Consider the following 72,089-nt stretch of genomic DNA (forward strand, 5'->3'; position numbering starts at 1 on the left):
ACTTTTGCACAGCTATTTTAAGAATGCAGAATAATGCAGAAAAACATTGTAAAATTTTTAATGGCTTTTCCATTAACGGGGTTTAACCTTGGTGGTAATGATTTCATGAAAGTTGCATGGGCGTTAATGGAACACTTGTAAAGCATTGACTTTAGAGACACTTCACTGCAGCGCTGGTCTCGGAGGTATGTTCCTTCATTCTGAAGCTCACAGAGAGATAGGTCATCGGTCTATTCCATTTCCTAAACATGTTAAAGCTGAGATACAAGGCCAGCAGAGGTGAGTAGTAAATAGGTACATTTATTAAGTACAGTAGTTTAGTTCAGAGCTCTGGAGAGGGCAGTGGAAAGAAGAAAATCCATTTCAGTAAACAATTTAAACATATATTTTCTTCATTTGTGGCCACAGTTATGCAATTCTAGAAATTACTCAGTATTTAAAGAAACTCTAGGTAGTATTTCATTTTAAAATTACAACTTCAAAAGGATATTCCGCTGACCTGTAGGAGGGAGACTGGGGCCTCTGTTGTTGCTACATCAGGCTCAGCACTGCAGAAAGAGCACTATGTAATTTTTGAAAGATGGTAGGAGACAACCACCCCCTCCTCCTCAATTTCAGGACAGTGCTGTAAAAGTGATTTATACTCTTCACCTGTAGGGGGAGCCCAAGAACAAAAATACCAAATCTTACCTAGTGTACCTTTAAGAAGTACTTTTAATTGTTATTTTACCAGACTAATACTTTATTTTGATTTAGGCAACTACCCACCTCTGAATGTCAATGAATCTTAAACCCCATTAGCACAAACAGGGTTTTTGTAGCTCTTCTAAATGAACCTCAAGGTGAGATTGTGGCCACTTCTCTTTAGCCAATCTTTATAAACCTAAGTGAACGGTTTCCCACTTGCAGAAGTGGGAGGAGTGTAAGTATTTAATTTCCACGTTGCTTGTCAATTACGATGCTGTTCACAAGTTAGCGAAGGGCTACAATGCCATAGATTTCCCTTAAGGCCGAGGAGACAAAGTGATGTCCAAAGGATGCATCATCCCACCAATCAATAGTGCCGAAATGATCCTTGCTCTAAAGGAGACTAATTTCTGTATCCATCATTGTTGGTAATGGTCTCATTAATACACTGTTGAGTCATTTTCTGCTGAGTGAATATTAACCTTTTGCCAGTAAACATTCATTATGTTAGTGAGAGGTGGATTCTGCGAGAGCGGAATGCTGGAATGCTAAACGATGCTCTGGAATAGGCAAATCAATCCTGAGAAACACTTTATTTCAAGAACTTTAAACTTTTACTGGTGAGACTTCCCCTCTACATCAAAATCTTAGACATGACCAATCTTGTTTTTTTTTCTTGTAGAGTGTATCTTGTCCAAGATAGCATATAAAGTCTAGTGGTTCATTTCTCTTCTGTATCTCATTAATGCACTGAAAAATAAATACAAAATGGTTCTAAAAAGTAATGCTGTAGATTACTCACATTTGGTGTCTTACACAACCTAGTAAGGAACAGACCTTTGAAAGAAAACCTTTCTAAAAGTATACTGTGTAAACATTGTTGTAGTGAGTGATTGTTTTGGATGACAGTAAAAATCTTATGAGCTAGAACCAACATTATAATATCAGGGAACTTGTTGATTTTAGCACTTCTCACTCTGAAGCACTTTGGCCAATACTTGCGGTTTTATAGACGTGCTGTATAGATAAAGCCATCTTGTCTTAATAACCATCTAAAATCCTAGCAGTTTCCCAATGAGAATCTTAACTCCTTGCTGAAGTAGGTGATTTTTCTTAAAAAACATTTTTTGTTATACATCTTGAATAATCTTTACATCCACATACCTTCTGCAGAGTGATGCAAACACACAATGCTTAGAGGAGTGTTTTCAGAAAGAGCAAAAGTATGGGAAGGGATTTTTCTGTTGGATTGCTTTTTTTCTTTTTTTCAAAACTGCTGGTTTCTACAATAGATCCTCCTTCAGCTTTAACACACTGCAAAGATCTTAGACTCTGTATTATACAAATTATAATCAAAACTAGGACTAGCTTCATTATTATCATCCAAAATATTTATCTACTATAACAGAAGAGCCTTTAACTCTACTTGCACCATAAATGGTATGTACAAAGACATGTGAAATATCTGTTTAATGAAAATATTCTCAGCAGTGTCCTATACAGTTCAGACCAAGTATTGTAAATTTTCCCCAAACACTGTTTTTAGTCATGACAAATGTTTACCATTCACAAAATAATAATAATAATAATAATAATAATAATAATAATAATAATTAGCTTGTAGCGTTAACTGGACAAGAGGAGCCTGCTACTAAATTGATGAAGGTAAGCTAAAATTACTTTCTTTCTTTCTTTCTTTCTTTGTTTTTAAAGATACCTGTTATCAGAGTGTTTCTGGGTTTGGTCTGTATTTATCTGATAACCCTGAGAAAGGATACTGTTCTAACTGTCTTTCTAGCATCACTCTGATAATGCAGTTTCACAGTCTGATGGCAAAATGGAACTCAGAACTTGAATTATAACCACCACCACCCCTACACTATTAAAAAATAATAAATAAATAAAAATCATTGCTGGACTGACATTAATTTATTTTATTTTATTTTTCCCCAAATGAAAGTGAATGCTACAAAAACTGTACAAATGACAGTCAAAACCAGAAACCGGACAGATGTCATCAAATCCACACTGTCCAGGAGAAAACCAGGCTGGTTTGACCAACTCAATTAAATTTTGTTAAAGACTTTTATTTTGACACCCAGATTTTAATGGGGAAAGTCGTGATCGAAAGAGAGAGAGAGAGATGTTGAAGAATAGAATAAGTGGTTAATGGTGCTGAAGTGAAACGCTAATGTTATGCTTTTGGCCTTTTTAAATGGGAGCTAAACTTTAGTCAAGCTGTTGCCACAGAAGAAGCCCAGCTCCATGGTTTGAGGAAAACTCAAAGTTTGGCCAAACACGTGATTCTCTAAAAAAAAAGGGAGGGAAGCTGTCAAGGAGAGAAGTTTGTGGATTATTATTATTTATTATTATTATTTTTATGAGATGAGATGAGCTGTGTCTCAGTGCTGGATTGTTTTCATCAGTTTCCTGCAATAATGTTTTTGTTTGTGCTACAGTACACTGTTTTTGATTAGTATGTACCCTTTAGGCATGTTTTAAGCATGTGATTGTGTGTTCACTGTGATCTGAGGTAAATATGATGACTAAATTTCAGTGGTGATCAAAACGTTTCTCAATATTTATATATTTTTAACGGATTTGGCTATGCTTCACACGGTCCAAACGCGTATGAGTTGTATAATCATAGAAATGGAGTAATAATAAATGAATAATATTTTTTTTTCTGCGAGAAATAGATTGATAGATCATTAGATCATAAACCTGTGACTGAGGGAATTATTTCTGTGTTTTGTAACGGAAAATGTCTTGCTCTTCAGAGACTGAGTTTCATTAATTGTTAGCATGTTTAGCACAAATGAGTGCACTATCCCTTTATTCAAGGTTAATTTTAGAACTTTATATCCAAATGAAGAACCATTCAAGAACTTTTATTTTAACCCATATTGCTTTATAAGTTATGTATCTATCTACACACACACACACACACGTGTGTGTGTATATATCTATATTTTTGTCATATACTCTGAGCTTGGCAAATTTGAAGAAGCTTCTGGAACCTGTTTCCTCGGGGGCCCATTGCTAATTCGTCCTCCTTACACTGATACTTTTTTTTTTTTTCTTCAACAGATTTTTTATACCTTCCCATTTGCATTAAGCCCAGATTTTTTCAGTGCCCTTCAGAGTAATTATTTTTGCAATTTTCCACTCAACTATGAACAAAGAGATCTATCTTTTTGAGTATAGATTTTGGCAAATGTTCAGAACATTCTAACATCTTTCTCTCTTTATGTTGCCTCTCTCTTTCTCTCCATAGACGTCATTCACAAATGTTGATCTTGAAATTTCAATGAGCGCTTTGCCCTTCACTAAGTCGGGGTGCCTCGTCTTTAAACAACACCTTGCTATGGATTAATTAGTGTTATCTCTGCTCAACATGCAACCCACCTGCCTCCTCTTCTTCCTCTCACACTGCTGCACACCACTTTTATATATTTTTTTAATTATCCAACCCCCCACCACCCCTGCCATAGTACAGAGGAAATTTACTGTGTTTTCCATATGAACGCTTGCATGTTTGTGATGAAATGGTGGGGGTGGGCTGGGGCTGATGGCTGATTAAAGATGAATATACACTCTTTTTATCACTTTTTTATCAAGTTTGCTTTTCCTTGTTTGTTAACCGAACCGAATGCCGAGTGACAGCCGGGGTGTAATTTTAAGCATAGCCACAAATCCTCGCGTGTATTAGAGGCTTCATCTGCTGTAATGCAGCTTTGCTCAGGTTTGATGGCCCAAAACAAGCTTCTCCTCTTAGTGTGGATAATGCATTTTAAATTGTTTCTTTTTTTCTTTTTGGAAGCCTCAATTATTAAAGAGCATCCTGCCCTATTTTCGTAAGTGTAACTTGAAATGAAGACTGATAATGGAAATGCATAATGCAGTTAACTTCCACTTTAAATTGCCCAAAGCTTGACTTAAATATTTAACTGCATTTCTTTTCCTGCACTTTTGTTTACCACTGTGTTTAATCAATTAAGGAGCAACTACCCATGCTCCGGATTCACTTACGCACCTTATAGCATTTAATTCTTATATTTTCATTATTACATTAAGGACAGTGTAAATGGATTTCTGTGCTAATTTGGCACGTTCCACCTATTTTCCTTTTTCTCTTCCGTGTCAGTGTTTTCCTCTGTTCCAGGCGCTGCTTGAGCGCAGTGTTTAGTCTCGTGGGTGAAAGTGTATCTGTGGAAAGTGCAGCACAGTGCTGTAGGTGTGATCTGTCTTTTGCTGTCAGCAGATTTAATTTGTGCTCTTTCAGTTTCTGCTTCCCCCTTGGTTTAGTGCTGATGACATCGCCTGTGGATGCATGTGAATGTGCTGTCAGCGCCAATGATCAGAATCCATCACTGTAACTCTGATTACAAATGCCATACTTAGTAGAGTCTAAAAATACAAAGGGTGTTTATTTTTTAGGCTGGAAACGTAGATCATTTTCTTTTTAGATGCGGAGCACCTCCTGAAGCTGGTCTGTAACCCACTCTCATACATATTCTCACAGGTTTAGTAACTTCACCACCAGGGGTTGTTATACAGGGCTTTGCATCAGAGACATTGTGGCTTGTTTAATGTGACACAATCTTCACCTCTAAATAGAGCACTCACAACTTTACTGAAATCTTTACAATATTATCAGGAACCTCAGCTGGATTTTTCAGACTTTTATAGTATATCCAGAGCATTATGTGGTATAGAGCACTATACAAAAGTCAAAAACCACCTATTGCAAACAGTGCCTCACAAAAGTGTTTACCCCCTTGGCTTTTTTTGTTTTGCTACCTCACAACCTGGAATTATAATGGATTATTTGAGGGTTTGCATCATTTCATTTACAGAACATTCCTACAACTTTGAACATTTGATTTTCTTTTACTACATTACACCTTTTACAGTAATTACAGCTGCAAGTCGCTTTGGATAAGTCTCTGAGCTTGCCACTGGGATTTTTGCCCTTTCCTCAAGGCAAAACTGCTCCAGCTCCTTCAAGTTAGTTGGTTTCCACCGGTGAACAGCAATCTTCATGTCTGACCACAAATTCTCAATTGGGTTAAGGTCTGGGTTTTGACCAGGCCATTCCAATACATTCACACATTTCCCCTTAATCCACTCGAGTGGTGCTTTAGCAGAATGCACTGGGTCATTGTCCTATTGGACGGTAAACCTCCATCCCAGTCTCAAAGCACTGACTGCTCAAGAATATCCCTCTATGGGCATGGTGTTCTTGGGGTGATGAGATGTGTTGGTTTTGTGTCAGACATAGCATTTTCCTTGGTGGCCGAAAAGTTCAATGTTGGTCTCCCACATGCCTTTTGGCAAACTGAAAACAAGCTTTTCTTGTATTTGTCTGTAAGTAAAATCTTTCTTCTGGCCACTCTTTCAAAAAGCCCATCTCTGTGGAGTGTAGGGCTTACTGTGGTCATATGGAACTCTTCAGCTCCTTCAAGATCTCTTACCTTTGTTCTCTGTGCTGCCTCTCTGATTAATGCCTCCTTGCCCGGTCTGAGAGTTTTGGTGGGTGGCCCTCTCTTGGCAGGTTTGTTGTGGTACCATGTTCTTTCCATTTGATGATAATGGATTTGATGATGCTCTGGGGGATCATCAGAGATTTGGATTTTGTTTTTTACAACCCTATCCTGATTTGTCACTGACTTGTTTGGAGATCACCTTTGTCTTCATGGTGTTGTTTGCTTAATGGTGTTGCATACTGACAGATCATGTGACACTTGGCTTTCACACAGCCATTAAATGGACGCATTTTGAGCAATTATCTTGAGATTAAATACATGATAATCCAAAGACAGAGTAAACCTAGCTTTGCCAATGTCACTGATATTACATTAATTTGGGTTGGTGGGGGTTGTCATTTATGTGCATCCAAAATATGCATCATTCTTATTAGAAACTTTATTAGCATTTGTGTGCAGTTTGGACTTGTTTGTAGTTTGCAATAAAAACAAAAAAAGTAACATCTAGTATGTCTTGTTTCACAAGACCCTGTCTAATAAAGCACACAAGACTTCCTCCAAGCCTGAAAATGTGGTGCAATGATTTAAATGTACAGGGAGCAATAGGTACATATTATGAACATTTTAATTCATAATTTGTTTATAGAATCACATACTGAAAGCTTGACATGTTTGTATATATATATATATATATATATATATGTGTGTGTGTATTATTTATTTATATAATACATAACAACGCAAGTAATTCACAATTAATTCACTGCAATAGAAAACCTCTGGTAAAGTGAGAGTGGAGAGTTGAAGCTGCAGACAGTCTATTAATGCTTGCTCAGCGCTGTCAGCGAGCTACATCAGTAGGACTAAATTTCCCTTTGACCACTTCTTGAGCTACCCTGACGTGATTAAAATCGGTTTCACCAAGCCAACTGAAATAAAATGTGAATTTGTGCAGAACAAAAGTTTTGCTTTTGTTTGTGAATTTCTCTTAATCTTTGTTTTTCTTCATAAAAAGTAAAATGGCTGAAAAATAAGCATTTTGGTGTGATATTAGTGCTAAAAACCAAGCTGTGAAGTAAGTGTTTTTTTTTTTTAAAGGGCAGACCCTGAATATATAAAAAAGGCTGAGTCTTATATACTCGCAAACTTGTAAAGCTTCCTCTGGAAACGTCAGGGCTACTTCTGAAAGCCTTAACCAGAGTGAAAATGAAGGAAGAATGTGTTTAACATGAGAACACACACAGTTTGAGCAGTTCTTTGCGTTGGGTGAGGTTGCGCATTTGCAAAAGGAACCTGTTACACAGTGAGTTTTCTTTATGCAAATGTATTCCACCTCTGGTGCCAGAGACAGCTCCCACCCTGATTAAATAGGCAGGAAGCCCACAGCTGCAGCAGCTTCTGGAGCCGTGGCGGAGGTCTATATGGGCAATGGGCTGTGGATCTCTGTCGCTCCTTTCCCTGGCACGGCATTAATGATGCAAGGCGAAGAGAACACCAGATCTGATTGGTATGAGCGCCGGCGCTCACAGGGAGAATGCTTAATGCTTTATTCCAGAAACAAGCAGGAGAAGTGTCGCTCAACTGAATCTTCCAGCTCGCCCCGATAACTCCCTGCTTATCTTTGCTTTTGAGAGCTATCAGCGAGTCCCTTTTTAATTTGTTGGATGAGAGGGGATGACAAAAGGATGGGATATTTTTGTCCAAACAAACATCCTTATTAATAATCTTTGTGCAGTTCTCTATCATGTACACAACACATCCAACTTTGTAATTGAGGTACTTGTTTATACAGATGTTCCAGCTTATGTAACCTCCATAGACGACCACTGACCCAAAGAACAGGATGTTCTATGGCAATGAGCCTAAGGTCCCTATACACTGGCTGTAAAGCAGTGGAACTGAGTTCCCTGACGTTGTGGAGCACCATCCGCTACCTCTGCAGTAAGTGAGAGTTGTTGATCATCACAGCAATGTTTCTGCTTCTAATCAACATGACATAGTTACTGGTTTCACAGTAACCCATGACAAAAATTCCTGATGTGTTAGTGATACAATTTAATGTTAATTACCACAGTTTAAAAACCTCATATAAGACAATGGGTTAGGAACAGTCTCCCAGACAATCTACTTGACCTGATTTTACTCCCCAAGAACCCTCTAAACAAGAGGAGGTGAAATTAGGAGGAGAAGGTGAGATTTTGAACCACACCTTTGGGTGAGTAAAGACTGAAAACTATGCCAGTGGGCTAACTGTGGTTCATGCTATAATATATTACATTACATTACATTTAGACTAAAGTTCAGAGATCATTTCTACATTAAATGGTGCTTGGTTAAAAAAATTGCCACCAACACTGAAAGTTCAACCTTAAGTAGAAAGTTTTTCCCCCTCTGAGTTTGAAATAAACAATCCTCTTAAAAAGGGACCTCAGTTTTGTCTCAGTAGCAAATATATTTCCACAAAAACAGTAAAGTTGAGGTTAAGTTTTCCATAGTACTGCAATTTTTTTTGCCCAATATAAAACATAGTGAATTGAAGGATGTAAGTTTGTGTATTTTTAAAACAAATACTGATAAATTGGGCAGCACTAATTGTGTTGTTTCATGTCTAGCTTCTAATCTGGCTGTTGCCAGTCACAGTCACAACACAGGGTCAGCTGAATCTTTAAAGTTAAATATGTTGTTTGGGTTTATATCATGTACGTAGAACATAAAATACATACTGGCCTTTTGTTCAACCATTTATTCATTGTAAGTAACTGCTTCATCCTGATCTGGGTTGTGATGAGTAATGAGCCCAACCGGAGACACTGGGTGCAAGGCCTGAACATACTGAACAGGTCGCCAGGCTTTCAAGACTTTCACAAACTAGTCTGAGAATTTGGAGAGGCATATGTTTTCAGAAAAACTGTTGAAGTGCTGGTATTCTCAAGGGTACATATTCTGTACCTTTTAGTTATGGAACACACTTGTGAAATCTACAATTATAGAATATGGTACAATTGTATTTATACAATTTTACAGTTCTTTTATCAAAGACTATAGATAATCACCTCTCCTTCTGTAGAAGAGAATGTAATTTACCTTTAGGGAGCACAACTGGACTCTGTCTACGTTTTAGTGACCAATAATTCACCTTGTTTTTGGATGTGGGAGAACACACTGAACTCCTCACAGACAGTCACCCGGTGTGGGATATGAACCCACAACCTCCAGGTAACTAGAGCTATGTGATTGTAACACTACCTGCTGCACCACCCTGTAAATAAATGAATGGAGGAAAAAAGAACAAAAAAAAAAAAAAAACAATGTAAACAGACTTGTAGACTCACTAAGTTTAGCTTTGCATATCCGTAATGTTCAAAGCTTTATGGATCATTGATTAATGATGTCATTTCTTTTACAATGGAAAAAGCAGCTGCTCTTTCCAAGTGAGCTGAAGATAAGAATAGATGTAATGGACTGTCATCCTGTCCAGGATGTATTCCTGCATTGTGCCTAATGATTCCGGGTAGGCTCCATAACAACAAACATCCTGAATGGGATGAATGGTGGTGTGTTTTTTTTTTTTTTTTTGGGACAGAGATAATACCCACTCCATTTTTTCCCCCCAATATTTTGATTTTCCACAAATTATGCGATCCAGAAAGTTGTTTGTGTGCTACATGTTTATACAGAGCACTGGATGTTCCGGCACTGCTGCATAATTTCCTCAGCTTGAGGATTTTTCTCAAATCTTTGGGGGAACACCAAGAAATCAGAATCGAATCCATCTTTTTTTATTTATTTATTTATTTTTTTCCCTTCCCCCTCCCCTTAAGCAGAGCAGCCTGTACATTTTTGCCCAGACTGATCTCTTGGTGTGCTCATAGAATTCCAAAAGAATGACCAATCTGTGGAAGGTAGTATTGGCTCATGTAATGCTCATGTTCTTTGTAGTATAACATTTGTGTCCTGCTAGAATAAAGTAATATCAGCAGCCAATTAGTGATGCAGCACAATAGTTCTGTCTATAGAATAAGTGCACAATGGTGGAGAACAAATTGCAGAATCTATCCCCAACCAAACCCTTTTTTGAAAACATCCGACAAATAGCTTGTGTCTCATTTGTCTAAGGCTGCTGCAAGCTGCTCCTGTTATTGTAATGAGCCTCTGTAGGATTAGCTTTTGAGAGTTCTCTGCCTAGATGGAATGTTATCAGAAAGTCTAAGATATGGAAATGCAACAAACAGGTCTGTAGGTTTATCAGGATTTTGCCCTAGTGCAAATTGCTTTGACGAATAAAGATTGAGGGGGGGTGGAAAGACATCCAGGGTTACATGGAGTAAGCAGTTTGGGTTTGTGATAGAATATGCATTTGCACTCTTCTTTATGATGATCCCAACACAGCCCCTAGCAGCTGAAGGTTAAATCAGTTCAGCTACTTTGAGTTAACCCCTTAAGGCAGAGTCAAAAAAAGTAGATGTTTGTGTCTTTTTAAGGGGGTGTATTATGAAGAACTTGGGTTTTTTTTTTTTTTTCAGCAAGAATGTAAAGTGCTTACAACCCACAAACTGTTAAGGCAACCAAGTCAGTGGGCTGCCTACATCAGGATGCATGGGATAAAATGAGCTGTTCTTATTTTGCTCAAGTTCTGATGTTAGGAGGGGAGAATTTAGAATTGTATTGTCCCCTCATTTGAGTATCTCCGTTCACAGATCCGAGAGCAGAAATTTAAATAAGCACAATGAGATTAAAAAAATGGGAAAACTAAGTGAAACCTACAGCAGAGAACGAAGAGATCCAAGCAAGAAATTGGTTCTCCCATTTGTTTTTTGTTTTTTCCAGTCTTGCTGGGCCGATTTACATTTGTACATCTGTGGTGTAGGATTATTGTGAAACTTTGCACAAAGCATGTCACAGATGTTTCATTACCACTCCAGAGGACTTTCAAAACTAGTGGAAAAGAGGTGTAATATAAAAAAAAACTAAACAAATGATCCTTTTTCTTTTTTTATATTTAAAATCTACTCTGCTTTTATAATGTGATTATTTGTTAATCATTGGAAGTCTTTTTCTTTACTTATCCTTTTTTGTTTTTAATTGTGGCTTTAACCCTCAGGAGTCAAGGATTGCTCCGGCATGATCAAACCTTGTAAACGCTTCAAGACGGAGAGCGTTGCCACCAAATTCTGTCAACAATACAGGCTTTGTGCAGTGTTTGTTTTGTTTTGTTTGTTAGACAAAATAGAAATTGAGATGACAAAATAAATCATTTCTATGCATTAGAAAAAGTGCTCAGTATTAAATGGGACTGGCGCTGCATGTATTTTATTTTTGTCATTTTTCATCTTTATAAAGGAACAGAATAAAATTTGGAATATTCTATCTCTGCTACAAGCTGAATACATTAAGCTGGTGGTGGGAGTGAACTAGCTGAGACAGAGAGAGAGAGAGAGAGAGCAAAGGAGAGGTGACTGACAAAAGGAAACCTATATGAGAAAAATGGGCCTGGCAAACATGGTTTAATGTGGCATATGAAGTCAGAATCAAATGTATATAAAAATGACCAAAATAAGCCAAGCGCTCCTATAAGGGCTACTTGCTGTTTACGCTTTCATTTTTGTTTTGTGAATTTCTGTGAAGCAGTCTGAGCTGCATTTACATATGAAAGTGCTATACAAGTAAAGATGATTGTTTTGTTATTATTATTATTATTGGTAGTAGTTGTAATATTATTTAAAAAGGTTCTAAACACCCTGGGTACTAACCTATCAATGGGATGGTATTCTCACGGTGTACTCTCAAGTGTCTTCAGTAACTTCCAGTTAAGTAACACCGTTTTACCATATTGTAAGGAATCCACTGCTGAGTTGCTGAAGGCATCCATGGGTGGGTGTTGAGGTGAGTCTGTGTGATTTCATGTGTTTGCGCATGCTTGTTTCATTGGCCTTAATCACTAGTGTGTGTGTGTGTTTTTGAACAGCTAAAGATGGGTTCATAGCAGATGCCAAATTTCACTGTACTCCTCCTATACAATGACAATAAGCATATTTCATCACAATAAACACACTGGATGTGGCTGAAAAATTGGCTGGATGCACAGGAAACTAATACATCTCCTTAACTTTCTATATTATGTCTTCCTCAGTCTGTTGCAGTGCATCTAACTCATAAGGCAGCATTACTACTTCTATACAGTAACAGAGCTACAGCTCCAAAACACTGACAGCTCCATTCCAGTATGGTAATGCATTGTCTAATGAATACATGGACATGGATTTATTCAAGTAGTCTTAATAAAGGGCTCACCTGATGTTAGGTAGGGGTTAAGTACAAACAGTAGAATCTACAGGATCAGATGATGGGTTTGAAATGTAAATGACAATTCAAAAAGCATGATGAGAATGTTCTCAGGTTTTGTTGGCGAACTCTGGCTCAGGCTACTGCCTAGCAACTGGAAGATTACAGATGCAGTCAAGGTTGGTCACTCTAATTGACCTTGCCCCAAAGGGCAGCGGATTCTCAGCTTCCTGCCTTCCTACTAAGCAAAGGTGATGAAGTAAGGCACCAATGCTTGCCTAGCGATGCTCCAGGAGCAGGAGTCTCTGTCACAATCTTGTGGCTCAGTCATTCATTATTATCAGTGCTAATGTATTCACATTCTGCAGGCCTTCCTGAGGAAGAAAAGGGAGCGTTTAACAGATCTGCCGAGATTTAGCTGTGACTTTCTGGCATGGGAAATGCTGCAACCAGATGCACTGTTACATTCAAATATTTATGGACACCTTTGCTTCTAATTTCACCTTGAAAATCAAAGGTATTGTTTGGGGATTTGTAATATTTTTGCTGTAGTAACAACCTCATATTTGTTGGTAAGCTGGAACATTGCTCTGAGGGTTAGATTGCAGCAACATCCGTGAGGTGATGTTGGTGATGTCGGACAATGTATTCTAGTCCCAAACACCATTCCAAGTAAACTCAGATGTGTTGGATAATGATCCATATTTCCAGATGATGTTGTTCCGTTGCGGCACAGCCCAATGCATGGTGTGACTTACACCCCTCTAGCTAATACTTGGCATTAAGCAGATTCAATAAGCTGTGTGCATGTTCGCAATGAGTGCACCTTAACCTAAGCTCGGTTTACTAATTAGAAGGAGTTACCACAACTGCTGGGACATGTCATAGAAAAATTGTCCTTTGGCTTCCTGCCAACAGCCCGTCCATAAAAGCAGAGCAGGCTTGAGAACACTTAAACTTTAAATTATAGGCCGTCTGAGGGCACAAATGAAGCTCAGTCCTTGGTTATAGAGGATCCGATAAATGGAGAATCCTCACTGACGGAATAGTTCAGCTGCAGATAACTGGGAAAGCAGCCGTATAAGACATTCTACTCTCGAGTATTGCTTTCTGTGAGCTATGAGGCCATTAACATGTAGACAGCGCTAGATGAGCTGTATGGTGGTTTCAGAACTGTGCCCCCTGAATTACTCCACTATTTCCTCAATAGCAGTAATACTCTGGCATGATTTCAACCTTGGGTGAGACCACCGGGGAAACAAAGACGCCCCTCTCCAGAATGAGTATGAGTCTGTTTGTTGTGAACAAACAGATCTCTGTCAAAAGGAATATGAGCTGCATTGGCTGAACAAATTTGAGGCTGGCAAAAAAAAAAAGGAAAAGGAAAAGAAGTATTCAGTGGTCCAAGGCATCGAGAGATGACCATGTTATATTCATGAAGTCTGAGAATTTCAGCAACTGTATTTGAATGGGCCGGGCAGTCGTGCTTATCATTTAATTGCATGGAAAACAGTTGGTGGAGGAAATCACCGGAGATGCTTGGGCGGAGCCGCAAAGAAGCAAAACCTTCTACAGTAAAAAAGAAAAAAAAAATCCATACCAACGTCTCACACTCTCTGGGAAACAAAAACAAACAATAGGCAAGGATGTCAAAATACGAACTCTGGTTTTGAAGTTGAAGAAATTCTCAGGCAGACCATAGGGACACATTAAAGTTTTAAAAATATAGAACCACGGGGGTGTGGGGAATATTTCTCTCTCTCTCTCTCTCTCTCTCTCTCTCTCGCTCTGTCTGTGTCTGTGTCTGTTTGAGTAAATATATGTGTATGTGTTGTTTTTCCGGACCGTCGCGTCGTAGCTTCATTAATCATCGGGCTGAGTCAGGGATGAGCAGGAAGGCAGCGAGTTACTCCCAATTATAATTCAGATGCATTGCTCGCAGTGATAAAGTCATTGATCAGATTTAGGATGAGGAAAGGCACTAATATGCGGAGAGTGGCACTAAAAAAAACAAAACAAAAAAAATTGTTGAGCACAAACAATCTTTGATGTTCCGATGATATGCAAAGGCCCCGTACAACAGAGACAGAGAGAGTTTGTGTGTGTGTGTGTGTGTGCACGCTTCAGAAAGCTTTTTGAGTTTTCATTTTCATGCCTTAGAAGTTGCTCCGGTAATTAGTCGTAGGAAAAAAGCCAGAACGATGGCACAGTACAGGAAAAAAAACCATCATTAATATTTGTATGAAAATGCATGTTAATATTGTTGTTGCTGTCTGTGTTGAAGTGGCGCTGCAGTGGGTGTTGGTCAAAATTCACACCGTTTTCAGCTCTGTGTGTTATTGATAAAGCTAGAGAAGAAGCACCAGGTCTTGCATAAGCAAGGCCCAGCCCTGGGTGAAGCTTCAGCCAGCAGTGAGATTGATTTTTAGCGCGTGAGGTCCAGCACAGAGGCAGTGTGGACATGGATTCACTCTCGTAGCATTGGACACACATCTCAGACGGAGGCCAAGTTGCCTGCAATTATTTCACAAGTATTGGATCCAAGTTCTCCAGGCCGACAAGTGACCGTTACGATCCGTGCTGAGATTCCGCCTTAAATAAGACTTCATCGGAAGCACCTGCATTATAATACTCATGGGGATTAGATCATCCGCTGGCTCAGCTCTGGTACGGATGGCTAGGTCAACGACAGGGTTTTTTCAGAGGTCTTAATTAAAGACGGCCCACTGCACCTCTGCCTCAGCCTTTTACTGCTGTTTCATTATCAAATCTGAAGGAAAAAAAATGTCAGAGCAAATCAATGAGTCTCTCTCTCTCTCTCTCTGTCTCTGTCTCTGTCTTCAAGCCTCAGCAACAACTTCTCTGCCTATATCATCGCTGTCAGAGAAAAGCCCAGCCAGCACACCTCAGTGGGGCCCACATGACTTGAACACGGTCGAGCTGGATTCCAGATGGGCATGGGTTCTGGGTGAGAAGGTACGAGAATTAATAGTGGGAGTAGGTAGGCTGCCTACATGGGGAAAAATATGGACAGCCCAGTAAATCTCCTTATATACGGAGCTGACATTGTCCCTTAGTGAGTTCTCTTGTTTCAGTCAGATTTTCAGGTGGATTGTTCAGATTGGCCTGGAGTTTTTATCCCATCCTAGACACATCACTGACCCTGGAGGGCAATCTTATATGGGGCCAACATTTAAGTCTTGATCAAAACTTGCTGTTGCCTATCTGCGCTGGATATTTGGGCTCAACTGAAAAGATATAAAGTAAGGATAGTATTGTCAAATGAAATAAGCATTGAGAAATGATTAAAATTTAAATATACCATTCTGTCCTCACACGGACAAAAATTCTAATCTAGTTCTGTAACATCTCATGTACCTGTTTAGTAGTTTGGGGAAAAAAAACTAATTTAAATGAGACATTAGAATCTTAGGTCTTAGGCCTTATTATTGTGTCATTTCTGCTTTATCAAATGTAGTTTTGCCGTGTTGTTGTGAAGCATGTCCACATTCAGCCTAGTAACAATGAACAACAAGAGTTGTATTGTGAATATGGTATGGATTTTGTTTCCTATCACTGTATGAGAGAAGCACAGTGTTGTCTGCATTATTGTTTGTATGGGCACATTCAGAACACAGTTCAGATCTCCAGGTGGATGCTGCACTTTGGTGAGGGCTTTTGAGGTGAATTCCTAAGCTTCTGGATGATGTCATAGAGAAAAAAGAACTGCCTATAAAACCTATATAAAAAAAGTATATTCCAGTTCATGTTTTTTTTTTTTTTCCTCAAGTTTTTGATGAAAAATAATAAAATGCACATAGCAGCTGTAGCCTAATGGTTAATGGGTTTGGGACCTGGAGATCACTGGCTTGACATAGCTGAGGTGCCCTTGGGCAAGGCATCTAACCCCCAACTTCTCCCCATGTGCCGGGGAAGGCTGCCCACCACTCTGTGTGCGTGTGAGAGAAGGACAGATGGGGTAAATGCGGAAGACATATTTCGATGTACATTATACGTGATAAATCAGATTGTTTTGTTGACACACAGTTCCAGGATCTCAGGGTGTTCATGGTGTTCTTTCCTCTCACAGTCCAAAAATACATGTTGGTAGGTGGACTGACTGTGTGAAATTTCCCACTGGTGTGAGTGTGTGATGCCCGATAATGGACCTGCCTTGCGCCCGGTGATTCCAGGTAAGCTCTTCACAGATGAGTGATTGAATGAATTAATGACACACTTTTGAGAAGCTGTTTTTATTAAAGATTCATTTTGAAAGCACACATACCTGTATTCATTTTGGCTCAAGGTTAACATTTGTAACATTGAAATATTTTTGACCACTTGCCCACTTGATTTAAAAAAAATTTGTCATTCTCTGAACCAGCAAAATTTATAGCCACATCCAACTATCAGCGCCTCCACTTCACATTTAAACACTTCTTTGCTATTTGCACAGATTGTGTCCTTTAACAAGGAGAAGTGAAAGCATGTCTGTACCAAAAAGACGCACCACTGGGTGGAGTCAAGGTCAAATGCATATGTGCTCAATTTTTTTACATTGATTGGGCTGAATATAAGAAAGGTTCTCTCAAATTTACATTAGCAGAGTTTTATGTATTTGACTTTTTTATTTACTTTTTGTGTACATACATCCCAGGCTTTGTCACATTTAAGCATTGAACCTTTGCAGTGTTTCATACATGCCCCCTTGTTAATAATGTCAGAGTGGGATGATGACATTTTTTCAAATGGGGATTTGTTTAATGAATAAAGTGATGTAGTGTTCCCTTTGATCCATCCATCGAAACAAGACCTCAGAGGGTAAAAAATGTACTGATATGTACCCTCTACTCTGAAGCTAAAGTTGAGCTAGAGGGCTGAGCAAGTCACTTGGGACAGCTAAGCTAGTACAGGTTGTGGGAGAGGTACCAGGACGTAAAGATGACTCCCCCAGTCATAGCCCGAATTGTCTTTACTGCCCCGGTACCCCTGGCCACAGCTGGAGCCATCATCCACAGGCTGGGGGTACTGGGTCAGTGGAGAAGGTTAATGCTGTGGGTGGGTTACGGGGGCAGTAGAAATGGTTCAGGATGTGGTGGACTGAGGGATATTGGGGCAGTACAAGTGGTTCAGGTTGTGGGACAGTTGTGGTTGTGGTGGCCTGAGGGGGTATTGGGGCAGTAGCGACGGTGCAGGCTGTGTGCGGATTGCTGGAATAAGGCGTCTCCACTGTAAGAGACACAGCCCCTACTGCCAAGACATCATTAAATTCCTTCTCACTGGTTACTGTGCATTATTCATGTCCAGCCGTTGAAATATAAATGTTGCTGTGTTGCGGCAACTCGGGAAGACGGAGGCTCCAGATAAGCCGAGAGGAGCCAGGGGTTCAAGGAGAAAACTCTGACTGTGTGGCTCCTCTTTGGACGGCTTCATTGCAGGCCCTCATCTGTCCAGAAGTAATCAATTTTGAATGGGCTCCAAAAGATGGCGCTTCCAAAAGAAGTGTGTGTGTCTCTCTTTGCTTGATTTAATCTCTCATTTTATGCTTGATTTTCCTCCATAAAGAGTACTCCCAAGCTCTTCACTGTGGTGTGCTGCATCTAATTTGCTCCAAAAGGTGGCATAACGAGCATAAATGTGGCAACACGAGACCGGTAGATATGAAGCAGTACTGCTTACAGTCATTGACGACAGTTTTCTCTTATTCTGCCATCCGCTAATTCAGTTGTGCAAACATGCCTGTGTTAATGTACCCCTGCATATAGAGCCCCATGAATGATGCAAGACTGGTGGTGGTTTTTCCTGTCTATTCCCCCCTCTCCCTCAACTGATTGCATTATATTGCAAATCAATAATAACTGAATTGCACCGTGTATTTCCCTGACATTTTTTCCATATTCCCACCATTTTAGGAGAGATAAAAAAGGAGGATGACACTTTATCATTTTATCCAATATCTGTTCAGTGCATCAATGTAATTGCAGCCCCCATAAATACATTACAGTCAAGTAAATGCTCGTGGCACTTTTAGTGGCGCAATAAGTGGCTTATTCTCTTCCCCAGTTCCAGTAAAAATAGCCTCTGGACTTTTCAATAAATCATTTTTTTCCTCTTTTTCTTTCGAACCAGGGACTTGATTTCAAATAAGAATGGCTGGAGCGAGGAGAGGACGATTCGCTGCTTTAGTGCAAATGGATGGGAGTGTAGAGAGAAATTAAACACTTGCTATGATGTCAGTTTATGGATGGAACATCAGCAAGTGCACCTTCAGTGCTGAGAAAGTGATGGACCATGCTTGGGATGAGTGGCCAGGTCCACTGAGTTCCTAAAATAACATCAACAATTAAATGCCAATCTAGAATACACTCTCTTCATTAGCTGATAATAGCAGTCCTGCTCGGTCACTTTGGTAAACAGTGCAAGCCAAGCAGCTTTCTATACAGCCTCATCAAATACAGCCTTGAACATTTAATCAAAATTTCTGTTTTATTGGAGTAATTTGCCTGGTCAGTATTCAGTTATCGGCTACATTATTATTAATCACTACTGGATTCAGGCAGAACCTGTGTATTCATAGCACCTATTTCAGTCTGTAAACCACCTTATGTTGTATTGGCCCTTAGCCTTTATTTTATAAAGAATTTCTTAAAATTCTTATTCAAATAGTCAAACTGATACTGGAATATAAATAATGTATAATAATATTATAATTCATACACATACATTTATTCTCACCATTATCTGTATGTTCAGTGATGAATGTGCTCTGAAATGGCACAGAGGGAATGATGCAGATTTTTGTCTTGGTTTTTAGTTGAATTTGACTTTAGTGATATCAGATGCCCCCACAGTGGCAAATAGATTGAGGGGAGTGACATAAATGCATTGCTAAATAAGGATACTGCCTTCCTAAGGATACTGATTCCAGCCTCTGAAGCTCTATTAGGAATAGAGGAGTTTTTCAGGGGGCCCATTGTAATGACCTTCCTGACCTGTTGAAACATTCCCGCCATTGTTACTTTAGAAGTGATACACACACACACTCCTGCTTCCTGTTGCTGACAGGTTTGTTTTAGGTGGCAACGACACTTATTTCTTCCCAGCGTGTGTTGTACAGGGGCAGCATACAGCACTTTACCATATGAGAGTGTATTGTACATTTTAGTCACCAGCTGCCTCTTAGCTCTCTTCCACTGCAGGGGTATTTTTAATCGAGGTGGGCTAGTCCTTAAGATATTTTCACATAGGTTCTCATTGGCTGGGTGCTACTGACCATCGTCCTGAATTTGACATGGCTTTGAATTTCTAAGCAGCCTGCAGACAAAGAAAAAAGGACATTGGGGTATAACTAACTAGAACCATACACTGGAAGTTTCTTAGGAACTCAAAGGTGGCTATTCTCTAGAATTATTTCAGATAATTATTTTAGGCACCTTAAAGGTAACATTCATGGTTATAATCAAAAACACTCTTTTTCTTATAAAATTCAGATGATGTTTCCTCACCGTTTGCTAGGTCTCCAGTCTGTTTGCATGCTGGAAACCAGTCTAATGTGTTTGCAAAGCCACAGTGTAAGTACATGAGAATATAAAAAAAAACAAAAAAGTGACTCAGTCAGACATACAAGGCTTTTTCTCTCTGTTCATGACAGGGAGCACTCCAAACACTGAAAATCATGGAACAAGATGAGGATATTGCTTTGTTCCTGCTCCCTAGGTGGGTAATATTGACTTATTTTTGCTGTTTCAGATTATTTAGTTAGGAACCCACTCTAAATTTGAAAGTGTTACAAAATTAAACTTGAGTAACCAGTAAGTTTCTGTGATAATTCAAAAGGTGAATAAAAACATGTAGATAATTTAACCTTCAGCCACCTACAAATAAGTAGTTTTTTCCCCTAAAACATGCAGTTCCACCTTAAAGAAGTGAAACAAACCAGAGTGAAATGAAGTTCCAAACAATCATAAATGCCCCTTTAAGGGGTTGCTATCAGAATCGTAAAAAGTTTTGTCTTTTGGATCTTTAAAACATATTAAAACAACATAAAATAATATTTATTTAAAATTGACCCTGAAGTGGATACGCCGTTAGAGATAATGAATGAATGAAGTGAAAATAAGACACTCTCTCACACACACAAACAAACAAGAAACAAGTATTTATATTCCTTTACCTTCTAAGTCCTAAATGTACACTCTAAAAAACAGTCATTTACTCACACCCCCATATTTAGCAGGCTAGATGATGTCCACAAGAGGGCAGCGTTAACAGCTTTTTTTAAGATTCATGAGTCAGTAAAACTTTTGTCATTCTCAACAATATATTGAGAAAAAAAATCATTTTTTTTTCACGTAACTGCTTCACAGAGCCCTCTTTGGCATCTTTATTTTTGAGAGAGTAAGCCAATTCCTTCATTTTTTATATATAAAACTTACAAGTGGAAAATTCTACTGATCTCTCCATGAAGTCTTTCTCAGGCACAGGATCAAATATGAGCTGATTTATGAGAGCACCTTGGCACTTTTCAGGAGTGTGAAGGTCACTTTCTTTCCCCTGTGAAAGATTCACATGGTGCCACTGTTTAGAAGCTCGTTTGATCTCTAGCATCAAGCGTGTCCTTTTTCTTGTGTGCGGTGTCACATCTCACTGCTTGATGAGCTGTTTCCCTGGGCTGAGGCCTGGTGTGTTCAGCGGTGAGAATATAGCAGGATCGATACAAGCTCAATTTATTCTCCCCTAAGTTGAGCGGATCTCCCTCGCCTTGTTTTTTACAGCTGTCCGGAGAATCCTCCACAAGTCCAGCATTCCTCACTGGGCGATTCAGTGACTTCTCCACAGCAGCTTCTTGATCCTGGTGCATCTATCATCCTAATCTCATTTCCCATTTCCATTAAGTTTTTAAAAGAAACTCCAATCTCCAATTCTGTTGACTTTTATTAGTCACTATTAGGTGTTTGTTACATTGGGTTTGTTCATTATGAAAAACCCATGAAAATGCCCTCTATGCACTGTAAACTTTCTATTGGAGAACTTCATAGTAATTTGATTCTTCAGTTCATGTGAGTTACACTTTATAGACCATGAATAAAAAATATGAAATATTTTTTTTCATGAATATTGTTTTCTCCTTTATTGTGGTAAAAATAGCTTATTACCCCTGTAAGCAAAAATCTAGCAGAAAATACTGAGACATTAAGGAGCTCTCTTTTTTTGGAGTTCTATTTCCTTTGGGTCTACACTGGCTCTGAAACACCAGCACTGGCAACAGTTTGCCTTAAAGGCTTTATTAAGCCATTATTTATGTTGACACTTTATATTTACTTACATACACCACTTTCCTGGGGGCAAGGGGAATAATGGGGAAGAGCTACTTCTTTATTATTCATGCATGAACATGCCACCATCAGCATGTGGGCTCAGTAGTGGCGCGGTGTCAGGACAGCACAGCATCAATAACAATGGAAACATGTGCAGCATTAAAAACTACCCCCTTTCCAATGTCCAACATAAACTGCTGCTATGGGACATTTACACGAGACTTGTTCTCTGGAGTGATGAGTCTGTGTTTGGCGGTTGTCAGGAGAGTGATACTTGTCTGACAACAATGTGTCAAATGTAAAATTTGGTGAAGGGGCGTGTTGGGGGGATGTTGTGGTGTTTCAGGAGCTGGGTGCTTTTACACTGCATGGGATTGAATCGACTCGCTTTTTTTTTTCCCACTAGTATAACTCCCCCTTGAAAACCCCATCTCTAACAGGACCCGATGGCTTTGAAAACCATAAGAACGTTGACCTTAAACTTGTTTACTCATTGGGTATTCACGTTATTTTTGTTTTTTGGACGGAACACAGCTCCGCACACTAGTTCTCACAGATCAGTTTTCCTTATTGCATGTGCTTCTTTTGCTGGAGATTTTTGTCAGCCACTGACCCAAAGAGCATTTGTACCTCTTTAAAACACCCTGTGGTAAGGTTACGAGTTGCCGTTATGAGTCAGATAAAAACAATCTTTCTTTGTTCTAAAAATTTGTTCTGGAGCTCTGCTATTTGTCATGATCGACAGATTTAGTACCTACTCGGTTTAGCTGGAACCATAAGCAAGCAATGACTAAAAAAGGACCTAGTTCCAGGGATCAGGTACCAGATTTGGCCAATAGATAAATAAAATAGCAGAGCTGAGTCAAGTCAAGGTTCCATGAAGTGAAAAAGCACCATTAGTTCCAATGAAAAGAACTCTTAATGCTTTAGCATAACAAGAGATTTCAGACAATTTCATGTTCCCAGCTTTGTAGGAATAGTTTGGGTGTAGCATCTATCCAGGGGCAGATCTAGAAAAATATCTATGGGGTGGCAAGAGGGGGGCAGGAATTTTTAGGGGTGGCAGCATATGGCAGACATATATCCTGAATTTAATTAGAGTTATCACAGTTTGATGAGAAATAATATGTAATAAATGGCAGCCCATGCACTACGAAAGGGCATGGGCTGCCATTTAAAAACCTCATACAGACAAACTTAATCTCATGTAATCAATGTCTTGCATTTGAGGTTTCATGTGAAACAGTTCATATTAGAAATAAGTGACACTACAACGTGATCTCACTTCATAGGAGATAGAAGTATGGTAACACTACTGTAGATGGGGCATTATCTGATGACCTCATAAAGGGAAGACAGAGGTGATTAGTGGCAGATTTGTGAGAGGAAAAGCAAACAGATTTTGACTGTATCAGAGTGGCAGTGTTGCAGGCAGCATTTGTCCAAGAGGAAACTATCCAAAGAAAAACTTATCCATGAAGGTCTATGAGCTGCACTTAGGTGAGCATAAAAAACACTGTGGAAATAAATAGGTCATGGCACGCAAATAAGGTACTGGACATTGCTTTTATTGTTTACTCAGAACACACATTCTCCATTTGTCCCTCAGTAGCTCAGTAGTATACAGATTTATACAGTATATACAAAAGAAGAAACATTAAAAAACAACAACAATAACACTATATCAGCTGAATGCTGCAATTTCCATGTTGCTCAGCAAAACACTTCATGAATTTATCTAGGGCTCTAATGCTTTTATGCGTTTTGATTCAATTCTGAGTACAGCCAAGCTCGATAGTCTCTTTTCTGTCATAGAAGAATGCAGATAAGTCTTTACGAGCCTGAAAGATGAAAAACTTCATTCACAGGATGCATTGCTCACATGTAAAACAACTGCACAACTCATAAAAAACATCCTGGTATGAGTCCAAAAACTGAGTGAACTTCATTAGATGGGTAGGACTCTCCTTTCCCCCCTTTTTTCTGTCTAGTACTCTCCTCGTCTGATGTAACTCGTGTTTGAAATCCTCAATATTTGAATCATAAGCTTTAGCCAATAACAGTACAGCTTCCTCTCTCAAAACAGTTGGACTTGACAGATTTAGTGCCTGGACACCCTGCGTAATGTTGTTTTAGAAAATCTTCCTATTTCTCCAATCATGTTATCCAGAACTGGATAGTACACAGGCATACAAAAAGTGTGTTTGCTATCTGGAATGACGTGCTGTCCCAAGGTGAAGTGGATGACAGTATCCTGAAGCACTTTTGTTGTCTTGTTGGCCTCTGGTTTTCGCTGAGTTGCATCAATGTTAATCCGTTGACATAAAAAAAAAAGTGTTTCACTCCACATTTCCTCAAAAGAGGCTTGAGTACGGTAGTGGATCAGTGTCACTGTAAGTGCTTCAATAAGTTCAACACCCTTAGCATATTCCGCTGTTTTAGACTGGAGCATGTCTGATAAAAAATTTGATGTCACTCAGGACCTTTCTGAACAGAGCAAGAAATCCAGCAAAATTCAGATCAATTTGACCCAATATTCCTCTTGCTTCAACAGCTTTGTGGATAGTTCTCTGTACTATTGCAGGCAACCTGTCCATAACACTGCGACATACTATGTACCTACGGGCCCAGTATGTACCACTTAGCTCTTGGAGTTCCCTCGGTCAACCATGAATCCACTGCACTTTCAGCCATATGTTATATACATAAGACCCAGACATGAATACAGTGGTTCCAATAATGAGAAGTTGTTTCCTGCGTCTGCAACACTCTCTAAGCGTCTACCATAATTAAGTTCAGACAGTATGCACTGCAGTGAACATAGAAAGCATGTTTGGCTGCTACTTTTATTTTTGCTTGAACACCTGCATGTGCCCCGCGCATCACTGCTATGTCATCGTAGCCCTGGCCTATAAGGTTTTTCTTGTACTCCAGCCGATGCTTTTCAAGGAATCATATAATCTTGTCACTTAAACTGGCACCTATGTCACTTCTGTGGCTGTTAGAACTAAAATTTCAGTTAATGTTTTAATATAGTATTAGTACAAACATTGAGTTTTTTTTTTTTACATGGCCTTCAGATTTGGCATGACAACAGAAACCACTGTCTTGCATTGTAGCCTTTTTCCGTTTACGATAACCCTCCAATGAGGGTGCCTACAAGCAAAACAGTAAGATGCATCATTCGATTGCAAGTATTCTAACCAGGGATGAAATTTGTACCAGTCCCTGCATCTGCTTTTCCTTGCTCCTCCCTGGAGGGTCTTAGGGAAACGCTCTCGTGTTGGCTGCACTGGCAACCTCACAGCTGGACTTGGATAAATCTAGAAGATAGAGGGGGGGAAAGACTCAAACTGCATTACATCTGAACTATTATACAATATACCAATTAGTAAAAACATAATCAATTTGGAAATGTCATTGATTAGTTGTAACCATCAGACTGTGATAACACACTAACATTTTAACCTGAGAGAGTATTTTTAAGTTCATTTGTTTAATTTGGAATTTAACCTGAGCAATAGATGTAAAATACACGTTGAATCAATATTAGCTTTTATAGCCTACTTCACACACAACTAACATCAGACATAGCTAATATTACATGTATACTTAGCGAATTAATATTCTTCAAACTGATTTTTATCATCTCAAAATCAACATCATAACTGTTCTAAAAGTATGCTTTCATTATAATTTCATTTCTTGATAGATTGTTAATCAGTTTTTACCTCTTTCCCTTTTTGTCTGCTTTCCTCAAGACTCCTGGCTCCCTCGCTTCACGCCACTCAGTTTTCCAAACAAATCTGTCTCTTGTCGTTCTGAAGTTATCTTGTGCTGCGTTCACTGCAGTCAGACATTGGAGATTCACACCCACAAATGTCAAATTGGCCATAACTTTTCTTTTAATTTCTTGCTGCCAATTGGGGTAGCAGCAGGGGTGGCAATGCCCATGCACCTATCTGTTCCAACATGACTGTGCACCAGTGCACAAATCAAGGTCCATAAAGACATGTATGAGCGAGTTTGGTGTAGAAGAACTTGACTGACATGCACAGAGTCCTGATCTCAACCCGATAGAAAATCTTTGGGATGAATTGGAGTGGAGACAGTGAGCCAGACCTTCTCATCCAACATCAGTGTCAGAAATCAAAAAATGTGCTTCTGGAAAAAACTATAAAATATTCCCAAACCTTGTGGAAAGCCTTGCCAAAAGAGTTGAAGCTGTTGCAGTGGTGGGTGGGCAGACAACATATTAAACCCTATGGATTAAGAATGGGATGTCACTCAGTGCAGACGAGTGAATACCTTTTGGCAATATAATTTATAATATATCCATCTTGTTACATTGTTTTTTTTCACAGGAATTGTACAGTAGGCATGAACATAGTTATTTTGATATAATTTGTTCATCTGCTGTAGGAGCTCCATCCTGAATAGCGTTGTGGTGTGTCAATGCAGGAACATCATAGGGTTTTACACATGCGGACAGTTTCACACAAATACCAGCATGTGTTTTTGTATTGTGGGAGGAAACCCACCCAGACACAGGGAGAATACACAAGTTCTCATATAATTCCAGTGCCTTAAGGTGAGGATTCTTCCTCTAGAATTTTAAGACTCTGGAGCTGTAGTCTTCTCTATGACAACAGAGCCAAAAGTATGTTTTTACACAGCGAATTGCCTGTAGACAGTTGGTGTGAAGCAAATGGCTGAATTCCAAATGGTTGTTGAAGTTATTAACATTAATGTGTAACAGACTTTCTGAGACTCATTGAAGCAAATATATTAAAAGTGTAAACAAGATCAGAATGACGAACTCTAGCTGTATTAATGCTGCTGCTGTAACACTGGGACACATCTAGTGCCCACCCATATGTTGTCTTGCTGTCTTGTCTCAATAGTGTAATATTTATTTCTTGTCATGTGTTAATTATCTGATATGTATATTTTATACTTCTTTCACAATGTTATTTGTGTGAAGTGAATGTATTTCCTGTGCAGAGTGCTGCTGCTTTGTTTTGCATCAATGGCTTTAAAGCAGCACTAATGCTTGGTATTTTTGCTCCTGGTCTCCCACTAAAATTGTAGATTGTAATTCATTTTTAAAGCACTTTCCTGATGTGGCCTTCATTGTCTGTAACCCCTTATCCAGTTCATTAATTTAGGTTTTAGTAGATTTAAATAAATGTTCAGTTTGGCTGACACGTACAGAACAAACATATGATCTGTGCAATCTACACTTGTGTGTGTCTGTCAGTATTATTTTGTTTTCATCCTGATTCGATAGGTTTATACTTTTGTTTTCCTGTGATTAGCTCCTTGGGAGAGGGTTGGGCCAAATGGAACACACAGGAAAAAAATAAAACAGTACGTGGGAGATGCAAGACCTTACAGACGGGGGAAGTATGGCTGTAGTTAAGTAGAGGGTGAGTCATAAGTCGCAGGACCCCCTTTCATTTTTTGATATTCTACATGACCACATTCCCATTGGATATATTTGCCCTTGATCTAATATGGCGGCTTTGAATATCACCCCTCACCCTTTACTTGATGGAGTGTTCATGATAAAAGGGTGTTCTGCAACTTTTCACTCACCCTGTAGTTTGCTTCAAAGTTTGTGGAGTAGAATATAAGTAAAATTGGTGTACTACTTGTAGCAAGTGTCCGCTAGAAAACTTTTATGTCACGTAGTATCTTGCAGTGTATTTTTGAGTCAATAATCTAGCTTTCCGCTTGAGAGTTAGTGAGCTCGGAGTGCATTGTGAACAGAGTTTGTTTGCCTGTGATCATAGGCCTGAGACTGTTTGGCTGTAGAAGTCAGATGAGCTTAAAGCACTTTTCTACTGAGAAAGACTACTGCCGTAACGAAAGAGAGCACTTTCCTACTGAGAAAGACTACTGCTATGCCAAAAGAGAAGTTTATTAGACGTGAATGGAACTGAGAGTGGACCCGGAACACAGTGAGATACCATATGTACATTTGAGGTACTGTAGCGCTACTCCCTTTCTTATATTTTATGTAGTCCTATGGATTGAAGAGGCCTGTTTTTTTTTTTTTTTTTTTTTTTCTTGCCACACCACTCCAAGAGTTGAATCAGGTCTGTAATGAGGGTAGAGGCTAAAAATATTCAGTTGATTGTTGGCGTACCTTGAGCTATTTTAGTGTTTTTTTTTTTGTTTTTGTTTTTTGAGGTTTGTTTGTTTAAGAAAGACGAATTTGTTTAGTAATATCTTTGCTGGGTTCATGTGTGCACTTGCTGAACATTTAGTGGGGTTCACTCAGGTATATTACATAAACAAAAACCCAAAAATAGTGCTAACCTTTAGGTTACAGAGACTATTTAAAAATGTAACTTTTAGAAAAACATTGAATATTTGCATTTTCAAGGAAATAGACTAAATGCTCTAAGGCTCTAAAACCTAAAACCTTTCCTTATTAAATAGAAATAAATAATTTTATGTTTGATCATTTTAAATAGTGATTTTTTGTTGTAATTGATTTCTGTTATTCTTTTTTTTAGAGACTTGTTAGAGAAAACCCTTAACTCCCACCATCAAAGAAATACTAGTAACAGCAGGATATATCTACAGAAGCCAGGGACCCATCCATATTACTTGCAGTAACTTTAAATAATCAATTTAAAATGATGAGTGTGCTATAAGTACAGTGTCTTCCAGTGATTACAGCCTGAAATATTAAGGAATGACCATAGAGACCAACTGAAAAACAAAGTCATGTTCCCCTTCACTTGTTTAAGTACAGAAATACGAACGACACAGAGAACAGTTTCTCCTTTGGCGAATGGAACTGAGGGGTCACTCACAGTTGGCCTTGACCCGCAATGATTTACACTTCACCTTTTGCTTAAGTATTAATGATGATGGCGTTGGCTGATATAGTTAGTGCCAACTCGTGTTGTGCTCATCTATTTCCAGCGAGGACTCTCCCCAGCCCTTGTCAAAGTGCTGCGTGGAGAAGGCATGTAATGAATAATATACCAGAGGACTAACAGCAGGGTAATTACAGGATAATGAATGCACCTGCTTTTTGCCCACAGTGTCAGCAAAAAAATTAAAAAATTAAAAAATACTGACAGTATGTTGGAACTGCATTTCTTTCCATCCCTGGAGTTCTCTCGCTCAGGCTGAGGACAGCACAAAAAAGACTAAAACCCCTAAGAGAGAGAGAATGTGAGAGGGGAGAGTGAGAGAGGGCCCAGAGAGACTGCCGCCGACGGATTCGTCCGGAGTGTTAAATGTCAAAACAAAGCACTGGAGCGTGTCAAAAACGCCAGCACGCTCTTTGTTTTTCTGAGAGGACTCTTTAAAGTTGACAAGTGTCAAAGGCAAAAGACGCTTTCAGATGTTTTTTTTTTCTTTTTTTTTTCCTCTGACGCTACGGAAAAATCAGTGCTAAAGGATTGACTGCGAAGGGACACGTGTCCTGGGGAAAAGGCCTCTCCACAATAATAAGAGCTTTCTCTTAAAGCATATATGTGTGTAAAATAGATGTGTACAAAATGCTTGGGCTCCCCTCTTTAAATCAGGGGATGGTTTAAGGAAAATAAGTTACATTTAGCTTATAGGGGAAATAAATAGTTATGCTATGTTACAGATATATTTAATAGATTAGATTTTGCTAAGAGGTTGTCCTAAATTATTTTGCCTTAGTCACCAAACCATGGTGCTATGCAGAGGTCTGTGTGAGGATGTTGGGAATAATGTTGGCCACAGTTTGATCCCCAGCGATACCTCAGACATCCAAGGCCAGGAGTCCACAACAGCACAACTGGCCTCAGTGTCGTTGGACAGTCAGTGTCATACTCGCCTGTACAGGGCTCTTGCTATTCTCCTCCAAGTATGTTGAGCTGTCCCAAGTCACTGCATCAGTTTAAAAAGAGGCAGTATTGTTTTCATATCTTTCCGAGGAGGCGTGTCCTTGGACTCATCCTTTCAGATTAGTGACATGGTGCAATGGGAGAGTTGGTTTAAACTGAGGACATTGGGTAAAAATAAAAACAATATAATTACAATCAACAAAATATGTAACGGGAACAAACTTTCACTTATGATGTAGCGCAACCCTCAAAAAATGGTTGGAATTGATTTATTTGTCAATTATTAATGAAAATAAGTGTGGGTGACTGGAAGAGGGAGGTGAAAGCTGGGTTAGTGTGTGTGTAAGGTATTGGATGGGTGTGGGTGTGGTATGCAATTGGAATCAGGTGGGAGAGCACGGTGAGCGAGGCATCAAATGACTGGCGTTAGGTGCAAGTGTGGTTGAGTGGCTGAATGGGTTGGAGAGTGGATGTTTAAGGGGTGTGTAAGTTACATGAGGTGAATGAGTGAGCAGCCATGTAAGTAAGTGAATACAATTAGGTTGGTGTGTGAGTTCAGTGGGTGAATGAGGGAGTTGAGCTGAGTAAGTGGAAGACGGAAGGAGTGAGTGTGTTTGTGTGAAGTTGTGTGAATGGGTGGGTATGTGGCTGAGGAGAGTGAATGCAGTTAGTTGATTGTGTGAATGAGGGGGTAGGTGAGTTTGTGGGTGTGTGGGTGAGGTGAATCAGTGGGCTTGTAGGTGGGTGAGAGAATGAGTGAGTAAAGATGCTAGCTCCATTAGGTGTTTCCCATTAAAAATAATAATGTGGGACATTGACCTAGTTATTGCAGTGTGCTGTTAAATGGCTGCATTATAAGTAGAGGAGGGTAGAGTAGCCTTAACACCCACTATCTAACAAAAGTATGGTTATTTCAAAGAAATAACATCTCCTGTAGAACTGAAGGTAGCCTAGGAGAAGGGAAGGGAAAAAAGCAGCAGCTTGAGTAGGAGTGAAAATACATCAGGTCAAAGAAACCTGAATGCTGAGTTCCCTGTAGAACCGCAGCAGAACTTCTCAGTACATCCAGCACCTTCCAGCACACAAACTGAAGTTTTACACACTGCTGTTCTTCTCCATTTTATACTGTATGCCCAAAGGTTTGTATATACACTTTATAATGAATGACTGCATCTATTTAAATGGCACATATTAAAGACGGAGACATCCAGTTGCTAATACACAGCAGTAATTTGTAATGAAATGAGACACTTTGTAGCAGCTGCACTTGGGACAGCACTGTCAACGCAAAATGTGGGCTAGAGGGCTATGAAACAATACCACCCTCACCCCCAAAATGTAGTGTAAATCCTCCCAGAGTAGTAGTAGTAGTAGTGGCAGTTACTATAGCATAGCATCTGTTGATATCCTTCATTTCAGAAGCTGTGTTAGAGCGGCAGGCTTTCTTTTGTGCTGAAGGGGTAGGATTCTGTTGGTTTATTTTTCTTTTAAATTTAGACATAGTTAACATATCTCAAACTCATTTTTAAATTGCATAGATATCTCCTGCAAATGAACTGTTGATGTTTGTGAATGTATGACATATACAGGGTGGGCCATTTATATGGATACACCTTAATAAAATGGGAATGATTGGTGATATTAACTTCCTGTTTGTGGCACACTAGTATATGGGAGGGGAGAAACTTTTCAAGATGGGTGGTGACTATGGTGGCCATTTTGAAGTCGGCGATTTTGGATCCAACTTTTGTTTTTTCAATGGGAAGAGGGTCATGTGACACATCAACCTTATTGGGCATTTCACAAGAAAAACAATGGTGTGCTTGGTTTTAACATAACTTTATTCTTTCATGAGTTATTTACAAGTTTCTGACCACTTATAAAATGTGTTCAAAGTGCTGCCCATTGTGTTGGATTGTCAATGCAACCCTCTTCTCCCACTCTTCACACACTGATAGCAACACTGCAGGAGAAATGCTAGTACAGGCTCCCAGTATCCGCAGTTTCATGAAACTCATGAAAGAATAAAGTTACGGTAAAACCAAGCATTTTGAAAAACCGCCATTGTTTTTCTTGTGAAATTCCCAATAAGTTTGATGTGTCACATGACCCTCTTCCCATTGAAAAAAACAGAAGTTCAAAATGGCTCCCCACCCATCTTGAAAAGGTTCCCCCCTCCCATATACTAATGGGAGTTATAAAAAGTTAATATTACCAACCATCCCCATTTTATTAAGGTGTATCCATATAAATGGCCCACCCTATATATATATATATATATATATATATATATATATATATATATATATATATATATATATATCAAATCATCCATGAAAGTCACTTAAATCACTTAAAGAGGTATGTAATTAATTCTTCTCCAACTTAGCTCTGAGATATGGGATGATGAGTGTGTAGCTCCACTGCTCTGAGCCCCAATGCTAGTGGGATTTTACACCCTTCTGGCCAACACCTGACGTTGGTCATGGTGACCATGTTGTTGTTGTTGTTCAGACCTCTGAAACCAGAACATTGTAGAGTTCCTCTCTCAAGTGTGGTCCAGAATAAGACAACTTTCCTCATGTTCTTAGTTTTTCTGCCTGTTGCTCTCTGCCTTATCTGCCTGGGCTCTAGACCCAGATTTCCATGGAGCTGCTTTGTGGCAGTATACTTTGTAGCAAGTTCTCTTTAAATAGAAATGAATAGCAGAGAAATGGCCATTCAGTGAAGAAGAACGTATTCAGGTTGGCACTCCACAGGAGAGAATTATGGCAAATACATCAGGAACAAAAACAGAAAGAGATGGATAAAAGAACACAGGACATAGGAAGCATTGAGTGCTTGAGCAGGGTAATGTTAACCTTATTTATAAAAAAAAAAAAAAGATGTGTTGAGTCATTGTGGAGATGCTGAGGATCCGTACTGTATGTTCTCAGTGAAGTGAGCAATTTCAGTTAGGTGCATACACAGTTATAAATGATGCCATATGCTTTAAGCTTTTCCACTGGATTCCTGAGCAACAAATTACACAGGCAGTGATTTCTAGCCAGCTTTGAGGCTCTGTCGGAAGAACGCATGAAAGAAAATATGCAGCATATGGTACAAAGAATAGCAACGGAAACCCAGGGATTAGCCATTTTTACATTCATATGTTGACTATTGTTATGAACACAGTGTAGCACTGAGGAGGGCCTCATTTACAAATGTAGAAATTGGAGAAAATTCAGAATTCTGAGTTTGAAAATGTGTATTACAAAAGAAATCCATAGTATAGGACTGTGTATATTCACTGCACTCAAGCAGCTACAGCCACGTGCAAAAGTTTGGGCATGTATAATTTCATATATTGTTGGTTTTCTGGGGGGCAAAAATGAGCATCCGATGCCTCTGCATACTGGAAATAACCACATTTAAAGGAAATGTATATTGATCAGCCATAACATTACAGTCACCTTGTAATGTGCTTATATGGTAAGCGAGGCTGATAAATTGGACAATTGTAGAAACAAGAAAGTGGCTTATAATAATGACTTATGAGCCATTTATTTATCTGAAGTGGCCAGGGAGTGGGTATAATGTTTAAAAACTCCAGCAGCACTGCTGTTTCTGATCGACTTCTATGAGCACAACACACACTAACACACCTCCACCACTTCATTGCAAAGAGTGATTCAGCTTCCAGGTAATACCTGATCTCTGGTGGTCATTCATTGAAGAGCAGGGTGAAACGGGGCTAACAGCGTGTTCGGAACAACAGATGCCCTGCACCTGCAGTGTAATTGTAGAGCTAGAATTTGCACCTATTGCACCTAGTGGAGCTGATAAAATTGGGCTCTAATATTGTGGCTGATAAGTGTTAATTCAGAGTAAAAATATAAATGAAGAATGTTTAGGAATGTTCCCTGTAGATAGTGGGCTCACTTTTTTCCATTTGGACTAAGACAGTGGTTTGGAACGCTGCAGGCACAGTGGAGATGGAAAAGCACAAGATCAAGCCAAATCACAAGAAAAATTATATTCCAATATGGGCAATGGGCGCTGTTTGTATTGCTGGATCACAGATCTGCTCAAGTGTGTTGATGCAGTGCTAATTCAAACAGTAAAGCATTTCTTCTTCTCAAATGGTTAATGTCAATATACAGCAGTAGAGGTAGAGGAAGGTGATCAAATTTGATCACCCTGTTATAGACTTATAGTTATACACTTAAGAAGACATTTTTACATCGATGAAAATGCTCAACATGTTATTGTGAAATTTGTGTTATTTATACTGTGCATTTTTTTTATTTAAATAAAATGAAGGAAGGTGTGTTTCTGTTTGCTCCCTCTATGATAAAAGTGTCTGTGCAGGTGCTCCACTCACTCCATCATTCCCATTATTCACATGATTCAGACGAGTGTGTGTGTGTGCATGTGTGGAGGTGGCACTTCAGCTCTTTGCACTGCTTTTGGCAATTCAGAATTCAGAAACATCACCATCAAATTAGTGTGGAGTGTTTTTCAGCTCCTCTGCTTGTGATTGTAATACGCATTATTTTTTAGTTCCAGATTATGAACATTGAGAATAATAGAGCTCTGTTTTCTTGTTTGATCACCACTCCGAAGGTGAAATGAAAACCCACTTGATATCCAAGGCGTGTTTTATTTATGTATTTATTTATTTATTTATATATTTTCCGTCTCTTATTTTTTTGTTTCTCTATTGTCTTTGGGGCGTTTTGTTCAGGTAGCCAAACATTTTCTTTCATCATATTTCACATCTTAACAGCACTCCCTTCTCAGTATCCTAGCAACTAGTACACATCTGTTGGGAGTGAGTCTGCCATGATGTATGTTTCTAAACTATTCTATTTTGCCTCCACATTGAGAAGTTGTAGAAAAAGCCAACTGTAGCAAAGCACAAGGTTTCAGTGAACAATGAAACAGCAGCTCGGCTTTTCCTCGCTCTACTTCACAAGTGTCCAAGTGCATTCTTACTGGCAGATCCATGTAATTCACACATCTGCATTATTCTCTAGTTCTGGGAATTACAAAATCCTAATCCTATAGCCAAGATGAAACCGCAGACTGAGTTCAATGGAGAAACCCTTGGACATCCACAACAGTCCTATTGTGTTTACACGTGCAACAGACTAGTCATTTATTTCACTCATAGGTCTAGTATTTATTTTTTTTTCAAGAGATATTTCTGAGGTGATTACATAAAAAACAAACGGGGGATTCCCAAACATTTCCAAACTGTGTATAGCGCCAAAAAGAACTCACGTTCCTCAAGAGCAAGAATGCTAATATTTACTTGTTATATTTAATAATAATGTTAATAATAATGTTCTTTATAAGTCTCCTTGCACATTTATGATGCTGCTGTAAATGATGAGACTTTCAGTATGTTCTCATTGACAAATCATTATCCAGAGCTTTCTCATTATATGGGGAAGATCAAAAATAACACCCTAGTACTTTAACTGTTCATTGTATCTTTGAGTTTTAATACTGAAAACTAACTTGGGCAGTTGAACATGAAGTCAAGCAAGAACTCAAGAAAGTAAGAACACACAAGAATGCATATTGAGAAACATAGGATCTCCCTCCTGAAAACATGGACTGAACCATAATGCATTACTACACCAGCTCCCTCTTGACAAAGCCCCTCAACAGTGATTCTCAACTGTAGCCATTCAGGTGCTCATTAACTATGCGTTGTTTATCAGGTCTACTATTTCTGTTGCTAACCCTCTTTCTTTGTTTGTTGAGTATGGTGTTACATAGTGAAATAGCCGTTACCACTGGACTGAGTGGAAGGACAGGAAATTGGGTCTGCCAATCATAGATCACTCCTTCAGCCTGGTGCAGAGTTCTTTCGGTGTCTCGTCCTCTCTTACTATTTTGCTTCTAAACCTGTCTATAAGTTTCTTTACTTATCTCATATTTTTTTTTAAATAGCATCTTTGATCTTCTGGAATTACTAACCTCCTCAATATCCATAGCTACATAGCTGGTTTTTCCTTCTAAAAGTGGAACCAAATGTAACGACCAGCTTTCTTCAGGCCATTTCGCTGCTTGAGCTGTGTGTTCAAACATGGTTAAAAAGTGCTCGATATCTTTTGTCTCTTTTAATGTTGGCATTCTTGGTGTTGGCAATGTATTGTAAACTGGACTTTGTACTGTTTGTTGGAGCTCTTAGGTTCGTCATTGATCTACATTTGGAGGCTGAGTATTTCTTATTATTAGTCTTTGTAGATGTTCGGCTCTTTCTCTCTCACCTTGTTCGTGTGTTCTATCCATTTGGCTTTTTTGCATTTCTTCCTGCAATAGTACAAGTTGTTGCTGCAAGGAGCGCCATCTCTGCTCCTGCCTTGCTGCTTCTCTTTGCCAGAGATCATCTTTTCCTCGTTGTTCTGTAATGAAGTTCTGCAGCATGCTACACATTTGTTCCATGGTCGCTGCGGTGCTGCTAGACGCTGTGTCTGAGGGGATACACACATCTCCTTCGTCATCACTTTCAATTTCTTCTTCTCTATGCCTATTCTGCACTGCTGGTGTTTTTTAGGAGGCATGTAGTGGTCCTTTGGCTTGTCTTGTGATGAATCTTCATTGTTTCTTTAGACACAATACACTGCCTCCATATGTTACGTAGTGAAATAGCCGTTACCACGGGACTGAGTGGAAAGACAGGAATCTGGGTCCGCCAATCATGGATAACTCCAAACTCTGAAAATTATTTGCACCCCAAGTGCTTAAGTTTATTATATTTAATCCACACACAAGAATAACAAAAGAAAAAAAAAAAGGAATCTCCTCCACTGACCACTCTACCCAAGGGACAAGCAGCAACAGGTAAACAATTATAAATATATTCCCTTTTAACATGTTAACTGAGATATTGTATACTATATGTTACAGACTTAGAGATGAGGCAGGCCTTAACCTCATCACATATGGATTTCTGCTTCCTTTATGAACCCAACCTGACCTGACAAAAATTCGAAGCTTGACCCAATCCAAAATACTTTGCGCATGCTTCCTGTGTACTTGTCTCTGTTATCACACATCAGATCCACAGTGCTTAAAACTTAATGCAGGAAAATAATCAGCTCTACTTTTGTTTGAGATCTGAAAAACTTCCACACATTTCCTTCCACTATGAAACTATGGCTGAACACTGTGTTTGAAATGTTCAGGAGTTGTAGTAGGAAATACACAAAAACAAATCTGCAACTCAAACAAAAGCAGCTACTGGTGTTCAAATACCAATGGATGGGCCCCAAAGCCTAGACCTCAGCAGCACAGAACGAATTTGGTATTACTTGGATTGTGAAAATGAATAAACTGAACCCTATTATAAGAAGACTGAAGTGTTTGGGAAATATGTCTGTATTTAAAAAATAAAGCAAGTCTTTGGAAATGAATAGAATCAGTAATAAACAAAATAAATGAAGAGTGGTCACTGGTTTTGCACAGTAAGATAGATTAAATATTACATGCAGTGTTAGCATTACTGATAGTTTGGCAAATGAAAGGGCACCTCACATCTGAAAGATTGGAGAGGCACTGAATTATTGGACACACAATGCTTCTCTCTGCAAATGTCCACTGTGTTAAAAAGGTCCTTGATGGTTTATCTCAGAAATGAAAGTCGGCCTTGGAGTGCTCATTATGAGTCTTATTAATCTTTTTGTGTACTGTTATTAAGCGGGACAAAATGGCAGAAGATTATAGGAGACGCCATTAATGAATTCATGCAGAATGACCCAGTAATGTAGCCTATAAACTGATTCTATCACCTTCCCCATAGCCTTATTTGATTGGATATTACAGCTGAGACAAGAGTTGGAGTTAATTAAATTAGTATGGACTCATTAACATTTGACACAAGTTTAGTGAAGGTAGACATGTTCACAAGTGTGTACATTTTAAGAAGTTTAGTTTGATAACAAAAGTGTTATATCATCGCTGTCTAAAAACACTTATCTCCAAAATAAAATGTTTGTAAGAGAAGGAAAATAAAAGGTTTTTACTTTAAATTGAAGTCAATGTTGAAGGGAATTTTTTGAGCATTTCTATTGGTTCATTCATCATGAATTTGTGCTAAACCTAAAACTGACAAATATGGGGGTTTTATGTTTTTCATTGGACAACAACAATATGTTGTATTGACACTGAGCCTCAAGCTATTTCAGCTCACAGTGGACTCACTACTGGATTTGGGACATTTGTACTCTGCTGTCCATTCTAGCACATGCAATTTAGGTGAATATTTTTAATTACATTTCTCCATTGATGACGTTATGGGTGTGGGTAGAGAATTCACGTAAACTGTTCACTGTTAGAAAATACAAATTGCACACATAATAAATGTAAGCCTTGTCAATTTAGTAATTATTCATTCAAATGTTTGTAGTCTACAGATATTTTTATTTCAAAAACTTTTGTCATTACAATATTTGCATAAATGGCCTAGAAGAAATAAAAAGCAAGGAAACTTTGGCGCATAGCTAAGAATGGAATACTGGACGCTTCACTTGACCCACTGGAGTTTATAATATGAAAGTTAGCCAAAGTTTGTAGATAAAGAGTACAACACAGTTGGCAGAAGCTGATTAAAGCCATATGTGCACAGGATCACTTGTGCTGATTGTTTGACTGAAGCTTGCTGTGATATGGGTGTGTTTGTCTGAGGAGAGTTGATGATGACTTGCTGGCTAAAAGATCTGACCTTGCCTCTGAGCGATCACTCAGCGTTATTAAGTCAGGTTGAGGGTGACAGGTGAGAAATGCTGCGCAGGATTAGAGCAGATACATCACTGCGAAAATTCACTTCTTATTGACCTCCTGAGAAAGAATGGCCTTTTCACTCTCCGAGAGGCTGGAGATCAGGTCTGGAGACCTCGTTGTCCAGTGGGCAGTTATGGATATGGCACGTGGCAAATGGCCCAGCCCACATATTATCACATTATTTTCTGTAGTGTGTAGGAACTGGTTATATTTTCTCACTGTAGTGTGGGGAAAGGAGATGTAAGTGAGAGTGCAACTTTATAGAAGCTCAGAACAAAACATTGGCTTAAGGCGAGTGGCAAACCAAACAAACAGAGGACAAAATAGACCTAAAACAACAGAGTGCAAATAAAGCAGTGCACTGCCTTAGACACAAAGCTATCTAACAATACAAAACCAAACATGATAAAAACAAAGCAAATCTAAATAAAACAAGGGAATATGGAAGGTTAGTTAAACAAACTCCATTTTTGGGAAAACATTGACTTTCTAGCTGTTCAGAAAATGCCGAAATGTATCCAGGAATGACAGAACATGTCTGTAATTATTAGTCTGTTTAAGCTTAATGTTATCATCACAGGACAGCACAGTGGCACTGCAGGTAGAGTTGCAGTAGACCACCACACTGCAGTTATATGTTGCTTTTTTCTTTGTGGTAAGAAAAAATCCAATAAATATAAAATATATATAATAAACATAATAAATAAGTAAATCTTTTAAAGTTTTCTTTAGTGAATTTTGTCTATTATACTATTATGATTATTATGATAAATACCTTGATATGCTATTTGGCCATATCACTCACATTATGAAATGAAGAGTTCCAAAACTGATTGGCTCAGTTGCATTTGAAGCCCATCTAAAATACACAATATATGCACATCTATGACTACCTCACGTTTGAATACAATGTTAATGCTGCCAGTCTGTTTTTTTTTTTTTTTTTGTTCCCTCTGCACCCCTGGAGTATGGCTCTGTTAGACCGTTTCTATATCCTGCAACATCTCCTTTACAGTAAGAGTTCCCTCAAAGAGAAAAAAAAAAACATTTCTACTAAACTTAAAATCCTTGAGCATATTTAGTTTTTAACATATTAATATAATTAAATTTTTCTGCTTATGTAGCTTAGCAACAGTGCTCACTCTTAATGGCCTGCATTTTGTGGTGATAAAATAGTATGTTGTGACTTTATCTGGAAAATAATTACATCTATGAATTGAACATCGATGTTTCTTTACACTACTTTACTTATTACCACAATAAGCCACTGAAAACCATGTGTTACAGTGATTTTTATCACAGTGAAGGTAGTTGTTGGCTTTGCGTCGTGTCAGAACTTCCCTGTGATAAAATCAAAGAAATTGCACATTCTCTCATTATTGATTTAATACATCTGCATACCTTATAGTACAATTACTCAGCGTTTTCAGAAGATACTTTTGCCTGACACATTCTTTCACCTTAACAACCTGTTTAATAGGAGCATAGGTTTGGGCAACTCTACACACCTCTGATTCCGTGTTTCCAAGTTGTGTCAGCTACTTTTGTGTACTTTCTTAATTAAAGGCTATTGTTTTTCAGGGTTGCTGTGGCTGGTGCAAGAGCATGGTAAAAGCTGCCGTGGTCAAATTACACAGCGAGGGTAATTCCTCAGAGCCACTAGCAGGAGGACATGTATACGTAGACAAGAGGAGATGCTGAACCAGCACATGTCCCATAATTAACTGCAAGGCAGCAAAGCTATTATAGTTGCCCAAGACCAGCTCATTGAAACTAGAGATACTGCACAAATATATAGCATGAAATTTCAGGCTTTTCCAGTGCTGCACCAAAGAAAAAAGGAACCCTAAATTTAGGTCAGCTAGTAGAGAGACAAAATGCTTATGTAGCCTTAAACACTGGGCACATGAGTAATCTTTGTGGTCTACTGGTGGTCTGTAATGACTCAGCTCCCACGGTTCTGCTTCTTTTTCTTTGATTTTCTACTTTTTATATTAAATATCTCCCTGTGAAGTTGGTCTCAAAGTATTTTAAATAATATTTTGACCAGTATTTGAAGATCCTGCTTACCACATTCCTTTGGAATTGACTGCTTTCTTTGGAACATTAGGTCTAAATACTTCCTCTAATTTAGCTTCTTTTAATAAGATGCAAATCTGAAACAGAGGTCAGAAGAAGTTTTGTAATTTTTAATTAAAAATTGCTTCACACAGCAAATGTTTAAAGAATTCAGAGCTGAGGGCGATTGTTCCTGTGCTCAGCACGCAAAAGCCTTGAGGTACGTTTTACAAAACTGGCCAATGTGGAAGCGGAAGCAGACTGTGGTAAACTCTGCAAGCCAGGGATTATAGTATGTGATGAAGATTTTATTTAAATGCAGTAATAATTAAAGACATTACTTAACTGCAAGTCATTGTGGGTTTTGTATATGTTCAGTTGATGTACCATTATGGAACTGCAGTTGGTTTTCTATAAGGTTCAAGTCTCAATCACTGTTGGGGATAAACCTCTGCAAAACCCAGAATGGTTCTGAAAGATGTATACTTGTAATGTGTCATGTTAACATTCGAATTTGATCCCTATGTCATCAAATGGGAATAATATGCTAATGTTCTTGCTGGCCTGCCTAGGAGAAGCAAGTATTTTGTTGAAATGTGCATGCATGAGGCCTAGCTCTTGTGCCATAGCTGCTGACAGAGGTTAAGCTCAGATTAGCTAAGTTGTTGTTGTTTAATGTGTGTGCGCCTTTGCTTCAAATATTATTTTAAGGAAAATTATGTGAAGGTATGAATATGTTTGTCAAACTGAGCTGTCTGGAGTTAAATTCCATACTCAGAACTGTATATAAAAATAGAGCTCCATTAGTCTGGTGCAAATTACAAATATTGGTGACAGAAATCATGGATTGCCATGTGTACAATGCCAATGCAGCTGTTTTTATTTGTTACTGGCTGTCCAAAATTTGTCTTGAGTTTCTGGGTGTAATAAATTTGGCTTTGAAGCAGGACACATTCGATGAGGAGCTTTATTTGGCATAATCCAAAACTCACACTGACAGCAGGCAGGGGTAAAAACAAAGGCTGGCAGGAACAAATTAGTCAACTCTATGGGTAAAACCACATGGAGAATACTAGAAATTGCCAGTGAAGTCAGGAAACAGCTTTGGAATGCACCATTGCTGTGGTTTTTAAAAACCATTCCCATACTTAAAATAAAAGCAAAAGGTTTTCAAAGTTTCAGTGTGAATTCCAGCTCTAACTCAAGCAAACAGGTCACACTGACTCAGCTTAGCAACTGTTCTGTATTTGATTTATTTACTGTGAAGCTTTATATGTTACATTATATTATACCATGACAGAATCTTGGTAAATTACAGTTATACAAAATAAGTTACAAAATAAGCGAAGTTTTACACATTTTTGGTATTTCTTCTATATTTTTAAAAGTTACTATTAGTGTTAATATAATGATCAAATTAAATGTATTCATATAATGTTTAAGGAGTTGGTGTGTTCTCCCCGTGTCCACGTGGGTTTCCTCCGGGTGCTCCGGTTTCCTCCCACGGTCCAAAAACACACGTTGGTAGGTGGATTGGTGACTCCAAAAGTGTCCGTAGGTGTGAGTGTGTGAGTGAATGTGTGTGTGTGTTGCCCTGTGAAGGACTGGCGCCCCCTCCAGGGTGTATTCCCCGCCTTGCGCCCAATGATTCCATCCGCGACCCTGAATTGGATAAGCGGTTACAAATAATGAATGAATGAATGAATGAATATAATGTTTAATATAATTAATATTAATTTAACATTTATTTTGTTGCCGTAATGTTTTCTTGAAATAAATAATTTGGGTTTTTTTTTCAGTGCTTTTTCATATCGCCAAAAATATCATGACCCTGAAATATTGTGATATTATTTTAGTGTCATATTGCCCACCCCAACTTTTGAGTTCCTTCTCCTGAAAAGTTACTATTTTGAAGAAACAAATATTTAATTAATTGATAGTTAATATTTAATAATACAATAATATTAATATAATAGTATAATACACTGATGAGCCATAACATTTATGACCACCTCCTTGTTTCAGCACTCGCTGTCCATTCTCACTGCTCCGCTGACCATACAGGAGCACTTGTTGTTCTACAATTACCTGAGTAGGTGTGATCTGATCCACTTGTACCAGTGCAACACGCATGGCACACCACCATCAAATCAGTGCCACTGCAGAGGCAGTGTAAGCAGTGGCTGGAAAAGATGTGGTCTCATATATCATGGAGAAGGAGATTAAACAAGTAGATGCAATGTTCCACTGCTCTGTGCACTGTTCTGTTCTGTTTTATAAGCCACTCACTTATTCTTAAATTTAAACACCACCTCAGACAATGTTTTATGGTATAAAAAGATGTGTTAATAGATCACACATCTCCCGTCACAGGTTTCATGTTACTAGTCTGTTTTGTGTAGAACTGTAGTCTGTAAGTCCTCTAGCTTAAAGCATTTCGCAGGGCAACACTCCGTTCACTTCCAGAGTTCTGGCATGTGAACTTCCTCACTTCAGAGCTATTTGTGGCACCTGCACCAAGCCTTCAAAAAGGTGTCAATTTATTTTTACTGCTATGGACTCTATGTAGTACAAGACTCAGGCATAGTTCTCCCATACATTATTCAGGACATCAAACCTAATCATACGTTTAAAGACCTTTTATGAATATAAGAGTCTGGAGATAAGAGTACAAATTCTGTTTCTTATCCCTACATCAACTAATCTACTAATGATAAACGACTACATTTCTCCACCTCTGGACTTTTTCAGCTAAATTTAAATGAACAGTTTAATGTTAACAAGAAAACTCAGTGATGAATCACTGTTATTAGTTTTTTATGTAACAAATTTTCTGGCTTTCATTTCTACATAATTCATATTTCTTTATTGAATACTATACAATGAGCAATAAGAACGGAGATATAGTATGTGTATTTACTTGTTATTGTCCACAATATGTTTTATGTATAATATTGATAATATGTTCTTACATCTTGCAGGTGCTTTATTACCAAAAAATATATATTTTACAAGCCAAAATGTAAAACAGCTATTAAAAAAAAATCCTGGGCATTAGCTTTCTGTGAGGTGGCTTGTAGAGACATAAAACATTTAGACATATGAGACATAGATAACATGGAGATATGGCCTCTTCTTGTAAAGATGTTGCACTGCCGAACCATTGACGGTATTGCCAGCTTCATGTGAAACAAAAGTGGTCCACATATTAAAAAGCTCATCTTGCCCACATGTCACACACTAGACCTGGCTCACTTCTGGTGAAAATGTCTTTGCTAACCATGGCAAACTGGGTGTGTGGCTAAAAAGTAACTTCTAATTACATGTGGTGTTAATTTAGTATTTGTGTGGCAAGTAGGAGCAGTCCACCAAATGTCATCATACCATGAGGCATGGCATGTGTTCATTATCTGTAACCGCTAATCCAGTTCAGGGTTGTGGTGGGTCCAGAGCCTACCTGGAATCATTGGGCACAAGGCGGGAATACACCCTGGAGGGGGCGCCAGTCCTTCACAGGGCAACACACACACACACATTCTCTCACACATATGGCCTTTTTTTATTATTATTCACCAATCCAACTACCAACGTGTGCTTTTGGACTGTGCACCCGAAGCAAAACTGGGGCACCCGGATGAAACCCATGGGGAGAACACACTAAACTCCTCACAGACAGTCACACGGAGCAGGATTCAAACCCACAACCTCCAGGTCCCTGGAGCTGTGTAACCTCGACACTGCCTGCTGCACCACCGTGCTGCTCTACATCACAAATTATCATAACAAATTCAGGCTGACTGTTTGTTTTTCCCCCATTCTCCCTTTATTTTTTCATTTAGTTTATATAACATTTAGTTATAGATTAGTTTTATTTATTTATTTATTTTTGGCAATGTCATTTTATTGTATTATATTGTATGTTATTCTATTTCTGTTCTTTTTCCTTTACTATAGTATTTGTTTAAAGTGTGTAGACAGCATTTCAATGCAAGCTGTACTGTGTATAACTATTCAATCATTCATTCATTGCCTGTAATTGCTTATCTAGTTCAGGGTTGTGGTGGGTCTGGAGCCTACCCGCAGTCACTGGACACAAGGCAGGAATACAACCTGCAGGAAGTGCCAGTCCTTCACAGGGTGACACATTTACTCACTCACTACTCACTTACTTACGGAGTCACTGATCCACCTACCAACGTGTGTTTTTGGACTGAGGGAGAAAACCGGAGCACCCAGAGGAGACCCACGCGGACACAGGGAGCACACACCAAACTCCTCACAGACAGTCACAGGACTTGAAATGTGAATAACTATGTATGTGACAAATAAATTTTGATTTGATTTCAGTTAATCTAAATGGAACGATTGTTTACATTATACTCTTTACATTAATTATGCAGAGATTTTGACAACACCACAGTGGACCTGCATTTGAGACTGAAATAGATGCATATTAATCATGTAAATAGCAGTGCAACATTTACTTCATACATTATCATGTAGCATCCTACACCAAGCAGTTCAACTTTAATTGGGTTTACTGTAAAAATTGTCTGAGTCTGTAGGTTTCACAGATAATTATGATTCAGAAATACACCTAATTAACTCAGCTCTGATTCTAATAATGATATTTCTGAATTAGAAACCTTCACCACACTTGTAAAGGATCAGAGTGTTTTCAGCTGGCAGCTTTTCAGCTGAGGACACAGGGGATGTATACATATTTATGAGATGCAAACAACTGGCCCTCGCCAAAAAAATGAAGCCAAATTATTATGGTTTGAACACTTAAGGTGAAAGTGGAGAGGGAACTACTTGTCTGATAGTCTCGCAGGGCAGACGTGATCTCATAACAAGAACGTCTGGGGACTATCATGAGAAATATTGGGCTGAATGTGGGTGGGAACACAGACTTATTAGGGAACAAACTGAGTGTGAAATTTCAAAACCAATCCAGCGCTTCATAAGGCAGAGCTTAAATTAGGGAGCAATAGTGCACTCATCAGTATTTTCCAGTGGACAAGAACCATGCCCTTAGCCCTTGAATGTAAAGTAAGTCAGTTTGGAAGAAAAAAAACCTTCTCGTATTGTAGTTAAACCTGTAGTTGTCTCAAAATATTTGCACTGTGATGTTAAACTAAACTGAGGTGGTAGACTAGATATTGATACACCTTCAGTGTCTGGTTCTATATGTAGCTGTGTAACTTAGTAAAGTTTATGTGCAGTGATGCTAAACTACGCCCTGTGTATTGCTGGCTGAGCCATGAGAAATGGCCTCTTCACTGTCCAAAAACCTCCAATGCTGAAAAGCATGATAGGTGGTGAGGATCTTGCTCTATTTATATTTACTTAGATTTGCTGTTACACATTACATAAATTGGAACAGACTCCAAATTCGGGAGAACATCTTTCACTGAATGAAAGACATATATAAACAGACAGATATAGCTATTTGTAACAGCTTGGGTTACAAATGAGATTCTGTGGTACTTCAAACAGTGAATAAAAACTTACATACAAGATAAACTTCAACACAAACAAGCTACAGTGCCATTTTATGCTCACACATACCATTCACCTTAAAAGATGCAGAGCTTCTGAATGAAAACAAGCAGTAGTTCTCCAGAATCCTCTACATTCCCTCGAACTCCATACACCTTGCCTACCCTCCAAGCTGTTAAATAATTTTTCTACTATTGTTTGAAATACAAACTATGTATGTCATGTACATTTTATGTTATACAGCTGCCACAGTTGTATCTTTTGATTGTAAATTACATCATATTATTTCATCACATCATTTAATTGCCAAACAGTTGTGTTCGAAATATTTCTCTGTCTGAGCTTTAAACTATTACCAAAAACAGTGGATGTGGAAAAAAAACACTGGAGATGAATAACTAAATGAGTGTGACTTTGTGGGCACGCTGTATAAACATATGCAGACTTTGTCAGGGTGGAAATAATAGAGGCTGGAAATATACAGATAATAAACAGATTCCAGGAGGAGGAGAGTGTCATTTTATTTTAAATATAATAATAATAATGTTTTGTTTGGACTGCCAAGCATCTTGAAATTAAACGAATGAATTAATGCTTAAACACATTGTTCATTTAATCAGCTCTAATTCTCAAATAGGTGAACTTTGTAATTGTACAATTACAAATTGTAGTGTATATGTTGCTCTGCATCCTTTCAAGTCCCCTTTCACCTTGTTTTTCAAACATCATGACGCCCAGAAGAATACCAAAGAGTAGGTATTATTTGCTCTGTGAATAGGGTTTAGTGCTGTAGTAACACTGATGTGGTGTTGGCTTGTTTGTGTGTGTGCTCTGCTGGTAGTAGTGGATCAGATACAGCAGTGCTGCTGGAATTTTCAAACACATCTCTGTCACTGCTGGACTGAAAATAGTCCACAGACAAAACGATATCCAGCCAATAGCTTCCTGTGACTATTGAAGAAGACCTACGTGACGACAACTAGATATTTCAAAATGTATGGACAATGTGTTCATGCAGCGTTTAGACCATTCAAAACGCTGCTGTGTCTGACCACCACACCACCATGATATCAGCGTCAGTGCTGGGCTGAGAATGATACACCACCAGCCACATATATTTGCTTTGTGCTTGTCCTATGGGAGAAATTGGGCTAATAAATTATACAGAGCAATATATGAAAAACAGTGTGTAATTGTATACCTATAACAATGCACATACAGGCTAAGTGGAGCTGAGAAAATGAGTGAGACCTGGAGGTCACCATGTTTACTGCAAGCAACACATCTTGCTGCTCTAGATATTGTTTATTATACAAGTTTTAAGTAGTTTTGTTTCAGGGTTTACTATCTTTCCCTGGAAACTTACAAGTAAAGGCTCTGCTGTAGAACACCAGCAGCTGTTCTGAGAGAAGCAGAATGGCCAGAGGCACATTGAAAGAATGCAAATAGTCTGGCAAAAATACTAAAAGAAACACTGGCGTGGCACCTAGACAAACATCTGTAGTAGAGCCCTGCTGTCACTCTGTGCCTGTACAGTGCTAGAGGAGTGTAAACTCTTCATAAAGCTCCTATTTTTGTATGTCTTCATTTATATGTCTTCATCCTAGAATTTAGATATTAATTATTTGCAAAACTCTTGGGTACCTGAGATTATTAAACATAATATGAATAATAATAATAATATTATTATTTTCTCAATAGGTGTTATGCTTGTATAAATTATATCATTGCTGTCCAATGAAAAATCATGTCTCTCCAAAAAAGTAACTTAAGAGGAGAAGGAAAAAACTTTATCTTTCAATGGAAGACATTATAATAAGCTTTAATTCCAAATAATTTTGGAGCATTTCAATTAGTCGATTCATCATGAAATTTACAATGTGAACGACAGCTGCTGTGTTTGAATGATACAGTAAACCAAAAATATATATTTATGTTTGTCACTGGACAGTGATGATATATTACAATAAATACAAAATCATAAAGACAGTAAAAACATTTCTTTTCCCTGATAAAGAAGTAGATGTGTTGTTTCCAGATGTTCTCCTTGATCCTTGATCATATGGATTAAAAAATATATAAAAACAACAACAGCACACTTGATTTAACTTAATGAAGAATTTATTAACTGGTAAAAATAGGTCTTGAATGCTAATCTCAAATAATACTGGACTGCAACAAGGAGAGGTTTGGAAAGGGTTGAACCAACATTTTCACACGTAGAATATCACACTTACTGGAAAAATATTTTTTGTTTTTAATTTTAATATTAAGTTTTTTTGTTTTTTTCTTTTCAGTTTTGCTGCCAGAACACCAGCACTCTTCAGATTTGAAACAGAGCAAACAAAACGGAGGACTGTTTACAGCTCTGATGCCTGGGCCTGCTCACAGCCATGCCATTAAACAGTTCTTACAACTTCCTGGGGATTAAAACAATTTAGCTGAACTGGAGCATACTTGTAAATATGTAAATTATGACCCAAAACCTATCATTCAAAAGAGCTCCATGGACTGTACATTTCAAAACATAATGCTCTTACATCTTACACAATATGACCAAATGTTTTTAGACATCCCATTTTAAAAAGTTAGGTCACCAGTGCCAAGTGTTGGTCAGAGTGGGTTTAAGTCCCAATCACTGGGCTGGGAAGCAGAGAAACTGCCTTCTTATATACTTTTGAGAGCGGTTAGAGCAGAGTTTGTGATCAGAACTAAACATCCATATCAGTATCTAATTTCATTGTATTCTTGGTTAAATGCCATCAAATCTTCACAGCATTGGTCCAACATCTAGTGTTAAATCTTCCCAGAAGAAGATGCAAAAGAGGGCTATATTTTAAGAAAAATTGGATGGTCAAAAAAAAAACCACACGCATTAGCCCATATAGTGTTTGTAATTGTACTTAAACGTTATTTATTTCAAAGTTTATTTGCTGGTTGTGTAATATTACAAAAAACAAACATCTCAAAGTGGGGAAATGCAAGAGATTTCTGTGATATTGGCTCTTTAATGCTGTGCATATTCTGTCTATGATGGGTTGCCTAATACGACCTGTCAGTGATTATTGTTCCTAAACTCTGTAACAGGGAAGAATCCAGGGCAAACACGTAATCGGTGGCTTGCTACAGCGCCAGGCAAACAATCCAGAATGGTTTGTTGATTGAGGCAGGAGGGGTGGATAATCAGCGCTGTAGCATAAATACTCACTAGGTAACCTTTCGCTGTTTATGGATCATCTGCTTTCATTCCCTTTCAAGCTCTGTGTGTGTAAACTGCCGAGCACAATGATTACTTCTGGATTATTCGGAGAGAAGCCTGAGTAAAAAGGACAAAAGCAGAGGGGTAGTTGATGGTCACAGAATTATTTCCCAAGCTGGAACGATTTCCGATGCTTATTTTCCAAAAATGCAGTCAATGTAATATTCCCAGGGCCACTTTTAATAAGAATGCAAATCCGCATTGATCAACGGCCGACCGTCTTTTAATTATAACACCATACTGTGATTAAATCTGGGTGAATACTTCAAGTCATCTGTCTCTTTTCCCCCTTCCTCTTCCCAAAAGCACCAACTTACAGGGCCACCATGATGATTAATCAGAGGCTGAGGTGAAGGAGGGACAGCAGAAGTTTTGAAAAATGAATCTGCAAATCAAAGTGTTCTTTTAAAAACTAGGACAGTGCGTATTCATGGAAGAAAAGATGACAGCCGCTAATGAGTGCACTTTGAATTCTAATGCACGTGAGGACAGTTCCTGGAACGGTAATAAAACTGTGTAAATGACTCAGCTGGCCATGAAAACCAGGACGTTTCTGCACAAACATTTTCTAAAGGTACGGATCTCTTTATTTGTTATTTACTGACAGTAAAAAGAACCCAGCCTGACAGATTGTAATTAATTCTTCAAAGTTCTGATAGTGGACAACACAAACGTCCATGTGACAGCCACCAGAAAGAAACTAGACATATGTCTGGCAGAGATCTGCTCACAGTTCCCTTTATAAATCCTTCAAAAGCGTCTTCATTTACAGCTTCTCCACATTACCCGACAACAATATGAGCTTTAAACAGTTTCCTGGTCTCTCATCACATGACCTAATGGCTTCATTTATGACATTCTACCACTGACCAAAGAAGTTCTTAATGGAATCAAAGGAGTACTGTTAAAGAAAATTTGATAAACACAGTTCTGTAACCTATTTAGTATTTTTCTAACGGTGCTGTGACGGGGAGGAAGATTAGGCCAACTGTAAAAGCCCCAATGAGACAAAGGCCCATGTAGAGTGTACCTTTTTCTATATAGACCTTTTAGGTTTGCTACAATCTTCTTGAATTTAATCATTCAAGACGTTAAACCCTATATTTTTGAAAATGATTATTAAATATACTATAGTAAATATTTTTCATGCCCCCTCCAGGGTATGTTTCCGCCTAGCACCCAGTGATTACAGGTAGGCTCTGGATCTACTGCGGCCCTGAACTGGATAAGCAGTACATGAATGAATGAACTGTAGAAGGATTTTCCCCTTCTTCTGCAAAGTCTTAATATTGAAGGTGCAAAAGTGCAGTATCCGTCATACCTGCTGCTGATTTAAAAATGGAAGTGATGCAGAACTGTGTTTACAGTTTATTTCATTATTAAGATCATTAAGTCAATAGTTTCTGTTTTACTTTTCTCAGTTCTATATTGAAATCATACAAATATTCACCTCTCCTTCTGGAGAACAGAATGTAATGTACTTTTAGGGAACACAATTAGACATTAACAGCACTGCTGAGCCTTTATAGGTACATTTACACTTTTTGTGGCTTTAGAGACAAATAATGTACCTCTACTGTACCTTTTTTTCTGAGAATGTACATTCCACTTCTGTCTTGAAGCTTGGATAAAGCTTGCAGATTTTATGAAGAATACACTGCATGTCCAAATTTTGTAAAGCATTCCTTATGAGTGAATTCAGCAACATTACCGTGCTCCCAGGTGTTCAATTATACTTACACAGCTTGTATAAACTCTGCTTGGAAATCACTGCAGTGTGAATAAAATGGGATGATGTAGAGCAGCTGGACTTGAACCTAAGATAGCATGCAGTTTATAGAGGGGTGAAAAGCACCCAGTATTGGGCTGTGGAGCAGTAGAGCTGATGCTCTTGTAGACATATGCAATCAAAGCTTTACAGCAATGTTCCAGCATCCAGAAGAGCAGAAATGTGTATCAAGAGGTTGAGATTTCTTAGAAGTCTTAGAAGATCTGTGCTTCATAACTGTTAGTATTTGGAGTCTCTCTCTCTCTCTCTCTCTCTCTCTCTCTCTCTCTCTCTCTTTCTCTTTCAGAAATGCACTCATGTTTCCCTATCCCATGCATTCAGGCTCCAGCTACTTCCCTTTCGAAAGGCATCAGCCCTTTTTCTGGCTGCATTGACAGCTAGTCTAATTGCCTCAGGGCAGCAGATTCCTGGCTCGGGCCTTTGGGGCAGAAAAGACGTGGAGAGCAGCAGTAGCAGCAGCAGCAGCACGTGCTGGAAGAGAAGGCCAGAGTCTGCCTGCATTGTACTCGGCACTGTCAAAGGCTTCAGCACTTCAGGGTCATGATTCTAGCCTGGGTCTGGAAGTATGGAAGTCCCACGAGGCTTTGTTTCGAAGATTCATTACTTTTTCAACAGCACCACTACAGTCCTTTTCCGCAGCAGCGTGAAGTGAGTTTGCGGTGTCATATACAGCAAGTTTCCCTTATTGAAGGAGACAAAGAAGAAAATCACAGATCATGTATTTTAGTAATAGCAGTGCCTAAACAAGCTTCCCGTTTTCAGCAAAGTGACAGCACAGTCAAAGCAAAGAGAAGATGCTCTGGATTCATATACAGTAATGACTGCTGCCGTAAGCGCTGTGTTATTTTTGGGAACTCCTCTTCATAGCATCTATTGTAATAATCATGTCAGATACTGTCTGCAGTCATTACAGGAGAGCAGATTTAACAGCTCTGCTGTCTGATGTGTATCAGAGATGTGCACGTCTTGTTTTATAAGATCGGGGAAATGTCTAATTAACATGCACTTTTTTTGTTGTTGATGTTTTTCTTCTTCTAATCCCAGATTGATGGCTGAATAGTGGATGATGTCCCGAATGACTGCTGTCGACTGCTCCACTTGAAAGCCTCAATTACAAAGACGTTTGTCAACAGCTCCAGTCAACACCGGCCACGGTGGCGAGGCATTAGATTCTATTAACGCCACAGCCTCCATAAACAGCTTCAGTAAATCAGCAACTATGCAGGATCTCACTGAAAGGGGACAAAAGGGATATAAATTCGCTAAGGCAAGCCAGAGTGGAGTGGTGCATGTGTTTGAAGTATAATACTGTATGTCAGACAATTCATTGAATCTAAGTGCCACTACAGAAATAGCTTCCCATTACACAGTGTCTTGGCAATGTCCAGGCCCATAGCCAAAAATCTATTTTGAAGCATGTTTGCATTGCAGAGACCACTTGATACTGAAATATTATTCAGTTGTGAGTTAAACTGACAACGTGCTTTGTCTCAAACATTTGCCTAAAACTTGTTTCTCGGTGGGTCTGACATTGTTTAAGCCCCATTTACACTGGGTTTGTACATTTGTGCTTTGCCTTGGGAAGTGGGTGTGGCTGTGAGCAGGGCCAGACATCAACGATATAACAGTCCTCCATTTTGTTTTAGCAATTTCACATCTGAAGAGCACTGATGTTCTAGCAGTGGTGGAAACAAAATGAGGAGTTCTCTGACAAAAAGTTTTGTGTCGCTCTGTATGACTTATAAAACTCCCTGCCTCACACGGCTCTCCACGCTGCGTCACAGCGGCACCATTGCTACGAGTCAGAGCGCTAAGACAAGCGAAACTTAATGTTTCTCTGCCTATTGCCAAGTATAAACAAAGACACCCTTGTTTTATCAACTGTGGTGGGCATATGAGATGGTAAATAATCACACTGTTCCATTCTTTGAACCATTATAAATTAACAAAATGATTTGTACAGTTTATTATTTGGCTCTATTAGAGCCAGCAGTAACTGGCAGTGTTACTAAGAGCTAAAATGTACTTTTCATATTACACAGTTTTCACATCATTCATTGTATTTAATCTGGGGCCATTTCTACTATGTCATTAACTTTTTCATTATTTTATGTTGCCTATACTTCTCTGAACAGTCACTATCATTTTATGTAAAGGAAAATGTAGTTATAAACTTTTTAGAGCATTTGTCTGTTTGATGATTTTGCTGGTTGTTTTATATGTTTTTGATGTATGTCAATTATTGAGAATGGAATAAGTAGTTTACCAATAATATGAAATTGATTTGTTTCATTATAGTCACAACACATACATTAATAAGACCTTTGGGCCAAATCATTGTTCCTTTTCTTTTAAGAGTTTTTAAAGTGCATTTGAAGGTGTATATCTTTGGACTTTTACTCAAGTAGAAGTCTTATACAAGGTTTTCTACTTTTCCTGGAGTACTATTTTACCACTGTTGGCTCAGACAGAGCAGAGACTGTCCAGAGCGTCAGAGATCACACAGCCAGAGTAGTGGCACTATTATGCGGAGTGTCAAAGTTTACCAAAGTTGCATTTGATGTGAAATTTCTCTATGCAAAATTCTCCTGCTGTGCCAAATCTCACTGAAATGAGTGGAACTGTGCATGCGAAAAAACACAGACAAATACCTAGTGTGACTGCGGCGTTAGACTTTTTTGCTCAAAGGGGGTAACCATGAAAGTTGATTTAACCATGATGAAAGAGGCACCCTGGCCAAAAGGAAACAGCCATCACTAGAGCAATGCCGCAAGTTTTACTTAGTTTGTCTTTTTTCACCCAGTTTTCGTCATTGCCAAAATCACCCACTTGCTAGGGGCCCCTCTATGACACGAAGGAGGGAGGAGCTTGTAGGAGGAGCTGCTGAGTAAAGGGTAGTTATACTCTTTGACTCCCAATTGACAAATGGCAGCAGGGGTTATCTTCAAATAACAGGTCCAACACCAAAACTGAGATTTTCGCATTAAAGACAAGGACAATACAATTCTGAAGATGCATCCTGAAGGTCAAAGGAACTGAGAATTTTGGGGTTTTAGATTACAGACAGTGTGCTATTTTGATGTTTTTATTTACCTGTATGAGCCACCACTCAAAGCATACCTGCTCTGTGATGGGCTTTTGGTGGTTCTGACCATTTTAAGAACAGGGTGAAATGGGGATTACAAAGTATATGCAGAGACACGCATGTAACTGTGGAATTACAAAATGCTGCTAGAGGAGCTGATGAATTGGATGAATGAAGAGAAAAGGTGGTTTTAATTTTATGGCTAATCAATATGTATTCACTTGATGTGGTTTTAGGTTACTTTTCTCACCATCTTTTAGAAAATTACATTTACGTCCTTCAGCAATGCTCTTATGTTACGTGGTAGGATATTTCAGCATTGGGAGCCTTATTAGTAAGTTGTTTTGATCCTGCCTGTGCTGAGAATCAAACCCTAGTCTGCTGTGTGGAGGGCCGTGCCTATGACACTATACCAATCAAACAATCAGGTTTCAGAACAGGAACTGTAAACTTTAGAGTCTCTTTGTTGGCAGAAATTGAACTTGAGTTACCTTCTGTAACAAATTCAACAAATTGCATGCATCACACACCGTGGCTGAAGTAGCTGTGTGATATGACATTTGTCAAAAAAAATATGGAATTCTTCTTTGTAGGTGTCTGTAGTAATGAACAATCATGTAAGACCCCCCCAGTGACAGCACCTCACTCGACCCTGCCGAGCAGCGGGAGCTATAAAGGATAACTACCTTTCGTATCAGCTCCATGAGGTGCAGCTTTCCTTCTCCTCCTCCATGCTGTACATCTTTTTTTTCACTCTCCACATTAATGCTGTAATGCAAGCCCTGACAGAGAAGTGTTCACCGCCTGCCTGAAGGAATTAGAAGTTTAACAACCCCCTAATCCTCTCTCTGCACCTTCCAGCAGGCCTTACAGAATTAGACGGGGATTGGCTTTCATCAGGATGCAGATCCCTCACCTATTAAAGAACAGAGGTTAAGAAATTAAGCAGGAATTGTGGGTAAGGCACATAGCATTTTCAAACGTACTGTAAACTATCCTGTTAATGCATATAGAAAAACTCTGTCTGTCTGTTTGCTTACATTATATGTGTCAGGGGTTTTCAAACTGTGAAGAACAGAACATCACAGGTGAGAGGTGGGATTCCAAAAAATAAAAAAAACATTTAAAAGATTCTGCAATAAAACTGTTTTTTGTGTAATAAATAATCCAAATTAGGGCGGCACGGTGGCACAGCAGGTAGTGTCGCAGTAACACAGCTCCAGTCCTGCACCGGGTGATTGTCTGTGAGGAGTTTGGTGTGTTCTCCTAGTGTCCGCGTGGGTTTCCTCTGGGTGCTCCGGTTTCCTCCCACTGTCCAGAAACACACGTTGGTAGGTGGATTGGAGACTCAAAAAAAAGTGACCCTAGGTGTGAATGTGTGTGTGTCACTCTGTAAAGGACTGGTCCCCCCTCACTGGTACCCCCCTCCAATGTGACCCTGAACTGGATAAGCGTTACGGACAATGAATGAATGAATAATCCAAATTCATGACACTTGAAATGTAGCACTATAGGATTTAGGCTGCTTCTGGTCCCTTGAATTTCTAATAATGTGATGTCATTCATGAAAAGCACTTTAGATTATTTGAAACGATATGGAGTTGCTTCAAACACCAACAATGTGCAGCATCCAGGTATAGGGCAAAGTCCAAGCAGGAGCACACCTAGGCCATAGCAAAGCACCACACACTCACCCAGACACAACTCTGGACATTTTCACACACATCTCAGGATTTTTGTAAATGTTTTTCATAGCAAATTCAGCCCTTATCATATTTTGTTTGTCTGTGGGAGATAACTGGGGCACCAGGAGGAAATCTCCTCAAAGACAGTGGCCTGATGTTTGAACCCAGGACAACAAGATCTCGGAGATGTGGTAGCGACTCTACCTGTTGCGCTCAACATTACATGTCTCTTGAATATGAAAAATGGCACCTATTCAAAATTCCACAAATGTACCCAATATGATTTGTAAAGGTTTAAGCCCAAATTCACACCTGTAGGGAGAAAATAAGGGGGAAAAAGTCTCAAAACACCTACACTGTCTGAAGAACATTGATCACTTGGAGAGCCCAGGCCTGATGTGTTAGGACAGTTTCCCCTGCCCTCGTAAGCAGGCCCTGCAGTAGTTTCCGCGTCCACAATTTAGCGGATATGACATATTTATGGCATCGTTTGGCTAAGTGACACCCATTTATAGGTAATTTATGAGCCTTGGGCACATGCATCAGCAAAATGGCTTGATGACTTCACCCTTGGGTCTGGTGAATTAGCCATCAACCCAGAAATAATGTTATACATCGTCTAAATTGAATCTGGTCGTCTTAGACTTTGATTGGAAGTGCCATAATCAATTATGAGAAAGTGGAGGATATGATAGATGAGGACGACAGAGATGCCGGCTTTTTGTTTCTGATATAGGTTTTTGTGTGTGCGTGTTTTGATCTTCAGAGGTACTATGCGAGAGAGCACTTTTTTTTTGAGGAAAAAAGTGAGTCTGAGGAAAGTGAACCTATTCTCAGCCACTCTCACCTGCGAGAGCAAAGCACAAAACAAAACATGCATAGTTTTCCCCCCCTATATGCACAATGATTGGAAAGAGCTAACCAGGAGAAAGAGAGGGCTTTCAATTACTAATAGAAAGCAAAAGAATGATATGGAGGATATGAAAAAAGTAAGATAAATGAGAGCAAAAAAGATTAGGGAAAATGAGTACGAGAGTGATAGAGAAGCAACAGAGGGGATGAGCAGAAGACAGAGAGTGAGGCACTGTCCACACAGATCTGTTTATTTTAAAAATGTTATTGTCTATCCACTTCTGAAAAAAATCCCCATTCAGACAAATACAAAAATAGTTGCATTATCATGCCAGTCCAGTTGGGGGCCATAGTACCTCTTACAAAAAAGGCATCAAAACACCATAACACATGGGAGAAACACAGAGGTGTTAATCCCAAATCACTCCATACCCCACTCCATTTTTCGAAAACATTCCGTTTTCGAAAACATCCATTTTCAGTGACCTAAAACGCAGTTTTCACGTGGACAAAACCAAAATCCATTTTAAAAAATAAACGGCTCTGTGTGGACCTGGCCTGGGACTGGTGAGAAATGAGAGAAGAGGAGTGTGGAGAAAGAGAAGGAGAAACCCAGAGCAAGACCATGGGAATAAGAAAAGGAGTCAGGAAGAAAGAAAGAGAGAGAATGAAAGAAAGAGAGAGAGGGGAGAGAATGAAAAAGAATGGAAAGAGAAATCGCAATTAGAGAAAGAAAAAGTACATAGGTGGGATGGAGAGAGCAATAAAAAGAAAGAAGGGAAGAAACAGAAGTAGAGGACAAGGAAAGAGAGATTTTGAGAAGATCATGATGACAGCTTTCAAAATGCCAGTCTTCAGAGGGTGCAGGAACAGAGGGAGAGAATGATCAGGGTGAGTTAAATTTGGGCAGCAGCCGTGATCGCTGGAGCGGGAGGAGGGGTGGGGCTGTTCAATTAAATATTACACCTATAGCAGGAGAACTGCTGTGTAACTGTAGAGCTTTGGAGCTGTGGCAGTCCCCAGGCTGTCAGCCCACCCTCCACAACATTCCTCTGCAGCAGCGCTACATCCTTTAATGAGAAAAAAAAAATAGCTGGAACCGTTCTCCTGCTTATCACTGCCACTGCCCTTTATGTGACAACTGCAGATGCCATCTTGAAATCTTAATCCTTATTTGATCAAGGGCTTCTCGTTCTTTACTCAAGTGGTCTGTGTCTTTAATGGGGTAGCGTTTCAGATTCAGTACAGTAGACATATCTAGAGCGTCGTATAATAAATACACAGTATGGGCTTGCCACTGTCATAATTGTTGCATCAAACTTTATGACAGAATGGACCGAACATACCTAAAGTCTCTTTCTGAACCTCATCTGTTTATCAGCAATATATTTTTAGTAAGATTTAAGTGGGCAGCCATGAACTAAGGTTGGAGAAGCAAGTTTGGGACTGGAAAGTCACCAGTTCGATACTCAAAACCTTCCAGAAAAATCCATGGCTAAATGCCCTTAAGCAAGACTTCTAACACCAAACTGCTCCGCTGCCTCAGAGAGTGTGTATAGTCACTGTCTCTAATAGCGTGTGTTTGTGTGTGTGTGTGTGTGTGTCCATGTGTGTGAATGTGTACTTTTTCAGTCCCACGAATATATTAAATTCAGAGGTCAGATTTAATTGTACTGTTGTACAAGGAACATAAAGCATCATTCCATCTTTGATTTCATCGTCTACACTATGTCTTCATACAGTATTCCTTGTTCAATGAATATGCAAATAGTCCCTGCCTCTATCTCCACACACACCCACCTCTCCCCTGCAGCTTGAGCTGACCAGCTCAGTTTTGACCTCACTAATCAAACCCTCAGATCTCTGCTTCTATCTGTTTTATTAGCAACTGAACACTATACACAGTGGTGTTGAACATTACACATGTCCACATCCTTCAAATGTGAGCTGCCCCCTGCAACCACCAAATAGAGGCTGGGGAAAGGTTCCACCAATGCCCATATTTTAAAGCCCTGAGTTCCAACAAAGTCCCCACAAAGTCTCTGCCGAGTGATGTTTTCACTGGACAGGAACTGTCTGCTCACGTAAGGTGTTATGTGAAGTTTAACTTGTTTGTACATTTTTATTCACCATTTTACAGCACTTTCTGTCTGTGTTTACGTTCATGCAGTTAGTGGTCTCCTGAATTAGAAGTCAGCTCCACATTAAGTAACTTGTCACAGCAAAATCAGTCAATATTGCCCTCCTATGGAACATAAATAGAGCAAAATCTCTTTTAATGCTTTTTAACATTTGGAGGTGACTCTGCTCTCCAAACACCGTCAGTGGCTCAGTTGAAAAATAGACCCTTTTGTTTTAGTGTCTTGTGCTACAATGGGTATAAAAAGCCTACACACCTGTTAAAATGCCATGTTTTTTTTTGTTTGTTTGTTTGTTTTTAATAACTCAGAGCAAAGGGAGTCATTATAAATTTATTTCCACCATTTATGTCACCTATAATCCATAAAAACAAATTCAATTAAAAACTAATATTTTATAGAGTAAATATAAAAATAAATATAAAATACTAAAATAATGTGGTTGCATATGTGTGCACAGCCTCTTTGATAATGATGATGTGCAATTATTTGTCATTGTACAACCTGCAACAAAATGTGTCTTCCGCATTTAACCCATCTGTGGCAGTGGACACCTACACACACTAGTGCATTAGGTGCTGTGAACACACTCGCAGAGCAGTTGTGTGTTCAGTGCCTTGCTTAAGGGTACTTCAGCCATGGATGTTCCCGCCGTCTAGAGGATTGAACCGGCAATCTTCAGGTACCAAGCCCGTTCCTCTAACCATTAGGCCAAGGCTGCTCTTATCATGCCTCTTCTAAAGGGGGGATGTGGCTGTGTTCAGATTTTAACCAATAACATTCAGACTCATATTAAACTGTATTCAATACACATGTGCCGTCAATTAACATGAATCCTAAAAGCTGTTTTAGGATTTTCCCAACATTTACCAACATCAGTTACAATGAACAGAAAAACCATTGTGATCAAAGGGAACTCATTTATTGATGGGTATCAGTCAGGAGAAGGGTGTAAAAAAATTCTAAGACAAAATATTGATCATGGAACACAGTGAAGACCACTATTAAGTAAATAAAATATATAACAACAGTGACGTTACTGGAAACTTGATGCCCCTCCAAAATCGATGAGAGAACTAAAAAACTGGACTGGGAGGCTGTCAGCAACATTAAAGCAACCGTAGAAATTTCTGGCAAGTACTGCTTGTGTACTACACATGACTGTAATGTCCAGTATTTTTCATATAACGGCGGTTCAATAGTGTAGCAAGATGGAAGCATTTTCCTGCAAAGAAAAATATCCAAGCCTGGCTACATTTTTCAAAAACCTACATTGAGTCTGCCAAAAGCATGTGGGAAAATGTGTTATGGTCTGAGATTGAACTAATTTGGCTGTAATTTCAAAAGGTCTGTTTGGCTCAAAAATAACATTGTACATCACCAAAAGAACACCACACCCACAGTGAAGCATGGTGGTGGTAGCATTGTGCTTTCGGGCTGTTTTTCTTCAGCTGGAAGCAGAGCTTTAGTTAAGGAGGACGGAATTATGAACAGTTCCATATATCAGTCAATTTTGGCACAAAACCTTCAAGCCTTTGTTAAAACTCTGAAGATAAAGGGGAACTTCACCTTTCAGCATGACACTGACCCAAAGCACACCTTCACAGCAACTCAGTAATGGTTTTACCTGAAGAAGATCAAAGTTTGGGAATGGCCTAGCCAGAGTCCAGACCTGAATCCAATTGAAAAACTGTGGGTTACCTGAAGAGGGCTGTGCACAGGAGATGCCCTTACAGTCCTGACAGATTGGGAGCACGTTTACAAGGAAGAGTGGGCAAAGACTGAAACAAAAAGACGTGTCATGGCTGACAGACTCCTACCCCAAAATACTGAATGTTGTTTTGAAATCAGAATGTGCTTCATCAAAGTATTAGGGTTATTTAAGTGTGTGCATATTGATGCATTCACGGTAAGTGTTTATTTTTATTTTTTTCCCCTTTAAAGATTTCAATTTCAATTATTGGTCACATTAAAAATGGAAACCTTTCTGAAATGATTTGTATATTCCTCTTTTTTTATCACAAAACACTGCCATTTTAATAAGGGTGTATAGACTTTTTATATTCACAATATACATGTCATAAAGATCATTAGAATAATTGTAATTTTTAGAGATTGATAGTATTTATGACACTAAATTTTGCATTACAATTTACTGAATATGTTATCATGTACACATATTGGCATCTTATTTGAATAAATGTAAAGATAATGTAGTTTATCGTATTAATAATATTTACCTTTTCAGCCCAAGTGATTTTAACCTTTTCAACTAACCATTCTTCACAGAATGAAACTGGACGCTCATAAATATAATTTAAAATAATAATAATTTTAAAATGGTGTTCTGAGATGATGTGATTGAATGTAATGTATTGTATATGTGTGAGTGGGTGGGGGTTTTACTGGTTGGTAATGACATCTTTAACAGGGTGCTGATGTCTCAGTTATTACTGAGGATGAACTGTAGATGAACTGCTTTTTACTATGCCGCAGGGGGTGGGCTCTGGAGCTTAATGGACGTTACATTATACATTATTAAAAACACACTGGACTAGAAGTCATCACAAACAATCAGAGGAATTTGCAGCTTTGTCTCACTACGGGTGGACAGATTAGCAGTCAGCAGAAAGAAGCCTGAGCTTTGGTGCTCTTAATGAAATTGTTTGCTTTATGGGAGTCGACCGGAGACCAGTTTGCCCAGAGATATTGTATTATTCCGCTTCGGCTTCAGTTGTTATTATTACAGAGAGGCTTCTGACAGAAGGCATGGGAGGCCTGAGCCAATCTGTAAATACATTGTGGCTGTCAGGGCAAGACCTTGTATCTCCATTATCATTTCCGTTTTCCGTTTTTTGACAGAAATTGAAAACGTCAGCTGTGTTTTACATTGTGTTGAAATTTCGTGATGAACAGACCACTAGAAGTGCTCTAAAATGACTAAGGAATAAAATACAGTTCCATTAATTCCCAGTGAAAGTTAAATAGCTTTTTCCTTGTCCTGTAAATGTACAATTCTGAAAATGTTGTCTGGATGAAATGTCTCTCTCTCTCTCTCTCTCTCTCTCTCTCTCTCATCCAGCTGACTCACAATGTGCTTTTGAAGCTGCTTTTTCTTTGAGGGTGGGGAAGCATTGGGTCCTTTTTCTCTTCTTTTTATTTTTTAAATTTTTTATTTTAAGTATAGTGCCATTGCATTAGAGCCTCTGCATTTTTTCCCTCCAGTGAAAGGAAGCACTCATTCTACCTTTTATCTTTTATTTTCCCTCCGAGTACATTTCCTGAGTGACAATAGTGCTTCATCACTGGAGAGAAAACAGTGGCGGAATACTGTTATTATAAAAACCGCTGCTGATTTTCACCAATGGATCGCTTCCAAATGGCTATTTTAATTTAAGCCAGACCCAGAAGGGTGTGAAAAGAAGAGATTGATTAATGTGAGGGGTGGGGGGTTGGGGGGGGGGGGGGCAATAGGGGGAAAAAGCACACCGCCTGACCAATTTAGAGGTGGACTTCAATAACCATTTGAATGCTTAAGCTGCAGATGTTTAACCAGCCTGTGTGAGGAGGGGAGGAAAAAAAACTGAATTCGGATTCGCAGGTTAAAGCCAATCATTCCTCCATTCACCAAGGAAAGGTCAAATGGATGGAAATATTCGTAAAAATGCTGCTATCTGAATTCGCCGTAATCACACTATACAGTGGCCCACTGTCTGCGTAAAGTTCAGCATGTCAATAAGCTCCACGTCTGCGCTTAACAAGGTCCCCATTAAAGTGACTGGAAGCCCACAAGGGATACAGACTGTGCCATCTTTTACCAATGTGCTGTCAGGGAAAAAAAATAATAGTCCTGCCAATAGCAGTCAGTCACAAGACTGATATTCCAAAGTATCCAGATAGAGATGAACCCACCTGAACTGGCCTCACTTTCTCGCCTTCAGTCTCACCAAATCACTAGCCTGATGATAGGTAATTCTTGCATCTGTTAGCTAGCATAACAGATCTGTACTGTCCGTGTTCTGCAAGAGTGTTGAGCTCACAATGAGAAGGGTCTGGCTTCATCTGTCTTAGAGGAAGCATGTGTTAGCCTTCACCCTAACATTATAGCAGCACTATGTGATTGGGTGGACTAGTGGATGGTATTGGCAATGACTAAAAATAAATTAATAAAAATAAATAATTATGAACTCCCAGTCTTTTATTTGCATTGCTTAAGGCTTTAGGGTTTAAGAGCTTTATCCATGCTATGGTACATCTTCACCACAGGCAATAACATGTAGCAGAATCAAAAAGTAATTAAAGACATTAAAAAATAACAGCAACAAAAAAGGGGGCACTTTAACGAAAAAGTCTGGACCTCATCCGCAGAGACTGTTTATTAAAGTTTAGGAATAAAACCTGTGGACAGAGGGCCATATAGGAATTTTAATATCTTCAGGAGTGAGTTCACACACGAGAGACTATATTTTGTATTCAGAGGTGATTGCTCTAAGACTGCAAGGGAAGCTCAGCTTCCCCTAAAATGTCAAAAAATAAGTGATCAAATATATTCTGTTGTGTGTACATGTCAGTGAATAAATATGCACTACAACGCGCTCAACTTTTGTTCAGAATCAGCTTCTTATCACTGGTAAAGACGCAGCTTTCCCGCAGCTTCACAGTGCTTTAAACAGTGAGGACGCTGAGCGTCCACAGAGTTCAATAGCGAAGCACCGAAGTGCAGTGAAACGAGACGAGTGATTGGATAAATGCTGGGCTTTGTCCCGCCCATCGGTCGCTCAGCGTCTCTGGGGGTCTATGGAGCAGTGGGCGGTCCTCGGCTGGCCCGGACGCTCAGCTTCTGCATGATGATTGGATGATCTGTCTGAGGCTGAATCCCTTTTGATTGACAGCGAAATGAGCGAATCAGCGATCCTTTGGTGTAACGATTCATGGGAGAATTACATTTTCATTCTGTTCTGAGTTGAACCAGACTTTCTTAAACCTCTTAGCGAGATTTTCTTTGTTAAAAACGACTAGCGACAAATCAAGCTTCTATTTCTGGTGGGTTTTTTGTAGCTGCTTGTGTTTGAAGACTGAGTTCGATCACTCTTTCTGACTTCTATTGCACTTTCTGTCCAGCGGGTGCTGCTGAGCCCCTCCACCGTCACAAAGCACTCACAGGCGGACACACTTCACATGGGCCAAGGCCGTTTAAGCAGCCTAGCTCTGCTGGCCATTGAGAGGACACTAGTCAAGTCCCTGGAAAAGACGCCTTGTTGGTACGACAGGGTCACAGATCATTTTCTTGAAAAGGAACAGAGGGTAGAATTTATGTATAAATAAACCGACACATTTTATGATGTAGGCCGTAATTGAGCTTCCCCTCCTTGAAAGACCAGCATCCGCCACTGTTTGTATTATTCAGACCTATAACTGTATTATGGAAAAACCATGTCACACAAGTCTAATACAAGGGGTCCTCGACTTACGACATTGATCCATTCCTACGTCGCGTTGTAAACCGATTTGCGGTGTAAGTCAGAACATACGTACATACTGTATGTAAATCTTCCGCCGCGCACACCAAACACGAAGTTTGCGTTACAATGTTTATGACGCAAAACCACTTAAGTCGAAACAAGACTTATACAGTAAATGAGAGATGTGTCGTAACCACGAAACATCATAACTCGGGACTGACGTAACCCAAGGACCTCCTGTATAACTTTATCTAATTCATATGCATCTTTACTTTCCCTGCTCATATTTTAAATTATTTTTCTAGTTTAAATATTTTGTTGGTTGATTGTGCATGTGTGGTAGCAGAGGACTGCCAAAATAAGAAAGTCATTGTACAGTGTAACTACCTGTTTACTGTGCATACGTCATTAAAATTCTTGAATATAGAATCTCATGCTCTTAGTGAACCAGTGGATTAAAATCCCAAACTTTTGGAGGGGTGGTCTCCCAGACAGAAAGTAAGTCTAGTTTTGGACTATAACCCTTCTTTCAATGGAAAATCACAATTCAATACTGTGTAGTCCAGGAGGCTTAATCCCTTTATGGGAAACCACCTCTTTATGTTTAAATAATGGTTTAATTGGTAATAAAATAATAAATATAATAGTAATGAAGTTTAAAGAATTATTTTGGGATGCCAAGATTACCATGATTAAGTTAACTTTTTGTGACAGTCTCATCATTCAGACATTGTATGTTGATTCTTAGACAAATTGACAAACATTTTTAATCTGTATTTACACAATTATCCAGGACAATTCAAAGTGAGGCATTATTTATCTTCTCTCCCTAGCAGGTTTTACAGCCCTATATTTTTGTCTGTGTCTTTATCCATGTCTGTTTCTCAGTGCTGATCTAAAACTTTCATGTCGGGGGCCTCCTGCTGATATCTGCTGCCATTTATCTTGTGAAGCCTCTCTAAGCCTGTTTCTTTTAACATGTTCTGAAATGTCACAAAGCATGACCATTCTACTTAGGCCTTGCAACAAGAAATAAAGGATTTCACAGGGTTAACTGCAGCGTGGCATCTCTTAGAAAGCCCACCATTAGAGGGTCCCATGGTCCAGTGCAAGGCACTATTTCTGGGATGCCTTCTTGAATTATTGCTGCTGTTCCCCGACTTGCATAAACGCATCCGGGCGAGGGAAAAGCTGCATAAAACAAGGCCCTGGCAAAGGAATGTTCATGCTGTTTACAAAAACATAATCCTCATGCCAGTCTGGGCTCCCCATAGCAAACAGCAATGTCAACAGGAGTAACACGGTGCAAAGTCATGGAATCAGTGGAGCGTGGATAAATATCATTTTGGAATTAAGAGACTTAGTTATTCCCAGTGTGACTGCCATGATTACAACCCCCCCGCCCCCAGATGCTAATAAGGAATTCATTCAACATTTAGCCTGACACTGAATAAACAATCATACTGCCTTAGTGCATTCTTAAATTCAGTGTAAGTCATCACTTCTGTTCTGTGGTGGGAGCGTTAGAACCACTTTAAGACTTCTGTTGGCCCTAGGCATTAAGGATCAGTACCTCAGTTTGAGTTTAACGTAAGAGTACATTTTCATTGCGTCCACATCTGCGAGGGAACATTAAAGGTTGTAAATGTCATGCCATCTGCTGTTGCCTCGCCTTACTTCAAATCAGACTACTAGTCAACAAGTCTATTTTCTCCTCACCTCAATATAAAAAGTCATGAATGTTCAACATATTTTCATGGCATCTTGTTATAGTGTCACTAAGACTGGCCAGTAACTTGTTGCAGTGGTTGCTGTGTGTTGTAATGTTACTGTGGTAACACTTTAAATTACAGCTGGCTAATTACTGGGTAAGTACAGAGAAAAGACCTGTTAAGTAAAGCATAAGATAAAATAAGTACTGAGTAAGTAAAGGGTATGTTAGTAATGTTGAATTTGATGGGGTTCACCAGTGAAAGAATGAGTGAGTTCAGGTATTGATGTAGAACACAATACTGATACTCCCACCTATATTGGGTATGGCAACCTTACGTCTTGTCCCATTGTAGTGCCAGTGGTTTTTTATAAAGATCACTCAAACTGTGAGAACACCTTATTTCAACAGTGGATATCCCTAAAGAGAAATCATTATATATATTTATTTCTCTAAAGCCATTCAATTCTGGAGAAGAAATATACTTGCATTAAAATATTAAAATACATTTCTAAAACAATGTTCTTTACAGTTTCACCTCTGCAGCACTTTTCAGGTTCAATTCTGCTATTAGTGCAGATTATGTTTCTCTGTACCAACATACGATGACATGTGATAATATAAAAAATATTCTGCCCCAATATTAATCCTCCTGTCACAATTCTTGTGGGGAATTTAGGACATTCCTCACATATTCATCTGCACTGCATTGGTTTTCTAACCACATGGGAGCCTCTCTGTCATTATAGAAACTAAACAAACACCACAGCAGAGACGGAAAATAGTGATATTGATGCAAAGCCCTGAATAGCACCCCTTATGGTGCAGTCCCAAATCATGAGTGAGCTACAAGGCAGTTCTATACAAGACACCATTCTTCTGAAAACAAAGTGGCATATTTATTTAGTATTCAGCACCATTTAAACTCCACCATTGCACAGAGCTATTACAATCTGATTTCAGCCTCTACGGTCACTGGGACACAAGTAAACAAATCCTGTCAAGGCGAGGTAAGTAAAAAATATATTAATAATAATAAAGCATGACAGGATGGACGTTCTGATAACAAGCAAACATTCCGTAAACAAGGACTCTAATTAAAATCTGTAATTAGATTTTTTTCCATATTTCTAATGAATCCTTGGTTGACAATGAACAAATAGTATAAAGGCCCATGCACTAATATTGCCCCTTCACTCTCCCAGAGCCCTGAGGGGACGCTCGCCTTAATGTATGAAATGCTAATAAGCTGTTTCATTCTGAAGCAGCAAGTGGGACATGTAAGCCAGGATGAGATATAAATTGGATTGAAAAAAAAAAAAATACTTGAAAGAAAATCTGAATTCATCAAAGAGAAAGGAACCTGTTCAAACTCGAAACATGGACATCACTGTGGTTAGAACACAGGTCTATCCTGAGATCTACAATGAGTATTTCTATTTAGATCCCAGGGAGTGCCTGAATGGATAGATGTAAGAAATATTCTCTGAGGGAACAATTAGTTTGTTGTGTTCATGCATGTTTTTTTTTGTTTGTTTTTTTTGTGACCACAATTTCTTAATCTGTTCCCACAATTTACTAATCATTCCCTTTTTATTTAAACAGATGTATTAATTTATTTTTTACCTGTGCTATATGTGCTCTCCAATAACAAATGTTTGCAAACAAATTGAATGAAATGTTTAAAATGTGATCTTGACTGGAAAATGACATGAAAATTAATGAGTTATGAGGATTTGTGACCAAAAATTTTAATGTGTGTGCATAAAAAACAAATTAACCTTTAGCAGTTCTATTTTGATGGAACTATTTGCAATGTGTGTGCTAGAGTTCTAGAGTTTATACAAAATAAAAGCCCACAGAACAGCTCATAACTAAATTTTTTGCTGAAGAACTGACTGACTTCTAGTACTAGGGTTCCAGGAAAGTCCAACTATTATCAAACTGATAAGTTTTTTTAAGATGAATCTTGCTCTACCGATTCATCCAGATGTGCAAAAAATGAAGTGAGCAACAAACAGTTCCACACCTATTTTTGTGCAGATACATATGGTTGCGCCTCAGTGGCTTCTATAGTCAGACTTACATAGAGTTGCAGCATAAGTAGCTGTTATTGTATAGCCGTTACGCTCCGGTTGCTCTGCTTTCCTATCTGATAGTGTCAGGCTTCGCAATACTTGAATGTAATCCACAGTAAATACATGGTATACACTGCAGCTCTGTATCAGGCTGGTGTCCCACCTTTTGTAACTGCACTGGAAGGGTTTCTGTCCATTCATCTTCAGTGCAAGTCTCATTTTACCACCATTTAAATTGGCTTCTACTTTAGGTTGGGTTTAAAATAAATGTCCCCAAATAGATTTTCATTCTAGGGAGAATGTGTAACTGGTGCTGTACGTTTACATTGTGGTTATTCTTTAAATCTCAGGAAAGAAAAGGTTTTTATACTCAAGGTGCTCACAGCTCAATAATACTTAGAGTGCTACTGCATGTCAAGCTCTCAGCTCTTTATAAAAATTTATGTTCCTGTTGTTTTTGGGCTGTAAACTGTTTTTTTCTTAGTAAGTAAACCCATAATACTACATTTTATTTATATAGCACTTTACAAAGACTCAGAGATGCTTTAATCATTTAGTGTTTGCATGTTCTTTAAATAGGGGCAGCACGGTGGCGCAGCAGGTAGTGTCGCAGTCACACAGCTCCAGGGACCTGGAGGTTGTGGATTTAAGACCAGTTCCGGGTGACTGTCTGTGAGGAGTTGGTGTGTTCTCTCTGTGTCCACGTGGGTTTCCTCCGGGTGCTCCGGTTTCCTCTCACGGTCCAAAAACACACGTTGGTTGGTGGATTGGTGACTCAAAAGTGTCCGTAGGTGTGAGTGTGTTTGTGTGTGTTGCACTGTGAAGACTGGCGCCCCCTCCAGGGTGTATTCCTGCCCTGTGCCCAGTGATTCCAGGTAGGCTCTGGACCCACCTCGACTCTGAACTGGATAAGCGATTACAGATAATGAATGAGTGAATGTTCTTTAAATACAGGTTATAGTTAACCTACAGAAAATACTTCAGTTTAGAGTACAGAAGAAAATGCAAAAAATAACAATTGTTGTAGTTTATACAGCAAGACAGAACACACATTATCTAATGCAGTTCCCTGAAGCATTTTATATAAAATGTATCTACAGCACATGTTCAGCAGCAACTATCAGTTAATATATGGTGCAGCTCAGATTTTTGTATGCTATAGGTTCACTCATTCATTCATTCATTCATTCATTCTCTGTAACCGCTTATCCAGTTCAGGGATTCCCGGAGCGGGAATCGAACCCACAACCTCCAGGTCCCTGGAGTTGTGTGACACTACCTGCTGCGCCACCGTGCTGCCCATGCTATAGGTTTGTTTTATTTATTTATTTATTTATTTATTTATTTATTTATTTATTTATTTATTTATTTATTTATTTAACTTAGTTGGCAAGCCTGTGCCATTGCATTAGTCTCTGAACAAGAGACATCTACCAAAGTATGGTGTAGTGAGTAACACCACTGCCTCCAACATGGCAGACTAGGGCTCAGTTCCCTAATTGGGCAGAAAAAAGTGACACTGGACTAGTGCACTGTACTTGTCTCCTCAACCTGAAATTTTATGTCACTATGAATATGAATGTCACTTTATGAATCTAAGCCGTCTCACAAGTCATTTATGTGAAAGTCAGTGTCCAAACAGATGTCTCAAGTCCAAGACAATGACTGTTGTCCCCATCTCTGCTTTATACTGAAACATTTCATTCATGAAATTGGTTAAAAAAACATCCAGTGAAAGGTTCTTTGAGGAACCCAGTCTTGTCCTTCTGTGCCATCACTCCAAGACCCCCATTTCACACCTTTTTATTTTTTGCCATAGTACCAATGGAAAGTGTCATGGTACCAATGTTATGGTCACAATGTTGAGAAAAGGCTAAACCTCTCCCTTAATCTGGACCTTTTTCACCTGAAAATCCCATCCTTTCCCTGGGCAGAAAATCCAAATACTACAAAGACTGTGTGTGTCATGGATTATCTGCAAATACTATGAACCCTGACACCATGAGGTAAAATCTTGATAGCAAGGATGGGCAAACCTAGTGAGGCACATTTAACAGCAAATACAGAGCAGACCATAACTTCTAGCCACATATAGAGCTGTAAAATATAAAAGCAGTATTACAGTGAATATATGGTTCCGTTACAGGCTCTACTGGATCTACTGTCACTGTTAGATTCAACCGGGGGCATCGTAAAGAGCTTTTGGCTCTCTGACAATTTGAGCCCCATTCCTCACCTTCTTTTCTTAAAAGTCATAATTTTACTCTATAAAATAGTGATACATAATAAAATAATGTAATTAATGTCAATAAATATTTTCCTTTCACATATTTTTAACACAGATACCTGCTGTTGAAATCCTTTCAAAATAAATTAAGGTTTATGACTGGTTTAATAATATGTGGGACTGAGATAATTCCCATTCATTAAGTTAATCCCATGCAAGAGTTCATAATTCCTACCACCTATCAAGTCAGTATCACGTATTATTGAATCATTAAATTGCCTATCATTTATTTATTGTGAATGAATGTCACCTGCAAGGCTTTGTAATATAAGTTTAACATTTTAAAATGTCAATACATACACAGATAAATATAACTGAAATCGGTTGGCTTTGCTGCAAATTTTAGCAGGTAGTGTCGCAGTCAAACAGCTCCAGGGACCTGGAGGTTGTGGGTTCAAGTCCCACTTCGGGTGACTGTCTATGAGGAGTTTGGTGTGTTTGAATTACAGTTCACAATTTAGGCAACTCTGAAAAAAATGGCAAAACACTCAGTAGAGCCCTTAAACATAAAAAAGAGGCCATTTCAAACACACAAAATAGATTTCTTACACATATAATGCATTTATTAATATTAATAAATAAAACACTTTTTAATTATAAAAAACACTTAAAAAACATGTAGTATAATAGTACAACAGCGTTTTAGGGCCATGACACTGAAAAAAAATTCCAAGAATAAAGTCTTTGAGAAATAAAACTCGGTCATAATAATACACTGTAAATGACAAAAAAATTGAAATATTTTGGACAAATACTGCATCTTGGCTGTTGGAGGAAAACTCTCAAAATCCATTGAAGTCTCCACAACCATCTTGAGGTGCCCCTGGGTTCATCCTCAATAAAGCCGGCTTCTTCTGTTTGTGTAGAATTAACATTATCTTCTACTTTTGGCAAAATAGCACTAGAATATCTGAATCTGGCTTTGTGTGGTGGAGGAAATTCAATATTCCGAGCCCTGGAAGCAATTTTGCAGTGCTAATAGAATTCAATAACATGTTTAGAGCTTGCACTTTCATTTGCATCGATCCCTTTTTCATTATGATTTACTCAGTCCACAAAGGAGCCAATCAGGTGTGTCCGAGCTGAACTGCCCAAAAAGCTTACAGTCGGAGCAGTGGGCCAGGATAATTAAGTGATTCTGATTGGAAATTAACACTTTGCTTCCTCTCAACAGGTATAATCTATTCTTTAGTGACAAGATTAAACAGAGGAGCTTAAGAAACAATCCTGAGCTGGGTTCTCTGTGATTAAGAAGCACAGCTGTATTGACTGTGTTGTTAAGATGTTTACACACGCACCTTGCTCACACATGAGTTTGGCCTGCGGTTATAGAACAGTAAACACACACTTCACAGGGCTGTATATGACTACTTACTGAACGGGATATTGATGATATGATTATAGGCTTGATGTAAAGATTATGACAGTTTTTCCTAAGGCAGCATCTTAAGAGTCTTGGTCTAAAGCTCTACGTGGACAGGATTAATTTTACACGGAGAGGTGAGGTAAGGAGATTAAAAAACAGTCCCTCCGTGGTATTAGTCCCATCTAAATGTGTCTTATCAAACATTTTACAGACTGTGTGTTATTGAACACCCCTCATACAAATCTCAAATCCAAAAGACACCACAGAAATGCATGGCATCCTTAGGGGAGTTGTGTAGAGTAGCCTATAATCTACATGCTAGTTATGAACAAATAGCCTGCAATTATTCAAATCTGTTATTATTACTACAAGCACCCTGAAAAATCAATTACAATACAGTCATCTCATTGTCCTTCATCAGTGGTC

The 72,089-nt window shown here is 38.9% G+C and overlaps 1 long non-coding RNA gene across 1 annotated transcript; it reads left to right on the top strand.

Moving 5' to 3' along the window:
* Positions 1 to 2,878: 2,878 nt before the first annotated feature.
* Positions 2,879 to 40,257, top strand: LOC136699051 (uncharacterized). Its single transcript, XR_010803589.1, has 6 exons — positions 2,879 to 3,031; positions 15,304 to 15,434; positions 15,558 to 15,721; positions 16,549 to 16,651; positions 20,110 to 20,174; positions 39,973 to 40,257. It is a non-coding gene; the product is annotated as an uncharacterized lncRNA (long non-coding RNA).
* Positions 40,258 to 72,089: the final 31,832 nt, after the last annotated feature.

Source organism: Hoplias malabaricus, chromosome 6, assembly GCF_029633855.1.
Source record: "Hoplias malabaricus isolate fHopMal1 chromosome 6, fHopMal1.hap1, whole genome shotgun sequence".
NCBI lineage: Eukaryota > Metazoa > Chordata > Actinopteri > Characiformes > Erythrinidae > Hoplias > Hoplias malabaricus.